The sequence below is a fragment of the Salvia miltiorrhiza genome, chromosome 3 (assembly GCF_028751815.1).
Source record: "Salvia miltiorrhiza cultivar Shanhuang (shh) chromosome 3, IMPLAD_Smil_shh, whole genome shotgun sequence".
NCBI lineage: Eukaryota > Viridiplantae > Streptophyta > Magnoliopsida > Lamiales > Lamiaceae > Salvia > Salvia miltiorrhiza.
In genome coordinates, this window is record NC_080389.1 from 34,397,166 (window position 1) to 34,469,254 (window position 72,089).

Consider the following 72,089-nt stretch of genomic DNA (forward strand, 5'->3'; position numbering starts at 1 on the left):
ATCATTAAATACTAACTATTGGACACATATATTTACTTGACATGAAAGTGGCGCCAATGTATCTATGATCTATGGTTTATAGTTTTGATTTATATATTATATTATTCCCAATTCACGACATTACTAATTTCGAATAGTATGTCAAGGCCTGAAGAAGTCTGGAATCAAACTTGGCAAAACCTATCAGATGACATCTTGCACACAAAGCGGAAGACTCTTCAAAAGCCAGGTATTTTAAATTATAAAATATATGAATAATATTATGCATTAATTTCAAAGAAAATTAATCAATTATACTAATGAAAAAGTTTAATACACAAGTACGTAATATATATATATATATATATATATTTCATAAAATATTTATTTGAGGCCTATTTCAAATAAATACTACATCCTTTTACTTTAACACAATTTTATTAGATGCTCTCTTTAGTGAAAAGAAATTTATGAAATAAAAAATAAATTGAATAATCACAAACAATTATTTTTTAATAGAGAAAAATATTAATATTTCTAGACAATGACAAAGAGTATATTGAAGGAATTATTAAAGCCAGTTCTTGGGGAACAAGGCAATATCTAAGACGCCACTTCACGACATTACTAATTTCGAATAGTATGTCAAGGCCTGAAGAAGTCTGGAATCAAACTTGGCAAAACCTATCAGATGACATCTTGCACACAAAGCGGAAGACTCTTCAAAAGCCATGTATTTTAAATTATAAAATATATTAATAATATTATGCATTAATTTCAAAGAAAATTAATCAATTATACTAATGAAAAAGTTTAATACACAAGTACGTAATATATATATATATATACATATATATATATATATATATATAAAATATTTATTTTAGGCCTATTTCAAATAAATACTACATCCTTTTACTTTAACACAATTTTATTAGATGCTCTCTTTAGTGAAAAGAAATTTATGAAATAAAAAATAAATTGAATAATCACAAAAAATTATTTTTTAATAGAGAAAAATATTAATATTTCACAGTAAACATAATATGATCTTATTAATATTTGGTTGTATATCATTAAATACTAACTATTGGACCCATATATTTACTTGACATGAAAGTGACGCCAATGTATCCATGATCTATGGTTTATAGTTTTGATTTATATATTATATTGTTCTAATGACTTTTGTTAGATAGATTTGCAGTTGACAGATGACCAATTAAAAAATCTAGCATTGGTTGCTTATAGCTAATTTCACCAGTTTAGTCAATTTTCCTGGCATGCCGTTACCAAACGAAACTGTCATATCTAATTCAGAAAATCTACTGATATTGGAAGAGATGTCTTACAACATAGAAGAAATGAAAGAAGAGCACGCTAAGCTATATCCCTCTTTGACAGATGAGCAAAGAATGGTTTATGAAACAATAATGACGACGGTTGATAAAGGCGAGGGAGGATTTTTCTTTCTATATGGATATGGTGGTACAGGAAAGACATATATTTGAAACACCTTATGCTCGGCCATACGTGGGAGGAGCGATATAGTACTTCCAGTAGCTTCGAGTGGTATAGCATCACTACTGTTGCCTAGGGGCAGGACTGCACACTCTAGATTCGGTATACCATTGGACTGCCACGAAAACTCCACATGCAGCAAGATAAACCCAAATAACAATTTAACTAGACTACTTGAGAAAACAAAGCTTATTATTTGGGATGAGGCACCAATGACACATAGATACTGTTTTGAAGCGCTTGATAGAAGCCTAAGGGATATTATGAGATCTTCCGATAGGTCTGGAAAACCTTTTGGAGGTTTGGTGGTTGTTTTAGGAGGCGACTTTCGACAGATACTTCCAGTGATCCCTAAGGGAAGTCGGCATGACATCGTGCATGCCTCTATAAGTTCATCTCAACTTTGGAATTCGTGTCAAGTTCTCAAGTTAACTAAGAACATGAGATTACAGGTATTTTAATCTTAATCTAAATATATATTTAAAAAAAATTATATTACCATGATAATTTATTAATATTATTTTAATTCAAATAAAAAATATTAAAATATAAAATTACTAATTGTTTGTATCTATGTATTTATCTTAATAATTTTATCTTGCATTATTCGAATTAGTCCTCATTCCTTAGTAGATGTTATATAAAGGCGACTATAGTAAATTAAGTTCAGCGATAATAACAAAAGTTTATTAATTTATTCTAAATCCAAATACCTTGATAGAATACGACGGCATTTGTCAATTATATTAGGCTAATTAAAACTAATGTAGTAATAGATCGTTTTTCTATGGATTACATACTTTACAAGACGACACAGTAAGGTTAAATGGCTTATCTTGATTGATTTTGTGAACATTTAAATGTAATTATGTATAGTTAGGATATTTTCATGAAAAGACTATAATACAACGTATAGGGAAGGCAATAAGGCTGATAAAAATAATAGATATTTTTGTTTGATTTAGTGATAATTCGAATAAGACATATTGGTACACATATTTTTGTTTCAGGCAAATGCTTCTGGTTCGGATGCAGAAGAAACCAAAGAATTTGCAGAGTGGATGCTTAAAATAGGTGACGGTACAGCCGGATATAGTCTTGGTGATGGAGAATCTGTTGTGGCATTATCAGAAGATATCCTTATACGCGATGCAACAAATCCTATTGCAGCTATAGTGGATAATACATATAATGACGTCATGAATAATGCTATCTTGGCCCCCACCAATGAGATGGTTGATACGATCAATAATTACGTCATGTCTCTGATGTCTAGCAAGGAAAGGGTTTACCTAAGTTCAGACAATATTTGCAAAGAAGATGGACAAGTGGACCTTGATGAACAAGTATTCTCAGTTGAATATCTCAACACAATCAAGTGTTCAGGATTACCGAGTCATGAAATTAAATTGAAAGAATGATGCATAATAATGCTTCTCAGAAATATTGATCCATCTAATGAGCTTTGTAATGGCACTAGGCTGATAGTAACTCAACTTGGGGAACGCGCGCGTAATTGAAGGCAAACTCATTTCAGGAAAAAATGCGGGCAAGATGTTTCCCATAGCTAGAATGATTATGAGTCCATCAGATTTCACTAAATTTCCAATTCGGTTTCAGAGAAGGCAATTTCCTGTGAGTGTTTGTTTTGCTATGACAATAAATAAAAGTCAGAGACAATCTCTTTCAAATGTAGGATTATACCTACCGAAACCAGTTTTTAGTCATGGACAACTCTACGTGGCAATCTCAAGAGTCACTAGAAAAAGAGGTCTAAAGATTTTAGTATGTGATGAGAGTGGTCATACGCAAGACACAACAACTAATGTTGTGTATGATGAAATTTTCGATAGATTATGAGGTAATTGCAAATTTAATATTTTATTCAAACTTTAAAAGTTTTAAGTCATTAACGATATTATTTAAAATATTTTTTTTTCTTATATTTTGCTAGGTTGATTTTGATATGTGTGTGCTGCTTGTGCTTGGAGGGAAGAAAGGAGCAATAAATCCCATCATATTTTTTCATGTTCATAGGTAAAATATGTTATATAAGGATGGTTGAGCCGGGTCGGTTTGGGGACGATGGTTAGGCCGGAGTTCTTGAAATCGACCTTCTCGCTCCTCTTTCCTTTCCTTTTTGTTTTCGTTTTAGACGAGTACTCTTTTTTCCTTCTACGGTTTTCCTACCGGGTTTTTCGTAAAAGGGTTTTAATGAGGCTAGACCCTTAGTCTGCTTCTTTTGTGCTTTCAAGGGTTTCTTAGGTTTTTCTTTTCTTTTATATATAATCGCATTAAAATAATGTGTTATATGAGGATGGATATATTTCATCTTTTACAATATCATGTTTCGGCTTGGGACTTCAGAATTTGCTTTTTTTTTTTCTTTTGGAGGGGGAGACAGAAGTTGACTTTTAAGCATCGAAAATTTCTAAAATCATCATAATCAGATTGGATTGGTGGAAGTGTCTAAAATTAGTTTCTTACAATTAGCTTCTGAGTTGAGAGAATTGTTTGACTAAATATTAGTAAAAATATATTTAGTTAACATCTTTTACTTTAAAACAAATTTATTTAATGCTTTATTTTAGTGAAAAAAAATCATCAAATAAAAAATGTATTGAATATTAATTACAAATATTTATATGTTTTCATTTATTCCCGTCGATTTTCGACGGGTTTACCGACTAGTTTATTTTTTAAAATCTATATAATATATAAAAGAGCAGTTTTCTCTCTCCATTTTTTCTCTCTCTTCTCCCATCAATTTTTTAACTATTTTTTTCTCTTTTATTTTTTATAATTTTAATTCTTTTCTAAACATGATCAAATTTAATTTATAAAAAAATATTTAATGTGCATCTTAAGCTTAAGTTCGTCAGAAGATCTTTAATATGGTATAAAAAATTATCGAAAATGAATTTAAAACAAATAGCTTACTAAAATTTTAAAATATTTTATTTTCTTTTTCTTTGTTAAAATTTTACAACTTTTTATTTATGTTTGTGAATGAAAATATTTATTTATTATTATTATGTGAAATACTCTATAATAATAATGTGTAATATTAATTTTCATTATCAAATAATTTAAAATAATTTAATAACTATAATTATCATTACACTTTATACATAATTGAAAGGGTGGATTTTGAAAATAGCCACTTTTATATAGTAAAAATAAATTTTACCCACTAATATAAAAACTTAAAAATATACCCACATTTACCATTTTACCCTTACATATAAAATTTTACAAATACCCACTGTTCACTGGTTGTGAATTCAACTCGAATTCACAACTAAATTCAAGTATTGGTAATGAATAACAAGTGTTGGTTGTGAATTCGCGTGAATTCACAACCAACATTATTTCGAGTTGTGAATTCACAACCGATAAAACTTGAATTCACAATCAACATTATTTCAAATTGTGAATTCACAACCAATGAAACTTGAATTCACAACCAACACTATTTCAATTGTGAATTCACAACCAACGTTGATAATTCAGTTGTGAATTCATAAACCTGATTGTGAATTCAAGAACATTTGTACAAAATTACGCGATTTTCATCAATTTCTTCGTTACTTGTAATTTTTTTTATTAAAATCAAATTGAATTCAATTTTTCCTCAAATAATTTAAATAATCTCCTAGTTAACTTCCGTGTAGAAATCAACATAAAAGAATATCGAATATAATTGAAAAAAATCAATTTTTCCCCCCTAATTCACTGATCCATCAACTCGAAGAAATTGTTGATCAAGTCAATCTGCAACAATTCGCCGATCCCCTAATTCACCAAATTCACTCAAATTCACCAAAACTCCCCTCAAATTCAACAATTTTAAAATAAGTCACATGGAAATTATACACATTCGCCCCATTCGTTAAGTAAACTGGAAATTGATGACAGAGGGAGATCGACGGCAGAGCATGCGTTTCTCGCCGGCTGTTGCAGGAGAGAGAGAGAGAGAGAGAGAGAGAGAAGACAAAGAGCGAGGCGGCGGCGGCCGCGACGCGGGCGAACAACGCGGCGGAGACGTCGAACTTATGAGCGTCGAGATCTGATTGCTGAGCTTCTGATCGTCGGCGATGGTGAGGCTCGAGATCTGATCGCCGAGATCGATGACCTTCTTCGGAGCCTCGACCGCGGCGAGGGGGCGGACGGCGGCGGAGGTGCGTGTAGATAGAGAAAGAAGGAGAGAGAGACGCCGAGATTGGAGATGAGGAGAGGAACGCGCGGCGGCAACGCCGATGTCGCCATGGCTGTCCTCGACCGCCACCGCCGTGCTCCAGTCGATCCGCCGCCTCAATGGCCGCCCTCGGCCGCCACCGCCGTGCTCCAGTTGATCCGCCGCCTCAATCGCCAGAGAGAGAGATGGAAAGATAGAGAGAGAGTGCGTTGAGGAATGAGAGAGAGAGGAGAGAGCGGGTAGAGAGAGAGAGAAGAGAGAGAGAGAAATGAGATAATGAAATGAAATTAGGGTTTGCCCATTTATATAGAAGGGTAATTTAGTCCTTTAACACAAAAAGTGGGTATATTTTTATGTTTTTATTTGAGTGGGTAAAATTTATTTTTGTTATAAGAAAGTGGGTACTTTGATATATTAACATTAATTGAAAACTGTGTTTTTAAATTCAAAATTTTATTGAGTAATTAGTATTTTATTTTTAAACCATATTTTGCATTTATTATATTTTATTTCTGATTAATATTTATATATTTTTATTTAAACATATCATTTAATTTCGATTTCGCCGTGCATCGCACGGATGGTCTTACGAGTATGATTTAATTTCGAACTCAAACGTACTTGTTAAAATGATACTACTAAAAGACAAAGAAACCTAAAAGAAGAGGTTTGGGCCTAATTTAATTTTGCAAGACCCACAATGAGGCTTTACAGTGTAAATGAGGATTTTTCCTATCAATATAGCAACGTAAGCCCAGCAAATAAGTAATTTTCACATCAGCTTTCAGCCTAGCCCATATAGCAACGTAAGCCCAGCAAATAAGGATTTTTCCCGTCAATATTACTTAAAACTGCTTATTAGCGTCATAAAGGTTATGATGAATTAATTCCACCAAAGGTTATGATGAATTGTTTCACTTTCAATTTAAATTAAGACCTTCTTATTTTGACATTTGAACTGCTTTTTGGATATTGTCATTTCAATTATTCCTTCTTTATTATTATTATTATTATTATTTTGGTAAAAATAGCTATAAATGTCAACCTATGGATACCAATACACCTGCCATCCAAAGAGACTACATATATTTGACTGTCATATTGTTGGAGATGTGAATTTAGGTTTGCATAAATCTGTTAGAGTTAATTTATTTACTTTTTTAGTTAAATTTGATTAAATTAATTTTATTTTGTCTTATTCATTAATTTATTATTATTTGATTTGGAGAATTTATTCTGTCTATTTTGCAGGGCTTTAACTATTCCAGTTATGGGTTATGGACTAAACAAAAAAGACTTAGTTGAATACACAAAAGAGGAGATGTGGTTAGTGCTTGATCATCAAGTTTTCATTGGACTTTAATCATGGGCTTTAATTTGGCCTCAAGCACATGGCCAGCTTCTCAGCCTTCCATCCTTAATCACCAAGTTTCAAGAAATCTATATAAAAAGGGAGGAATTGAAGACCATTGCATTGGATATCAATTAGCTTAATTTGATTGGGAGATTCGTGAATCTTAAAGCTTGATAGATTATTTGTATTGTTGTGTGGACTTGTACTCCCTCCGTCCCATTGGGCTTGTCCCATTTGATTTCGGCACGGTTATTAAGGAGAGTATTAATAGTGTTAAGTGTGTAGATAAAGTAGGAGAGATAATGTGATAAAGTAAGAGAGAGAAAGTGATAAAATCATAAAGTAGGAGTGTTATTTATAGAAATGGGACAAGATCAATGGGACAAACAAAAAAGGAATACGGGACAAGATCAATGGGACGGAGTGAGTATTATTTAGTCTAAACTAGCTTCAACGAGTCCAGTTATTTCTAGTATTTCAATAGGTTAGAAGAGATTTATTTCCTATTGTTTCTAACTACTTAATTAAGAGGGATTATTAGTTGAGTAGATCGTCCATGAAGATCTCTCTTACAACATTAGGGGCTTGGGGAGTTCTGCAAAGAAAAGGGATATCAAAGACTTGATTGTGCAGCAAAAGATCGATTTTTGTTGTATCCAGGAAACCAAATTGGAGTGTTGGAACGACGCAACTCACCTTAATTGGTGGGGAAGAGGAATTTCTGAGCTAATGGGAAGAGATGCGGAAGGCCGATCCGGGGGCATTATTTGCGCCTGGAACAAAGAGGTTTTTACAGCTTCTAGTAAATGGGATATTCCGGGAGCAGTGATTATCAATGGCAAGTGGATTTCAAGCAACTCCAACTACTGTTTCATTAACATTTATGCGCCGTTGGTCCTCTCGGAGAAAATTGTGCTGTGGGATGCTCTCAGGACTATTGCAAGGCAGAATAGAAACTCGTGCCTCTGTATGCTGGGTGACTTTAATGCGATTCGTAAGCCGGGAGAAAGAGTTAGGAGGGGTGAGAGTCATAGTAACGTGGATATGAGATTGTTTGATGCTTTTATTAGAGACAGTGAGTTGACTGAGATCATGACTCAGGGAAGGAAATTTACCTGGTACCAAGCTAACGGGGGCTGCAAAAGCAGGCTCGACAGAATGTTTGTTAACGACTGTTGGCTTAGAGAATGGTCGAATTCGTTTGGGCAAATTCTTAAGAGATCTATCTCTGACCATTGCCCGATTGTTCTTTCTACTAAGATGGCGGACTGGGACTCGAAGCCATTCCGTTTTGTGAATGCCTGGGTGTCACACCCGGACTTTTACCAAGTGGTTCAGAAGGTTTGGAAGGAGACGAAGGTCCCTGGTTGGGCTTGCTTTGTTTTCAAGGAAAAACTCAAAGCGGTGAAGTTAGCTTTGAAGGATTGGAATAAAAATTCATTTGGGAATATTGAGAACAATATCAAAACACTAAAAGAGGAACTTCAAAAGCTGGACATCCTTGACGACGCTTTCGGTCTTGAAGAGCAGGAAATCTCCAAGAGGAATGAGATCAGAGCCAATATTATGCTTCAGTCAAAGAACAAGCATAGTCTCCTACAACAAAAAGCGAAAGTTAGATGGATCAAAGAAGGGGACTTGAACTCGAAATTTTATCATAAAGCCATCGTTGGGAGGAGGAAGAAGAATGAGATCGCCGATTTGATGATTGGTGATCAGTGGTCTGAAGACCCTTCAGAAGTCAAGGCTGAAGTGTTGCATTTCTTTGGGAAGTTCTTCAGAAAGAGGAAGAGGGTGCTACCGGTCATTCCTCCAAACTTTGTAGCACGTCGGCTGTCTCCCGAAGATAAAACGTGGATCTCAAGACCTTTCTCGGAGGAAGAAATCAAAGAAGCGATATGGAGCTGCGATGGAAATAAGAGCCCGGGTCCGGATGGGTTCAACCTGAACTTTTGGAAAGTGTATTGGGAGACGATTAAAGATGATTTTCTCCAGGTCATGAAGGAGTTTCATGTGAACGGCAGAATTCCCAAGGGGTGTAATTCCTCATTTATCGTTCTTATTCCAAAAAAGGAGGGATGCAGTTCGCTGGGGGATTTTCGGCCAATTTCTTTGGTTGGCAGTTTGTATAAAGTTATAGCAAAGGTTTTGGCTGGCAGACTTAGTGCTGTGATTGACTCAATTATCTCAGAAAATCAGAGTGCGTTTTTTGGAGGGAGATTTATTCTTGATGGAGTGGTTATTTTAAACGAGGTCATTGCTGAAGCAAAGAAAAGAGGGGTGGGAAGATTATTTTTTAAGATTGACTTCGCTAAAGCTTATGATTCGGTTGAATGGGACTACATGGACCTGATGTTAGAAAGAATGAACTTTGATCAAACTTGGAGGAAATGGATCAGGGGATGTCTCTTGTCAGCAACAACAAATGTGCTGGTAAACGGTTCCCCTTCTGGAGAGTTCAAATCTGGAGAGAGGACTGCGACAGGGAGACCCTATTTCCCCTTTTTTGTTTCTCATTGCGGTGGAAGGCCTTCAGTCACTAGTTACAAGAGCAGTCAATAAAAATCTCCTACAGCCAGCTGTTGTGGGAAGTGATAAAGTTTCGATCTCACACCTTCAGTATGCAGACGATACAATATTCATTTTGTCGGATCATGAAAGCAATGCAGGAGCGGTAAAGTGCATCTTGGAACTGTTTCATCTGATCTCGGGGCTTAGGGTTAATTATGATAAATGTTGTTTGATGGGAATTGGGATTGAGGATGAAAAACTGGAGCAGGCTGCGGCGGTTTTTCAATGTGCAATCGGTTCTTTACCTTTCAAGTATCTTGGGGTCAATGTTGGAGGTAAGCTTAAGAGTGTGATCGACTGGAATTACTTGGTTGATAAAGTCAAGAAGAAAATTGCCGGATGGAACAACTTGAATCTTTCGATGGCTGGTAGAGTTACCTTGGTTAAGGCAGTCTTGCAAGCAATACCAACCTATCAGCTCTCCTTTGCTATCATTCCAAAGACAACGGTGAGATCTTTAAATTCCTTATTTTGCAATTTTTTGTGGGGGGGTGGTGTGAGTTCTAGATCGATTCCGTGGGTTAAATGGTTTGATCTTTGTCTTCAGAAATCTGAAGGGGGCCTTGGTTTTAAAAATATTGAATGGTTTAATCATGTGTTGGTGGTTAAGTGGCTCTGGAGATTTCTTGAAGGGGGTGGGAGAGGGAGGGGACCGATTTGGACAAAAGTTATTAGATCAATCTATGGGGACTTAGTCTGGGGTGAGGCGGGGTTGAGGCTTTCGAGTTCTTCGAGATTTAGGGGTGGCTGGTGGTCTAGAATTGTCGAAATGAGGGGGAAGAATATGGATAATTGGTTCTTGGGGAATTGTATGAGGATCATTGGAGATGGCCAAGAGACTAAATTCTGGTCTCATATTTGGGTTGGGAGAAAACCACTCAAGGATGCATTCCCAAGACTCTTTCATCTTAGTGTGGACAAGGAAGTTAGTATTAGAGAGTCGGGGAATTGGGTTCATGGAAGTTGGGAATGGGACCTAAAATGGAGAAGGGAGCTTCGGGAGAGAGAGGGGGAGGCTGTTACTGATCTCCTTTCCATGTTAGCTGTTTGCGCTCCAAGTGCAGGTAACAAAGATAGATGGAGTTGGAGTGCAGCGGCTTCGGGCGAGTTCACTACAAAATCTGCCTATGATACTCTTAAGGCGAGTAAAAATGCAACTCTTGCGCCACCATCAAATCTAAAGCAGTTAGCAATGGTTTGGAACAGCAAAGCGCCCCACAAGGCAATTATGACGACATGGAGGGTGATTAGGAACAGAATACCGACCTGTGACAACTTGAGAAAGAGGAAAGTTGACATCGGAGAAGAGGATTCCAAATGCAATGCATGCAAGCTCCATACAGAATCGGTAAACCACTTTTTCCTGCAATGTCCGAAGGCAGACGAGGTTTGGAATGAGATACAACTGTGGATGGGAATCAGCACAGTTAGAACTAATTCGATTGGTGAATTCTTATGCTCGTTTGTGGGTCTTGGTTCCGGGAAGAGGTTGGATAAGTTGATGAAGTCCCTGTGGGTTTGCTCCATCTGGACAATGTGGAAAAGAAGGAATGAAAGTAGATTCGAAGGAAAAGTTTGGGATTCTCGGAGTACCATTTCAGAGATTAAGGTACGTTTGTGGTGCTGGAACAAGATTTACGAGATTGTAAACAAGGAGTTGAATCTTTCCTCCTGGTGTGAAAATAACTTGCTCACTGCTCTCGTGTAAGTGGTTTTTTTGGTACCTCTGGTACCTTTTTTATGAAAGATCCTTTTTCTTGATCAAAAAAAAAAAAAGTTGAGTAGATCCTCATTGTAAGAGAGATTCTTATAATGAATTCACATTGCAATTTAATTAATAAATTGTGTCCACCTTATTTTTCGCTACATTTTCTGCTCTTCATAAGTAATTCTTGGATTCTTTATTCAAATAATTAATTCAACATACTTTAACTTGCGGAAGTAATAACTTTCAAAATTCAAACCACAACTGGAGATTTCTAATGCTTATGCGCGGTTATCGGATTTAAACAATTCGACATTTTTGCTTGAGATCAAATTATAAAAGTAAGAATGAATTAGTGTGAATTCTTCGACCATAAATGTCAGATTTATTTAGGCTCCATACTCTTTCAATTTCAAGATAATCTCCTTAGAGCATTTCTAGTGAAAGTCTCTGTAAGGAGGTGGTCCTCACCTTAAAGCCTCCACTCTTCGGTGCATTGGCTCTATAAAGGGGCTCTTATTTCTCCATTTCCATTTTATCTCATTTTAACTCTTCAGTTTTAAAATCCAACATTTCATTAAAATTAAATTACAACATTACATTAATTAAAATAAAATACAATACTTCAAATTAATAAATTACAATAATTAAAATTACAATAATTAAATTATGCCTCGATTGGACCAAAAACGAGCCAAATGTGCTTCTTCAAATGTGAGGTGAGGCGACCGTGAAGGTCGCGGTCTCGAATGGAGGATTGTCGAGCCAAGTACGTTTGAAATTCCGGCGGAGCTCTAGTGCGAGGACGAGATGCGGCTAAGCTACTTGAAGCCTCATCGGTGACCTCCTCTTCCCATTCCGATGCATAGTCGCATTCGTCTTCAATGATCATGTTGTGAAAAATGATGCACGTAAACATGATGTCACTCAACTGCTCCTTCTTCCACAGAGAGCTGGTCCTTTGACGACTGTCCAACGAGCTTGAAGGACTCCGGAAGCTCTTTCGATTTCATTTCGAGCCACTTCTTACATTAATTTGAATATCCTACTCCTCTCGTCCGACGGAAATGGAGGACTCTTCATGAAAGTGGGTCAATCGGGGTAGATGTCGTCGATCAAGTAATACTCAATCATGTAGTAGGAGTTGTTACTTGATATGTGATCGATGCAGACCTTTCTTCAACAACTTCATTAAGCAACAATGATGTGTTGAGCACGTTGATGTCGTTGTTTGAGTCAGGAACCCCAAAAAATGTGTGTCGGATCCACAGATCTTGAAATGCGATAGCTTCGAGGATGATCGTTGGTTTGCCCTGATCTCCACAAGTGTATGCTCATTGCCCTGATCTCCACGAGTGTATGCTCTTTGCCACGCCATCAGATAATTCTTCCACGTCCTGTGCATAAAATCCAGATTCCCTAGCATCCCGAGGAACCAATGCTTTCCCTGTGCAGTGCAAGAAGCCTGTGACAGTCGGCGGATGCCGGCTTCCTCAAGTATTTGGAGCCGAAGAGTGGGACGATGACTTGACATAATTTTGTCAAGCAAACATATTCACGACCCCGATAAGTGTACACTTTCTTCATCTGTCGCATTCATCTAGGAGGGCTTTCCGACAAACCAACGGCATTTGTAATTTCATAAGATTTCGACACAAGTCTGGCTAATTGGACCACACGTTTCTCGTCGGAGCTTGAGTCGGAGGAAGATTGGGAAGATGACGATGACATTTTGTAGGATATATGTGACGAGGACAAAAATATGCATCCTCATGATATCCGAGACAAACAACATAGAGCAAGGGAGACTTGCGAAAGAGCAGCACTGACGGAGGAAAAACAGCACTGCTCCCTGAAATGTCGCTGTATAGAATTAACGGAAGTCCAATCGCAAGAGGCCCACTTGACTCCGCTAAGCCCACTGATCCCTAAATAACTCTGCCTAAAGCCCAAACGGCACCGCCCTTGATAGCATGAGCCCAATTTTTTGGATACAAAACTCACACTAAAAGGAGTCCGACAAGCGTCGCCAACTAAGACCGAAGTCAAGATCAAAGCGACTTTAAGAAGATCAACACGAAAGCATGAAGATAAATATGAAGAATTATAGTCTTATTCCAAGTCCAAATAGAGTCCTTCTCCTAGTAGCGTTCGTCATTATTACTTATAAATACATGTAAAATCCTAGTGTACGTAAAATCATCTACGATCATTGTATACTCATTCTCATAGTCTTACGCATAAATTAATACAAAGTTCTAAGTTCTAATATTCTTTCTCGTGTTCTTGTTACCTTTCTGACAAGATGTTATTTTTGGGCACAACAATATGCTAGAGAGAAGAAGATTGTTTGAAGATTAGGAAGACAAATGATGTGTGAAATGAAGTAGAAATTAGGTGGTATTTATAGAAGAAAATAAGAATTAAAAAAAGGCAAAAGAGCCTGTAGACACAAATTTTTGTATTTCAATTTGATAAAATACAAAATGCGTTACAAAGATAATTTGATAGAATTGGAGATAAATTTATGCGGGTTGCAATCTCTTGTTGATCCTCTGATTCTTCTCTTCCATTTGATTCTCGAACAATCTCGAAGGTTCTTGAAATGTTTGATTTGATAATCTCAATCCAAAGGACTCAAGTCATAATTTTGGGTTGAACGTCGAAGTTTATTTGAATAGAACTCTTGGTGATGCTTGAACATTTGAATAGAACTCTTGGAAAACTTGAAGATTTGAATAGAACTCTTGGAAGACTTGAATAGAACTCTTGGAGATGCTTGAATATTTGAATAGAACTCTTCTAGCTCTTCAATCCTTCACTTGATAGAATGCTTCTAGCTCTTCAATTCTCCACCACTTCAACTTGTAATTTGTGAGCACCCCAACACCCCTATTTATAGATGTAGGAGATGGGCTTCATGGGCTTTGGGATTCCATGCATGGGCTTTAGGTTTTATGTGCCAATGGGCCCATTAAATGATTTATACTAAATATTAATTATATATCTATTTATTTTAGGAATAAAATCCCATTTAATAAAATAAAAAATATAATTGAATATTTAATTCATGAATTTGCACGTGTCATGATTCAATTTGACGACAAATTTAATTGTCTACAGAGCCATTCAAACACAGCTTGCCAAAAGATTTTTTTTTTTCCGAAAATACGACCGTTGCAGTCAATTATCAATTTATTTATTTTTAATTGGGCACGTGCACTGCATATGTCACACATACCACGCCTCCGCACCCAACTCTCCCCAAACAGTCGCTTCGATTCCCATTCGGTGCTCCAGTGCGAGGGGAGCTCTATGAGCCCGGATCGATCCGACTCTAAGAGCCCCGCTGGAGGTGCTCTTACTAATGGCGAATTTAGGTTTAATTTTGTCAATGATATAGTACTGTTTGTTTAGTTATGTCTAATTATTTAATCATTTGCAGATGATATACAAAATATTTATTAGGGATTTAATTTAAGGATTATGAGTTATAGAATCAAATATAATAAATTTATTATTATTATTTTTATATGAGCTATAACGAGTAAAATAGAGATTATGAATATAATCTTCCATTTTGTAGCTTAACTTGAGTCCAACTGTATGAGTAATAATTAATTAAGATACAATTTTGTCCGGGCCGGACCCATTGACCTATTAGATCCCAAAACTGTCATAAAACCAATTCCGACTTTTGAATCATAACATGATAAATTTTTGACCTTACGCACTAGATTTGACAGGATTTTTAGAATTTATTACGTGTAGCACAATATATATAGGTACCTATCACCTCCCAATAAAATGGCCTAATTAGTGAAACGATGTTCTCGTGATTGAAAATGAAAATTCACCCATGCTTTTTTAACATCAAGATATTTTTTGCAGTATCTATACGCTTTATTTACTGATCTTATGCATATGTGGATATCTACCCGATTAAATGAAAAATAAATACTAGTAGATACTCTGCTGCAAAATTTGGTGAAATTAGAGGAATGTGTCGCATCGGAAACAAAAAGCCACAAATATAAAAGGGCGATTAGTATAATGCATGGAGAGATCGATATTGATGCAATGCAGCAAGTAGTTTCTAACAGTTTGGCAGAATTAATTACTAAATATGGAATGAGATAGCATTCTAACATGGGCAGTGGTATCCAGCAGTAAAACGCATATATAAATATTTGCTAAGGACAATTCACAATTCGAGTGGACAACACATATATTTCTTCTTCACTTGTGTGCACTTCTGCTTTCTCTTTTCTTTTTTTGAAGAATACTTTCTCTTTTCTTTATGCTTTTTTTGTTGTGAGTCATGTAACAGTTTCTCCAACACCAAAAAAAAAAAAACGAGGGCGGTAACCCCTGTAGAAGTTCAGCCCCTTAATATAAATTTCTGGCTCCACCACTAACCACTCACATACACTCATGGGTTGGCCTAATAATAGTGAGGTTAATTAATGATGTCAAATGTCTCAAAGTTTAAATTTATCCTTACACAGTCTTTTAAAATATTTGTTTCTCTTACAAAAAAAGGAAAAGGAAAAAATGGAAAGCCCACCTCGACTGAAGTCACGATATCCACTAGCTGTGCAAAATATATTGTGTTCATAGTTTGAGATTGATTAATGGACGATCAATAACATTATATGCATCAATGCAAATTCTATATATATCACTTTTGTTATTGGTGGAGGTGGGGAGTGATACAGCAAAGCACTTTTTACGCGTCTATTTCTCCACTGCAGCTTCAATTCCTTTTCAATTCTCTCAATCTCCAGTTAAAATCTATTGAAAAATCATACAATATAAGCCCAATAACTACATGATATATATGCACATTAATTTATTGTTTATTACGAAAGTAAAATTCTCTTGGTGGTGGAAGATGAGATTCATCAGCCATGGAAATGGTTTAAACAAGAGAGGTCACTTCACTTGAAAATATTATCATTATAAACGATCGAACAAATTAATTAAGCAATTAATAATGATAAATATAAAGTAAACCGTATTTCAAATCAAGAAAGTTGAATATATCTCTCACCATACGTCTCTACCGTTACCTTTGTGCTTCACTTTCTTGAACAATCACGTGCTTCTAAAACTGCAGGTACTAACTAATCTAGCTTGACAACTACTTCTAATGACAATTAACTCCACTAAATTTGTAGTTAACTGAAATTACATCTTGATGAGACAAAACACTTCCAATTTTGGCCATGGTCGAATTTGTAATAAATTTGTCGATGTTTGGACGACATTATTTTTACCTGGGAAAATTTGAGGCATGTTGAAATAAGATTGAGCGATCGTGATGGGGAAGAAGGACACATGAAATACTAACTCCTGTTTCCAAGGTATATGTGGATGAGTTAGTAATGCACGTGCCCTGCTTCTCCATCGCGCTAAACGCTCACCTTCAAAATGACTTTAATTTGTTCGACATCTCGTGTCATTCACTTGTTTCTTTGGTTGAGAGTGTGGTTGGGGGTGTAAGGGAATTTCTCGACCATCTAAGCAGTAGTCCCTTTTGCATTATGCACAAGTATTTATAGCAATATGTGGTTGTGCGCAATTGGGATATAATAATGGAATGAGATCCAGTGTCCCATAATCTTACGTGTGCCACTGTGTCCCATGCTTATAACTATTATTTAAAAAATATATATATAAAAATAAAATTTCTTATAATACTATAAATTATATTTAATTTTTATTTCAAAAAATTAAATTTTTTAAAAAGTATATACCATGACTTTGAATTTATCAACCTATTATTAGCTAATAAAAGTGAAATTAATTTATAAAAAATAATTATATACCCTAGATTGATGGAATAAACCCTAGTTAGTAATCACAAAATTAAACTAACGCATATAAAGTCGAAATTGAAGAAAATACATATAAGAAATTAAATAAAATTGAAAGTGGGACACAAAGTGAGACATAAAGTGTGGTACACTGAATCTCATTCCATAATTAATGGTTGCACAAAATGCAGGGAGAGAGGCAGATTATATATAGAGAGATAGAGAGAATTTATATATGACCTATGTTGTTACAGGGATGTGTTTATTTTGATGGAAAGGCAAAGAATATATATATATATATATATATATATATATATATATATATGGAAAGGTTCAGGAAAGAACCATAAATAAAAAAGAACGGAGACCCATTTTCAGTCATTCGATCATCAAGATTTACGGTGGATGTATCATCTTGTTGGATGAATGCAGATCCTGGGTTCGAATCCTGAAGGGAGCAATTTTTTTATTTTTTTAAGTGCATTAATTTTAACAGCGAATGCATTAATTTTTACAGTGAATGCATTGGATTTGATGGTTCTCACGTTCTCATGTGGTTCTCTGTAGAACCAAACCATATATATATATATATAGGGGTGGGCTACCGTGAAAGCACATCTTAAAATAAGAAATAGGAGCAATTTTTAATGTATGAATTTTATGTAGAAACCGTATGAATTCGCTGTATAAACGTATGAATTGTGAAAAATAACTTTTTGCTACCTTTGGGATTCGAACTCAGGATCATAAATCCATCCAACAGGATTACGAATCAACCGCAGATCTTGATGATCTAAGGGCTGAAAATGATTCTTATTTTATATATATAGGGAATGGCTAAAATAAGAGCATTTCTTAAGATATAAAGTAAGAATCATTTTCAGCCCTTAGATCATCAAGATCTGCGGTTGATTCATAATCCTGTTGGATGGATTTATGATCCTGAGTTCGAATCCCAAAGGTAGCAAAAAGTTATTTTTCACAATTCATACGTTTATACAGCGAATTCATACATGTTCTATATAAAATTTATACATTAAAAATTGCTCTTATTTCTTATATATATATATATATATATATATATATATATATATATTTTTTTATTATTTTCACATGTTTATTATGATAGAAATTTTTCTCGGAATAAGATGAAATATTTTTTTGGACAGCTCATTTTCTCTCAATTGATGAATTATACTAATATCTTTGGATAGTGGTGTGAAAATATTTTCCAACATTTTCTCATCTTTTTATATCTAGTAAACATATGACAAAAAAAAAGAGAAAAAGATAATATTTTCTCATATTTTCTTCTCCATTATTTTCCAATGAAAATTTTACAACCGAAGTACACATATGATAAAAAAGGAGAAAAATATAATATTTTCTCATCTTTTCTTTTCCATTTTCTAAGAGTTGCACAATAGATTGAGAGTTGACTAAGTTTATTATAAAGAGCTTATACCACTTATAAAATGTTTCAAGTGCTTATAAAATATAATTTCTCAAGAGCTTATGCTTTTGGATGAGTGAGAATCTTGGTGTTAGAAGGAGAAAATTGAAGAGAAATGAACTTGAAAGGGTATATGATGAAAACAATAAATCATAGTTAAATAATATTTGTAAAGAGATTGTTGAATATAAAATTATGAAATAATAAGTTGGGATATAAAAACTTATCATTTGGAGAACTTATAAGCTCTTGGAACTTATTTTAACAACTTATAAGTTATTTAACAACTTATTTTGTCAAATACATTGAAAGAGCTTATAAACTCCTAAATTGCATATAAAATGTTTTAAAAGGCTTATAAATTCATTAAAACACACTCTATGTTAACACTTATTTAATTAAATATCTTCAAAACATTTTTTTTTCTAGCTAATTTAAACTTGGTAACTAGTTTTGTATATGCTAAAGCATATCTCTGATAAATTAAGGAAATTCATGTAACTAAATAGCATGCAAAGGCTAATGATTACAAAATGCTGCTCAATTTATAAGACGTTTTCCTTCTAACTATTAAATTAGGGGTTTGATTCAATATATGAAAAAAATGAGAATCATTATCGATCATCTTCTAAGAAAAAAAAAAAAAAGAAGAAGAAGCATGTAAAGCTTCCCTATCCTCAATTAAACATTTTTGCTAAAAGATTTGGATGGAAGATGATTAAACATTTTTGTTAAACAATTTGGATGGAAGATGAGTGAAAAAAAAGAATAAGCATGTAAAGCTTCCCTATCCTCAATTAAACATTTGTGCTAAAAGATTTGGATGGAAGATGATTAAACATTTTTGTTAAACAATTTGGATGGAAGATGAGTGAGTTAATTAGGATATATAAGAATTAATGAGTTTAATTAATGCATTGTTAAAAAAGGTGATGAAGATTTTTTTTTTCTTTTCTTTTTATGTAATGTATCATGCTATCCACGAGATCCCGTTATGCTATTCGTTAACTCCTGCATCCTAGTCTTATTTTTTCTCTCTTATTGTTTTTTGTATATGCTGATTATGGCATATTGTGTAATAGCAAATGACAAACGTAATATGATTATTAATGGGAGAGAATTTCATGGAATTAGTTGAAGTGGGACCTTATTTTGTACAATTTGTTTTGATTAATAAAAAAGAGGACCACTTCCAGTCACTATATATGAATGATGTTACAGCACTAATAAACTTTTATCATTCCAGACAGACATATGAACTAATTAACAGTAGTAGTAGTGGCCATCAGAAGCAGCAATAGACTATGTTAATCCGAATGTGAATTAAGTATGTTAATCCGAATGTGAATTAAGTAAAAATGTATATGGTTGATAGCTGACGTGATAGAGGAGGGACCACATTGGGTCAGTGAGGCTGCAGTGGGATGACATGATAGTTGATCTGATCTTTTTAATTTTGATTATTGTATTTTTTATTTAATTTTAATTATAGAAATTTAAATAACACAATTTACTTCAAATTAAACTTCATTAATTTTAAAAATCCTAAAGATTACATTAAAAAAAAAAAACTAAAGACATAATTTAAAATTACTTAATTAAAAACTAAAAGCATAAAATCCTAAAGATCTCCAACTTCTCTCATCTTAGCGATGATCTTCGCGCAACGCTTCTTGTGGAGGGCGAGGGTTTCTGGATTCATGCCGTCGGTATTCATGAATGAAATTCGGTCGTCGTGCATCTGCTTCTTGAGTTCGTTCGACTTGGCGACCTCGACCATCATTTGTTTGATGTTCTCGTTCGACCTGTCCATCCTCTCCACGTATTCGGGTGGAGGCCCGGAGCTTTGCGACGCCTTTCCTTTCCCCTTCGCCGCTCTCGCGGCCGCCTTGTTTCCAATCGGCCGGGAAGACATGATCTCCTCGCCCGACGCCGAGGTAGTGAAGTCGCCCGTCTCCGACATCTTCGTCCTCTTGGAGGAATGGACGTCGCCCTCAAGGTACATGGACTCGAACCTCTGGTTGATCCAGAGCATCCTCCATACATTTCAGTAGTTGAAGGGGCCGTTAGTTGCGCTCCTTGCTTGGAAGATGACTTGGGCCATTTGTTGGAGCATGTCGTCGGAATGGCCGGAAGGCCACTTCGCGCAAACCTCCGCCCAAACATTCTCCCACAACTTCACATCCTAGGCCACTTGGGCGAAGTGTCCCTTTATTTGGCGGGGCTTGAAGGCGGCGCCGAGGAGGGCGTTAATGCGGTCGAGAATCTGGCCCTAGTAGGCCTCACCTTTTTGATCGACACCCCGAATGACATCGTTCGTCTCCTCCGCCCAAACACGGACAATAAGGTCCGTCTCCTCGAGGGTGTATGTGTGTCGAGTGGTCTTTCCCTCCTCCGGCTCTCTCGCCGGCGCCTTCTCCTTGAAGGCCATAGCCTTCCGCCGCCCTCCTTTCTTGGGCTTCGACGCACTGTGGGCAGTCGGTGGCTCCTCGTCGCCGCTTGGACAAGGTTCCTCCTCCAAGTTGATACCCGCCAAATTGGGATGATATTCATCTCTGCCGGAGAGGTCGGGAACCCAATTTGAGTCGTACCAATTGGAATTGTATGGATCTATTTTTTTTTTTGGAAAGAAATTGAAAGAGAAGATAGAAGAGTATGGAAGAGAGAAGAAGAAGAAGAAGAAGAAGAAGATAGGCAAATTTATAGGAGAGAAAAAAGGAAAAAGAAAAAATCAAATAGTCGAATGACCGTGAATATGAAACAAAAGAAAAGCAGCAACGGTTAAATTCATTTAAATTCTTTTTTTTTTAAATTGGCTCGTGTAAAACACGCGCTTGGCCAAAATTCTATCGGGGCTGCCTTTTTCTATCGGGACCCCATCGAGGCGCCGTCGCTTGTAGTGGGCGACCCGATAGACGGGGTGACTCGAGACCCCCCTATCGAGTGCCCGCTGCGGATGCTCTAAGTGAAAATAAATTCTTAAATTTTAACGAATTCTTATTTTTCATATTAATTTTAAAATTTAAAATAAATTATTAATTTTTTTTCTTATTTTGCATATTCGTCATTCTTTAACAAGTTGACATAGCTTAAATATATTCATGTGACATAAATATGACCACGTAGAAAAATAGAAATGATATTGTATTTTGTACTTTGAATAGCACCCGAAACTGAATTCACAGTGACATAAGTTATGAATATCTGATAGAATTTAGAACGAGATATGGAGAAGTGCTATAATATTATTATACTTGTGTCTTGATACATCGAGTTGATGACATCCATATTAGTATATACAATACTGATACAGATATATGCATATAAAAACAAAATAAGATGCATTAATTTATACAACAATATGCACAAATAATATACAGAACATATTCAATATACTTGTTTATATTATTTATAAGGTAATGAATATTCAATAGCCCCACCCACTCCAACACAGATCCACACGTAGACATTTCTATTTTTTGATCTATTCATGTTTCGAAAGTTGTAATTATTTGAGTAGGGACAAATAAACTATTACGTTTTAATGAAAAGTGAGGACAACATCTCTATAATATGCATAAATAATTTACGAAACTCATAGATCTCATAAAAAATTGTTCAAATGTAGCGTTCTTTTTCTTCGATTTACTAAATAGTAAAGTTTGAGTTTTCTTGAACTCTTAAATAAGTTGATTTATGGTTTTTTGTGTGGTTTACATGTAAAATCTAATATGCATAGCTATTGCGAAGTAAATGCAAAAACATAGAAAATGGAACTCTAATAACTAACCATCAACTTTTTTAGAAGATTTCTTCCTCGCTTGTTTTTAAATTCGGCGCGGCATTTTAGATAGTTTGAGAGTAAATCTGTTTGTGAAGTGGAAGAAATTGGTAGACGGAGAACGAGAGAAGAAACTTGGATTTTGGAAGATGAACAGTTTGGATTTCGATGCAAATGGGTAAGAATTAAGACGGTTGTTTATGTAATTAATTTTACAGTCAAAATTAAGTCTAATTAAGACGTTAAACAAAATAAAAAAGATGAACGGGTCAACCCGTCTTACCCGGGTGGGATTCGCGTGAAAATACACGTGTCATGATCCTTTTAATTCCCTTTTTTAATCGAATGGTGTAGATTGGGTATTACGTACTACCTAAGTACATAGTACTACAAGAACCCAATCATATATATATAGTTAGTTATTGAATTTAATTAAATATATAAGTGAAATTCCAAAATTAATATTCGATTGTCCATTTTTCTATGATTGTATTTATTGTCTTTTTCATATTAGTTATTTTAGTAATTAAGAAACAAATGAATATATTATTATTTAGAGATGAATTAAAAAAAGGAAAAAAAAAAAAACACGTCTGGATGTGCGTTCCTGTGCAAGTGTGTGAAATGTGTTTGGAATTCTTTTTAATTATAAAAGTTAATGTATACAATATCACAACGTATCATAATGGATGGTGCAATATTAAAAGCTTATTTGATACGTGATATGAGATAATGTGTGATATGTTTGACTGAGATATTTTTTACTATATATTATATTAATATTGTGTTTGATTAAAAGTATTAAAATATCTGTAAAATATAATATGTTGTTTGGTGTGATGTATTAAAATTATATAAAATTAATAATAATTATAATTAAGATATGTATGTTGAAATATGGTATCGACATATTGTAAGAGAATTTGAGAGATTGTAAATATTGTTCTTGTATTTCTGTGTACTTGCTTGAGCATTACAGCACTCCCTTTTATAGGGATGAAAAAGGAATGTACAAAGAAAGTAATATCAAAGGAAACAAATAAATTAGGGATCCTTGATAGAGGATTTAACCCCTAAAATACCCTAACGGATTCTTTCCTTTCTAACACTCCCCCTCAAGTTGAGTGACGGGATTTCCGATGCTCAACTTGTCGAGAACTTCTGTAAAACTCTTCGAATTGACGGCTTTGGTAAGAATGTCTGCGAGTTGGTCCTCGGATCTTACAAAGGGTAAAGCCACAACACCACTTTCGATCTTCTCTTTGATGAAGTGTCTATCAACCTCCACATGCTTCGTCCTGTCATGTTGCACAGGATTTTCTGATATACTGATAGCAGCTTTGTTGTCGCAGAACATCTGGCATGTCTTTGTTGGAAGGAGACCCAGTTCTGAGAGTAGTCTTCTTAACCAAAGAACTTCAGTCAGACCACTTTTGATTCCTCTAAACTCTGCTTCGGCACTAGAGAGTGCCACCACCTTCTATTTTTTACTCCTCCAAGAGACAAGATTCCCTCCAATGAAGGCAAAGTATCCTGCTGTTGATTTCCTGTCGACTGGGTTTCCAGCCCAGTCAGCATCAGTGTAGGCTTGTATCTCGAGATGTCCAGTCTTCCTGAACAGTACTCCATAATCAAAGGTTCATTTCAAGTATCTCACAATTTTGAGTGCAGCTTCCATGTGGTCAGCTTGTGGTTGGTGCATAAACTGACTCACAACTCCAACAGCATACGCAATATCAGGCCGAGTATGGGAAAGATATATGAGTTTCCCTACCAAACGTTGATATTTTCCTCGATCCGCCAATTCAGTCTCCCTTCACAATCTGTAGCCCATGATTGACAGCCATAGGCGTCTCAGCTGGCTTGCAATCTAGCATCCATGTTTCTGCAAGAAGGTCAAGAGTATACTTCTTCTGATTGATAAAAATCCCTTTCTTTGATCTGAGTACTTCAATTCCGAGGAAGTACTTTAGTTTCCCAAGGTCCTTCATTTCGAACTCCTTGAAAAGATTTGCTTTCAACTTTTGAATTTCTTCTAAGTCATCCCCTGTTATGATCATGTCATCAACATAAATGACTAAGCAAGAAATAAGATCACCTCGTTTTTTCAAGAATAAGGTGTGGTCTGAATTGCTTTGTTGGTACCCGAACTTCTTCATAGCTGTGGTGAATCTTCCAAACCAAGCTCTGGGAGACTGTTTGAGCCCATATAAAGTCTTTTTTAATCTGCATACCTCCCCTTCCTCGAACTCATCTGAAAAACCTTGGGGTGCTTCCATATAAACCTCACGTTCTTCTTCAAGTTCACCATGAAGGAAGGCATTTGTAACATCAAACTGATGAAGATCCCAATCCTTGTTTGCAGCAATGGAGAGGAGCACCCTGACGATGTTCATTTTTGCCACAGGCGAGAAAGTTTCTGCATAGTCGATCCCATATGTTTGAGTGTAGCCTTTTGCAACCAGACGAGCTTTGTATCGCTCAATAGATCCATCTGGTTTTCGTTTGATTGTGAAAACCCATCTACATCCCACAGTTTTCTTTCCTTTCGGCAACCGACACTTCTCCCTAGGGGTGAGCAAAACCGGACCAAAACCGACGGACCGGACCGAACCGATCGGTTTTTTCGGTCCGGGTCGATTTTGGTCCATGTATTGGTCCGGTCCGGTCCTATTTTCTTGGACCGAAAATATTTCGGTTCGGTCCCGGTCCCGGGGAGGCCAAAACCGACGAAAACCGGACCGAACCGAATATATATATTTTAAATATATAATTAATATTTTTATTAATATTATTAATATTTATATTAATTTCTAATATTTTTATTAATATATTAATATTTTTATTAATTTCTAATATTTTTATTAATTTATAATGTTTTTATTAAAATTTTTATTAATATTATTAATATTTTTATTAATTTTTAATATTTTCAAAACGGTCGGTTCTGGACCGAACCGGACCGAGGACCGATGGCGGTTTCGGTCCGGTTTTGGTTCGGTCCTAAGGTTTCAGTTGGTCCGGTTCGGTCCAAATTTTTTTGAAAATTCGGTCCTCGGTTTCGTCGGTCCGGTCCGGACCGACTGCTCACCCCTACTTCTCCCATGTGTGATTTCGGTTCAGGGCTCCTATCTCCTTTTTCATAGCGTCTCTCCAATGCTCGATCTTTAGGGCTTGCTCTGCTGTTTGTGGAATCTCCTCATCATATAAGGCCGCTTCATAGGCTGTGGCATTTTTGGACAAGTTTCCCTTGGCGATATTCCCTACTGAGTATCGGGAATTCCGCACAATTCTCTCTAGGGTATACCGTTTAGGAGGTACGCCTCGAGTACTCCTGGGTGGTAGCACATATCTCCCAGTATCACCATCCACCGTATTCTCCTCCTGTTCTTCTTCAATAACTTGAGACATATGATTAGTCAAATCGGAAACCACAGTGGTAGGTTCAGAAGTTCCTACCTCAGATATCAGCGGCGGAGAAGATATAGGTGGCGGCAGCGGACTAGATTGTTCAGAAGTGGATGAAGCATGCTCGGTGGCAAGGTTAACTTTTTCTGTTGGATCTGCTTCCGAGACTGGCATTGGTAACCAACTTAACAAGTCGATCTCACTCTCACTCTCCCCCTGACTGTTAAGGTGGTTGTTGTAAAAATACTCGGTTTCAAGAAAATTACAGTTCATGGTGGTTATGACTTGACGGGTTTGGGGATTGTAACATCTATACCCTTTTTGATTAACCCCATATCCTACAAACACACACTTAATGGCACAAGGAGAGAGTTTTGTTCGTGCATGTTTGGAAACATGAACGAATACAGAACAGCCAAAGACCCGAGGTTGAAGTGTAAGGGCGAGGGGTATAGTGGCAAGAGTAGATTGTTTCTGCAGTGGGGTTTTAAGTTTAAGGGGGGTTCTAGTAGGGAGACGGTTTACAAGGTACACAGAGGTTGCAACGGCTTCGGGCAAAAAAGAGGTGGGTACACGAGACTCAATCATCATAGCACGAGTCATTTCAAGTAAAATGTGATTTTTTCTCTCGGCAACGCCATTCTGTTCAGGAGTGTGAGGGTAAGTGGTTTGGTGAATTATCCCTTTTTGTTGGCAAAAAATTTTCATGGAATTATTGACAAACTCCCGATTGCTCCCAATGATGTGCTGTCGGAGTCGGCGGGGTTGGTTGCCGGTTGCAAGATATGCAGCCGAGCGGCCTTCCTCCTTACTTTTGAGAACGCCGACTCGGCTGAGGGAGCGGAGGTTTCTTTGAGGATATCTCGTCGGATTCCGTCGTATTTGGGGTCCAATCCAGATAGGAATTGGTACAATCGCCGGTTTCCGATCAATTTTCGGTACTTGTTAATCCCCTCTTCACAGCAGCCAAGGGGGTTGGGCTCCCTTCGATCGATGGTAAGCCAAATGGCCTGGAGCTCGTTCCAGTAGCCTTCTAACGTGAGTTGCCCTTGACTCACCTTGTTAGCTTTCACTTCCAGATCGTATATCTGAAACGGGTCCGTCCCACTCCCGTAGGTGATGGCCAGACTATCCCAAACGGCCTTAGCTGTTTGGTGTTGAGCGAAGTTAATCACCAATCTTGTTTCCATGTTCTGTATCAGCCAAGAAAAAACGGACAGATCCGTTTCTTCCCATCTATAGTACTCTGGGTCTGTTGTCTGCGGCGGGGGAGGTTGCCCTGTAATGTGACTTGATTTTCCCCTGCTTCCGATGGCGACTTTCATGAGACGTGCCCATAGGGGATAGTTATTTCCATCGAGTTTGATTCCCAGAGTAACATTGTCTGAATTTCTCACCAGATTTGCGATCTATAGAGTTAATTCATTTGTGTTTGGATTTGAACTGGTTGTTTCTATTTCTTTTGACATCTTGTATGATATTTTTCAGGTTTGAACGGAGAGAAAAAAAGAGGCAGAGGCTGCCGTGATTGGCTCAAAGGGTTTGAGAAAGGTATGGAACAGTGATGATATTTTTTCTGAGTTCCTGCTCTGATACCATGTTGAAATATGGTATCGACATATTGTAAGAGAATTTGAGAGATTGTAAATATTGTTCTTGTATTTCTGTGTACTTGCTTGAGCATTACAGCACTCCCTTTTATAGGGATGAAAAAGGAATGTACAAGGAAAGTAATATCAAATGAAACAAATAAATTAGGGATCCTTGATAGAGGATTTAACCCCTAAAATACCCTAACGGATTCTTTCCTTTCTAACAATGTATTACGTAAATGGTATATGGAATCCCTCGAATGCAATATAATATTTTTGGACTTTAATTTATAAAGGATATAAAGGACCGTGTGTTTCATATTATTTCTTACAAAACAAAATATTAGTGTCATGGGTATATTATACAACCCTAATCACCCGTACTAAATGAATCCTAATTTGATATCAAATAAAAATTATTTTCTATTTAAATATTTTCTTCAAAATTATGATAAGATTATTCTATTTTAATTTGTATACATGAATATATACTTTGGCACGTAATTTGTTAATATGATTAAATAAATCTTATTGTTTATATATTTTAAAATTGGACTTTCTTCTTTCAACTAAACATATATAGCGAGGCTAGATAAATTTTATATATCCGACCTAATCTAACGAAGTAAAAAAACACATAGTGGAAATGAGGGGCTGAGATGTTGATGGGCACGTTGTTAGACTATACGATCGGAAAATACAAAGGTAACATTGTTATGTAGCTCTCTGAGATTTCTCAAAGATCGCAACCGAAAACGACGACGCTGCAAAAAATATCGAAACGATGCTGTCTGCCGTGGGTGAGGGTTAGAAGATGTTTGACTAAACTTATTTTAAAAAGTTTATATGATATTTTAAAAGCTTATAAATTATTTTAAAGAACATAAAATGTCAACCAAATACCCTCTTAGATCACGCACCTAAACTTATATATACCAAAAAGCTTATAGACATCGGTATTATGTTTCCACACGGTTATATATACGTCACGCGAGCATATTTATGTCAAGGGAGTGTATTTATATTATGTAACCACGATAAAAAATAAGCGTATATGTAAAATAAGAAAAAAAACAATTAAATAATTTTAATAGAAAATTTAATTTTCTTTTTTTGCAAATTAAACGATAATTTTTTAAAAGTTCAATTTGTGTGCAATTAAAATGTAATAGAAAATCTCACACCGTTGGTTGACACGTCATTCCATTTAACTAGTGTATAAAAATTTTGCAGCTAGCTAGTGAGCAGGTCCTCTTCATTATATAGATTCCACTAAAAGCTAAGGTAAAGAAACAAAAAGAAAGACAACACATGTAATGCCCGAAGCATTTTGGAATCTTGTAACAAAAAATATATATAGCAATGCTTTACCGGAAAAACGGAAGGGTAACTTATGGGGGAAAACTCTTTTCTTCATTACTCATGCTTCCAAACTCCACTTAATTATTGTCTTTTTGACAAGTGACAACTAGCTACCTTCCCTCTTTGTTTTTATTTTTATTTTTATTTTCATTTTCATTTTTCTTCCCTACTCTATAAAAACATTTGCATGCAGAATGGATTAGCTAGACTTAAAAATCAAGATAATCGAGATTCAAATTATTGCAATCTTAACAAACTCGATCACTCTACCTTGATCATCCCGAATAAGTGTTTCGTCTTCGTTCTTTTTTTTTTTATTGCTTTTTTGATAAATTATACAAGTAAATAAAGAAATTTAAAGATCGTATCATAGTGAACTTGAACGCACGATCTCAGGTCTTATTTCGTGAAACAATGAACTGATTGAGATTTGATTCTCATAATCAATATGGGATTGGGCGGAAATTACACAAATTAAGTTTAACTTTGATTGGAAGAGTATAATTAGGTTTCGAGCTAACAGACCAAGAAGGATTGTGAAAATCTCGATTAGCCAATAGGAAAAACAATTTCGACGACTATAATCTAATCCGAACAAAAGGTATAAATTTATAAATAAATAAAAAATTAGTGGTGGATTATTGCAGATATTACAAACCCTTTTTAAGCCGTTTGGAAAGTAAAAAAGGCCCGTCAAATATTTCAACCTAATCTGCACCACTAATTAAGTAATTTAATATATATCGTTAAATTTGTGCCAGTTGAAAACAGTGTTTTACATAGTGATCCTATCTTAATCAAACACTATAATCTAGTTTAAACTGATAGAGAAATGAGTAGAATTTAATAGATTATTATCAAGAGAAGAAAGTTAGAAAGGCGATGATATATTAATGTTGGTGTTTCAGAGATGTCATTTTCAAAACTATAGTTGACATCAGAAAAAATCTAAAGAGAATGATTATTGTCGCAAATGAGCGCCAATTCATGATGAAAAAAGATTGCAGCTTCGAATATTAACAATACTTTTAGTAGCAACGAAAGTTAATAATCACGTGAGTTATATATTTAATTTTGATTCTTTTCCTCGAATTAATGGTCTTATTATATAATTAAAATGAAGACGAATTCCTGATTAAACATTATGATTTTGAATCTCCAACATCTTATAATTTGATACATCGTGTGTAGTCATTTAAAAAACGTTCTATTGTTGTATGAAGAAATAACAAGTAGAATTAGTGGTTTAATGAGGTGTTAAACCCATCTATTTAATCAAACATTTTAAGAATTAATGGGCAGATCTGCACCAAATCAAAGATTTAAGATAAAATAAGGGGAGGCAAATGTTGGTGGGATGATAGATAATTGATGGGATGTAAGTGAAAATTATGGGCCTACTAAAATTCCAAGATTTTGTAATCTATAAGGTTTAAATAATTAACTTGAGTGTTTTGTTTTGACTGGACAATCATTGTGCTCATAACGTGACATAAAATGATGCAGCATTTGACCTATATGTCGTTTGAGAATTAATAGTCCTTAGCTTGGTTCATTTGGGCTAACATATTTTCACAGAAAATTGTTAAAACTGATCCTAATTGTGTGGTATATATAGTTGGTGAAATCATAATTTTGTGGACTGCTAGAAGGTAATGTGTCTACCTCAAAAAAAAAAAAAAAGGGTAACGCGCACGAATTTCGTCAATTGTAATTATCTTATTTCCTGGAAAGTGATGGCTACAATGTATTCCAAAATAATAATTTTACAACTACTTTATTTTATTTTTGTAGAAGTATGAGGAATTATAGTGGAAAACACTTTTCCATGTTGCGCGCAATGTTTTGCTGATAGATACGATCGTCATGGTGAGGTTGGTCCGTCGTTTGCTAAAGAATTAATGAAATTGAAATCTCGATTCTCATTATAAAGTTTTTTTTTTTTTTTAATTACGATTCACACACACGCAAAATCGAAAGACTCGAATCCTTATTAATTGGAGGAAAGTGTTCTACCAATTAAATTAACTTATTAATTTTGACAAAATGGTACTACAATTATCCGTTTACAACTGTGATCATCAACTGATCCACAATGATTAATTATGTATTCCGGAAAATAATGAAACATAACACATTAACACTTGTGCATCACGAATACACAAAATAAAACTTTAGAATACGTTTTAAAATTTTCAATTTATTTTTTCGAATAACATTTTTAAATTTTGATTCGACATTTTTAGACAAATTTCTTCCTCAATTTGTAAAATGAACGTAATGTTCACATGGTTAAAAATCGATCCAAAATCCTCCAAAATTCTTAACCTATTCATCAAACAGAATGAATGATGCTCTAATATATACTATGGATTACTGAATCTTGACATACTCCCTCCGTCTCCTGATATCCGTTTCCACATTGTGGACTGACGCGAGTATTAAGAAAAGTGGTGGAATAGTAGTAGATATGTTGTGAATGGAGTTTGGGTCCCACTATTGTTGTGAGTGGAAGTTTGTGGACCCATACTTCTATAAATGGAAGTGGAAACGATATCGCGGACGGACCAAAATGACAAATGTGAAACGATATCGCGGAAGGAGAGAGTATAATTTATTTGACAACACCTAAGTTCTATACTCTAATACTGATGTTTTAACCACGAGAGAGAGAGAACGAGAGAAGTAGATTAAAAATCATTTCAAATATACTACCTTCGTCCCCAAATAACTTTCTAGGAGGGATGGATCGACATGGTTTTAAGATAACGTCGTTGAGTGTATTGACATTGGTGAAAATGTATTGTAAATAATATTGAGATTAATGGTGAAAATTAAGATAAAAAATAAAAGTAAATGGAAAAATAATTAATGTGGTGGGATAGTGTCTAAAGAAAATGAATTTGTTTTGGGAGCGGATCGAAAAAAAGTTAAGAAGTTGTTTGAGGGATGAATTTATTATATTATTTTTAATAAATGAACTCATCGTTTCAGAGAAGATCCAAAAAAAAATGATGCCTTATTTGAAACTCAGTATATATCTTTTGAGCTGAACCTCTAAGTCTTTTACTATGAATTAAAAATTATTAGGGCCTAGAATTAAAATAGAGCCCGAATTGAGATAACATTTGTAACTGTTAGGCCTTGTCGAAATTTAAACCTGGGCCCAAATTCTTGTACACTTTAGGAGGCAATATATTCTTGTCTCCTGATTCTGGTTCACCTGGTTACTGCAATTTTGTTTTATGAAAGTAGTGACTTATAACTTTTTAGCAAGCTTTGAGTGTGAAAATTTGTGGAAATATAAATTTGAATTTAAATTTTAACTCGCCTTTAACAAAAAAAATAATAATAATAACAATCTCGCCTTACGTTGATACAGTTTCACACAACTCACCCTTTTTGAGTTATCGTAAATCATTTTAAATAATTTTCTTTCCCACTCCTCGCCCCCAATTCCAAAAAAAATAAAATTAAAAGTAAAAATAAAAATCATTTATATATTTATTTACGTATAAAATAAAGTAATTATTTTTAACCAGATTTTATATTACGTACAATAAAATAACTCGCCAGTTTTAACGAGACGGAGGGAGTATAATTATGAAATGAATCTCCTCCACACATTGATGAATGGAGAGTGAAGCAATGGACGTACATTTGTACCCCAAAATAAAATTTAGTAATATTATGTATTATTATTAAAAATATCTTATAGTACTCTCTTTGTCCCAACTTTTAGTACTCCCCCAGTCTTACTATAAGTGGTTCAAAATTTTTTGGCACACGAATTAAGAAAAATGTGTAAATGTGTTTAAAGTGGTAGGGTCCACACTTTTTTTAAGGGTTAAATTTTGCCATTTGTGGAATTAGGTCACTTATAGTGGGACGACCCAAAATGGAATACATACCACTTTTAGTGGAACGGTCCGGAGTACCATATTTCCTTTTTTGGACGTCCCATATTTTTATATTCATTTCTATTTTTAATAAAAGTAGGTGGAACTCATAGTACTCTACTTTAATTATTTTAATACTCATATAAAAGATGAAACTCTTATTCCACTTACAATACACCCACCACTTTATTAAAACTCGTGTCATTCTTAATTGGTTGAGGGAATATTATTTTAGAGTGGATTTCAAAAATATCCAAATTGAAATAATAAAAATAAAAACTATCCACTAATATAAAAATATTTAAAAACTAGCAACATTTACCTTTTTATCCTTCCAAAAAAGACTTAAAAAAATATCCTTCTTTAATTCACATTCACCGTAAATCTCATCCCTAGTCCTAGATTTGCAGCCGCACTGCCGCTTAGATTCACATCATTGCGCTCCCGCCTCAAGTTCTGACTCCCGCCACGCTGCCACATTCGGTTGGAAATCGGGATCGTGCCTTATCCTCTTATTGTAAATCGCACAATATAAATCTCACCCCTATTCTTAGGCCGGTCGCAGCGCCGCCGCTTAGATTAACACCACTGCACCACCGCCTCCGGTTAGGACTCGGACCAAATTTATATTATATTCGTAGTTGTTGAAATTATCAACATTTTCAAACCTTCTGCCGCCGAAAAGGTCATGCATAATTCAACAATAAATCATTGATTCAACCTTAATCGACTCGAAATGTTAACTGGTTAATGTTGTGAGAAGTAGTTTTAGAATTCACAACTAGGAATGGTTTTGGTGGTTTTAAAACTAGTATCACAACTATGAATAGTCTTGGTTATGAATTCGAATTTCAAAGCTAGAATTCACAACTAGGAATAGTATTGGTTGTGAATACAATCTTTAAAACTAGAATTCAGAACCAAGACTATTCATATATAACTTTGAATTCTAGCTTTAAATCTAAAATTCACAACTATAAATAGTCTTGATTTTAAATTTAGGTTTTAATTCACAATCAATACTATTGCTAGCTGTGTATTTGAGTTTTAAAGTTTAGATTTACAACTAGAAATAATCTTGGTTGTAATAGCCGTAAAACTCAACTTTAAGACTATTTCTAATTGAAAATTCATTGAATTAGTCGTGATTCATCGAACTAGTTATGAATTCATCGAACTAATTGTGAAGTCAAGATCATTAACAGTAAAGAAGCAAAAAATACACATAGTACATGACTCATCCAAAAACACCTAGCGGATGGACTCGAATTTATACGAGGTCGTCCTAGTGCAGTAAGGTGACTCAAGTCGTCTCACACGGAAGGCTTAACAGGGCTCTAATTGTGCTACTCACAAGGAACGGAAAGAAAACCTAAACACTCTAATCGGGAAGTTGGGTCTGACACTATCTCGCTCTCTTGTTCACCAAAACGAAATAGAAGGAAAGCATATAACGTTAACTAGGTAGTAGATAAGGAGTAACTAGGAACGTAGTGATAAAACATTTGAACTATAAAACTAGGGCTGTAATCTAACACTCCAAACTAAACCAACGTGAAATCATAATCATCGATCAACCACTATCTAGGCATGAGAACAAAGCCAAGCATCAAAATCAATGAGAACTTCAATCGTCAAAAGAGAGATTCTTTAACACACGCAATCAAAAGGAAAATCCGCAAGCAAAACAACGACGAATTAACTAGGCTCTTAAATTATCAAGAATCAACACATTCACGGAAATTAATCTAAGATTTCTCATTCATCAAGCACATAAAGGGACAAGAAAGAAAAAACAACCAAAGGACTCAATAAACTAAATGAGAAGTCAAGTGAGTTCTTACAAAGAGTACGATCCAGAGATCAAATCCAACGGAATGTAAACTGACATGAATTTTAATCCAATGAATCCACAAGATGTTGTTGATGTTTAAGTTACTCAAAAACTAAGGGAATAAAAGTGAAAATCGCCTTGGAGGCTGCTGGAGTCGAGAGATGCCTCAAAAACCCTAAAATTCGGCTTTTAAATGGAAAAACGTAACTGCCGAAAATGCCCAGGGACGGCGGCCGCCGTGATACGGCGCCGCCGTGTGCTCCCTTCGTTGATGCTTCCACAGAATTGCACGGCGCGCGCCGTGGGGCGGCGGCCGGTGTCAGGACGGCGGTGGCCGTGAGTTTCACTTCCCAAAATGTTCCCAAACGATGCCACAAAGCTCGATTACTCCCGATTCCTGCACACAACAATAACACCACCAAATACATCGAGCAAGTGAAGAATAGAGCAAAAAGACACGAAGCATGCTCGAATGTACAACAAAAAGACCCACAAATATCACCCAAAAACGAGGTAAACAGTACACCTTTCTCCAATCATAGCTTCTCGTCGGCAATATTAACGCCTTTCTTAATTGATGTTGCCGCAGCTTGAACTAGTATCACAGACGCTAAGATTAATTATTGCCGCCACCGCCAATCATAACCGGCGCCGCCTCTCGTGCAATGCACACCACTACCTCTCCTCGCTGATGACGACACTGCCTCTTTGGGATGCTGCCACCACGAAGGGGTGAGCAAAAAAGTTCACGGTAAGGAAGAAAATACTTGTTGTATTAAGAATTCTAACGATATAGATGAAGGGAAAATTGTCTTCTTACATATATAAAAATTGGTTATTTTAAAAAAATTGAAGAAAAGAACTATTGCATTAAAATTCGGGTCATCAATAGTCATGCACATTCTTATGAGACTGAGAGAGTATTTTTTAATTTTATTGTATGAGAATGAATAATTTTATATATATACTTATTATTTTATACCCCGTGATCTCATAAGAAAATAAATTAAGAAAAAGAAAACGTGTCATTCCCTCTAGCCCACTTATCCTTTCGGGCTTTGAGCTTCTCATTTCTTCAATACAAATTTAAAAAAAAGAGAATCAATGTATTCAATTTTTAAAAAAAAGAATGGTAAGAGAGGTGGGAGAATGAAAGTTGGTAACTTATTTTCTTTTTAAATACACAGAGTTAAAAAGTTAGAAACTAGAAAGAAATAGCGAGAGCTTAATTAGTCTTAAGTTAGCAAAAAAAAAAAACTCTTCCCTTCTTTCAATCTTACCCTCAAATTATTTATCGCACCTTCAAATTTAAAATCTTGAACTGACCACTGTATCCATGTTTATAGGAATTGAAACGATTTGGGCATAGCTAGTATATATGTTAACTCGGATTGAATGATCGCGTTAAGAAGTGAGTTAGGATGAGAGTATCTTCAGACAACAAATTTTTTTGTTCCAAAATTGTATTTCATTTTATAAAAATAGAAAAATAGTAACTTCAAATTTCCAAATCTACTAGAAAAGTATTCCATTCAACAATTCATGTGTACCAAAATTATTATTATCACTAGTCTTGAATATTAGAAATTTGATCTCCTCCTTCAACATATTTTTCTGACGAAACGTAAATCATTTGTGACATTATACTGTTGTTTATGGTTCATTTAATTACTGCAATTTTTCATTTCTTGAATGGTTTAGAATTGAAAACTTCTGCCTTGTGACTTGTGTTTCTGAAAAGTCCTGAAAGATAATTCTTGGGAGATTTGGTAGATCAATTTTCTATTTTTTTTAGGCATAAAATCGCATGTATGCATTAATGCATGAATTATTATTTAATTATTAGCTTGGAATAATTTGCGGACTGCATATATAACAAATCACATCAGTTGTTCAGTTTTCACCATCATGTACAGTACTCGTTAACCTGAAATACTGCAGCCTAAATTAATGATCAACTTTGCATCCTCGATCATAACCAATTTAATTAAATGTGCGCGGGCACCACCATCCTAATTTTTCGTATCATTGTCATAAATGATTAATTAAATACGATTAAGACTACTAGTGTTACCTAAAACATATAAGTGGAATTTTCGATTAATTACTATGTTGCTTATCAGCAAGTGCAGTTTCAAACGGCAAAACTCATATTTCTACATCACATCAATTTTCTTAATTAAACCTTAATTATGCCAAGCTTAACAGTTAATAATTTAATATACACTTTGTCACCATCTTAAAATAAAAGAAGAAAACATTTTTTAACTGGAAACATATACGCATGGACTAAATGGCAAGCATGAGGCCGGGAAGCGAGCGTTCAGGCAAATCTTGAGGGTGGCTCTGCCAGAGAGGAGCGGCGCCGCCGCCGGAGCAGCTGAGCGGCCGCACATCCCTGACGGTCAGCCAAGTATTGAAGTATTCTCTAAACTGAGTGATGACCCCATCTTTGAGCGTCCACACGTGCACCCAGTAAACCTCTGCCCCCTCCCAGCCCTCCACGATTACGAGATCGTCGACGATGTCGATGTTTCGAGGCTCGAACTCGAAATCCCGCCCGGAGGATTCTCCGGTCAGCTTCTTCATCATGTAATGGCACTTCTGCGGCCCGTGGAACCACCATTCTAGGTCGCCGGCGATCATCACACCGGGGATTTCTCCTGCGCCGCCGCTCGCCACGGCTTTGTAAAGGCGGCGGACGTCGGCGATGGCCGAGTCCTGCGGTGATGAGGCTGCAGAGTTGATGGTTTTGGATTCCATTGAGGTTAATGAGGAGTGGTCCAAGTTGTGTTTGTATGAGTTACTATTTGATAGATTCTTGCATGGTGAGTTTATGGGTCTGAGATGGGAGGGTTTTTATAATGTGATGGGGCGGGCGGGCCCCATACCAAATAATTGTTTTATTTAATTCTGGGATGCTCTAGGTCTAGATTAGATTAACTTTCCTATACATTTATTCATGAGTTTTAAATGCGTGTGTAATGATAAATTAAATGAATTATTTTGGATTGGCATGTTTAAGTTTTTAATTGAACTAGCAGTAAACTCATTCATACGATATAAGAGCATCCACAGCGGGAACCAATAGGGGGAACTCGAGTCACCCCCAAAATCGGATCACCCACTGCAGGCCTGAGGAACTCGAGGCTAACCTATTCTATTAGGCTTGGCCTGATGGTTGTTGGTGTGTGCGCGTGCTCAACACGCGCCAATTTTAAAAAACAAAGCGAAATTTTTAAAAATTCGGTCGTTGCCGATTAATTTTTTTTTTTCATTATTCCTTTTCGTTTTTTATTTTTTTATTTATTTTTATTTTTTTCTTTCTCTCTTCTTTAAATACTTCTATCTTTTTCCTTCACATGTACACATCTTCTCCTATCTTCTTCTTCTTCTTCTTCTTCACAAATTCTCTCAAGAAAAAAATGGATCCACACAATCCCAATTGGTACGACTCAAATTGGGTTCTCAACCTCTCCGGCGGAGACGATTATCATCCCGCTTTGGCGGTATTAACTTGGAGGAGGAACCTCGTCCAAGCGGCGAGGAGGAGATGCCGACCTCCCATTCCGCGTCAAAGCCCAAGAAAGGAGGGCGGCGGAAGGCTATGGCCTTCAAAGAGAAGGCGCCGGCTCCTACGCCGAAGGAAGGAAGAGCCACTCGGCACACCTACATCCTGGAGGAGACGGACCTTATTGTCCGTGTTTGGGCAGAGGAGACCAACGATGCCGTCTGAGGTGTCGATAAAAAAGGGATAGGCCTACTGGGGCCGTATTCTAAAGCGGGTGAACTCCCTCATCGGAGTCGCACTCAAACCCCGTCAAATAAAGGGACACTTCACCCAGGCTGCGGAGGTGAAGTTGTGGGAGAATGTTTGGGTGGAGGTTTGCGCGAAGTGGCATTCCGGCCATTCCGACGACATGCTCCAACAAAAGGCCCAAGTCATCTTCCAAGGTGGGAGCCCCACTTCTAGCCCCTTCAACTACTGGAATGCATGGAGGATGCTCCACATCAACCGGAGGTTCAAGTCCATGTATCTTGAGGACGACGTCCATTCCTCCAAGAGGACGAAGATGTCGGAGACGGGCGACTTCACCACCTCGGCGTCGGGCGAGGAGATCACGTCTTCCCGGCCAATTGAAAACAAGGCGGCGAAGGCGGCGGCGAGAGCGGCGAAGGGGAAGGGGAAGGCGTCGCAAAGCTCGGAGCCTCCACTGCAATACAAGAAGAGGTTGGATAGATCGGACGACAAGCTGAAAAAAATCATCGGCGAGTACACCAAGAAGAACGAGCTAAAGAGGGAGATCCACGACGATCGAGTGATGTTCATGGAGACTTCCGACATGACTCCGGAGCAGCTCAAATGGCACAAGCAACGGGTGGCGGAGATCATAGCTCGGCGAAGGGCCGGTGGAGACTAGATAGGTTTTAATTATGTAATTTTTAATTATGTTTTTAGGTTTTAATTAAGTAATTTTAAATTATGTCTTTAGGTTATTTTTTTAATGTAATTTTTAGGATTTTTAACATTAATGAAGTTTAATTTTAGGTAAATTGTGTTATTTAAATGTGTGCAGTTAAAATTAAATGAAAAATATAAAAATCAAAACTAAAAAGATGAGGTCAGCTATCATGTCATCCCACTGCAGCCTCATTGACCCAATGTGTTCCTCCCTCTATCAGGTCAGCTATCAGGTCACTCCCACTATGGATGCTCGAATAATCTATTGATTTATAGTTTAATCAATTTCAACCTTAGGCTATACAGCTAATAATTTATTTATTTATTTATTTTTGTATGTACTATATAAAGCTCGATGTAAGAAACATTAATATGATCTGGATTTATGACTTTTTGATTATGAAATTGAGCTAGCCTAACAAATTAATTAAATAGTTTTAGAAGAAAAAGTAACTCATCATAATGGCTTTCTTTGATGCACACGTACGATGGCGAATTGGCCATCACATGAGTAATGCTTTCACATTCTCTTTTCATGGTGCTTATTGATCCTATTGGTGATTATTATTATTATTATAACAAGCCAAAACACATGTTACTAAAATTTACACAAGCTCTTTTGCGTGGACGTACATATAATATGCACTCACATATTTTTATATAATATTTATAAATATATTATTAAGTGTTTTATTAAAATGTATAATAAGACATTTAGAAACATCCTAGTAAAAATAGGGGTTAATGCCGCTAAATCCTATAACTATATATGTTTTCGCATTTTGCATCAGTTTCAGAATTTCTGCCATAGTGTATCCCAACTAAGTCTTGAATCAGTTTTTGCACTCTATGTAGTTTTCTGACAAAATTGAAGCTAATTTGGTAGCCGAACTTATCTACGTGTCATGGAATTCCGATAATCAAAGCAACGTTGTTTTGCCTCGCCTTTCTTTGAAATTATTAGTCACAAAACGACGTCGTCTCCTAAAGGTGCCGCCCTGCGTCACTCGTCAGTGGCAAGGCTGTGGCGGCCTCCTCTCTGTTCTGATGTCTGTGCGCGGCGATGGGTAGATTGGCAATGATTCAATCGCGGTGCCTCTCGCCTCTGACACCGGCGACGACAAAATTGGACATGCGCGGGCGTGTAACTAGGGACGACATCGGACGACGATGAGCGTGGGCGATGGCGGTGAGGCTTTAACCGGAGAAGACGCAACGAGGTCTTGGTGGTGCGGTTAATCCTTCACGGTCACGCGCAGTTGCAGCAGCACCAACCATGTCTCCTTGACCGGCGCAGTTGCAGCAGCACCGAACGTCGCGAGCAGAAGTTTGGTGGCAGGCTGTGCCAGCGCCGCGCTAAGGGTTAGCGGCGAAAACCCTAGGCAGGGCACCTTTTCCTTTTTGTCAGAAACCCTAATCTAAACCGGGTCAAAGAGATGAGGCTGTTGGACCGGGTCAGGGGCTGTGGGACCGGGCCGGTTTGGGCATCCTTGGCAAAATGACATAGTTTCACAGCACGTCATTTATTAATAAAAAAAGGGTTAAGTATCAAATAAGCCCCTAACATAGAGACCCTTTTCACGTTTAGCTCCCTATAGTCGAAGTTGGGCCAACTAAACCCTCATACTGCCTAAAATAGAATAATTGGGCCCTCCGCCCTAACGGCTGTTTAACACCGTTAAGATTTTTTTTTTGTTTAAATTTCGACAAAGTCACCGGAAACTCGCCGGAAAATACACCTCTTATTTTCTCTTCCGCTTTTCCAGATTTCGGCGGTATCAACCGCTCATTTCCAGATTCCTCATTCATTATTCTTCCTTAACCTCAACCTGCCCAGGGAAGCGCGCACCGGAGCTCTTGCGCCAGCAGATTCGGGGCGGAGAGATGGGGCAGGACCACCCACCCTCGCAGAGATGGCCACCAGCTGCCTGGTGGTGAAAGAGGCGGCGGCATTCTGCGCAAAACCGGCAATCGCGGTGTTCCAGTACACCAAATACCTCAGAGGCATTCTATCGATCATCTTGTGCGCATCCTGAACCGCGCCGAATATGACATCCTTAAATTAATATTGCACTAACATTTTCCAACAAAATCAAGAATCATCCTTTTCACATCTCAAATTTCACTAAACATATACATACGCAGAAGTGTGAATAAGAAAAAGAGGGCATTGAACATTTATGAGTAACAAAAGAAACAATTTTTTTTTACAAAAGGTTGAGTCTTGAAGCTCTGATTTTATTCTTCTTTTTCGAACTTGCGTTGTCGAGTCGGAGGTGGGTGGTGCTGGGATGTTAACTGTGTGTTGTCGGCAGCGGCGACGGCTTTCATTGCTGCTCGCCGGATTGTTTTGAGAGGGATATGAGAGAGAGATAGAGACTTGAGAAGAGAGAGTGGTGGGTGTTGTCTTGGTGGTGGCTTAGCTGCCGTTTCTCTTTCTAACAGAGGCACAATCGGCGGCGGTGGCTAGCTTTTTGCTGCTACGGCCGTCGGATCGGTGAACAGGGGGCAAGAAATGAGCAAGAGGGAGTCGACGGGCGGCGCTGCACCAAACTCTGCTGCGCTTCATCGCCGACTTAACAAAAAAAAAATTGAAAACAAACGGCGTTAAGTCGCCGTTAGGGCGGAGGGCCCAATTATTCGATTTTAGGCAGTATGAGGGTTTAGTTGGCCCAACTTCGACTATAGGGAGCTAAACGTGAAAAGGATCTCTATGTTAGGGGCTTATTTGATACTTAACCCATAAAAAAAAGAACATGTATTTTCCATGTAGACGTTATTCTGCCTTGTCATAAAAAAAAATGACACGCAGATTAAGTTAGGTCGCTGGAATTCTTCGCCGGATGTAAATCGCGATTCAAGGCTTAGTTGGGATATACTGTGGCAGAAATTCTGAAACTGATGCAAAATGCGAAAATGCATATAGTTATAGGATTTAGCAGCATTAACCCCTCAAAAATATACGAGTGATTTGCACTATGTCGATGCACGCACACGAGACATACTCTAAAATTTATGTTAATAAGTGCTTATACTAAAAAAAAATCCAACGGCCCATATACCTCTATATTTCATCTTAAATAATTTCTTCTTAATTAATTTATTTAGACCTTTGCCAATACGTATCGTTAAAAAAAGGGATTGTTCAAATGCCAAGTAGAAATACAAAGATTTGTTATATACTCCTTCCGTCCCGCAAAACATGATCAATATTCTTTATCGGGTTGTCCCGCAAAGCTTAATCACATTTTTTATATGGCAAAAGTTTTTCCTTTTATTTATCTTTTTTCTTTTTCACCTACCAGTACATTAAATACTAGCTCCTCAAAACCCGTGCCAAAAAAAAGTAATTAAGTTTCGCAGGACGAAGGGAGTAATATTTTGTGTTTGTTTATATCATATATAGAACTTAAAAGGGAAAATTGCACCTAAATACACAAACTTTGCCAAAAATTCATATTTGACGCGAAGTTAGGATTTTACATTTTAATACACCAACTTTTGTTGTTGTCCAAATTTGACACGACTTAATTCTTAAAAATTCAAAAAACAACCCCTTTTTGTAAATAATTATACAAAGACCCACTTATGTTATAATTTGGGACATTTAAACCAAAACAAGATATTTTCTTATGATGTTTTCTTTTAAACCATTTTATGCGCGGATCAAATATTAAAAGAAAACATCATAAGGAAATATCTTGTTTTGGTTTAAATGTCCCAAATAATAACATAAGTGGGTCTTTGTATAATTATTTACAAAAATGAGTTGTTTTTTGAATTTTTAAGAATTAAGTCGTGTCAAATTTGGACAACAACGAAAGTTGGTGTATTAAAATATAAAATCCTAACTTCGCGTCAAATATGGATTTTTAGCAAAGTTTGTGTATTTTCACGCAATTATCCCAACTTAAAATTGATCCATCAGGCACGCCATTATGTAAACAAAATAACAAATTTTTGGACACATTTAGTTTGTTCGATTTAATCCACAAATATCAGTCCAGCTACTTATTAAATTATGCATATATGATAGATATGATCTCGTGAGAATGCTCAAATATGGTGAGAAATAAGAATGAATTCGGAAGGTCAGATATTCAAATTTATCATGTGAAATGAGAATAACAAATAAGTCAATATAAATTTATATAGAAACTGCTTTTAATGGACGAATAGTCATTTAAATTTGGGTTTAAATCCAAGAGATGGCGGAAATTTCACAATATTAATTGAATTAATGTTATTCGCTACAAGTAAACTTTTTCATAGATATATATTATCTTATTAATTATCTCATTTCTCATGAAAATAGTCATTTTCACTACAGCAGAATAGAGTCTGTATGTACATATAACACAAAAATTTACAAGATTACGTTGTTACCGTCTCTGCTGCTTTATTTCAGATTTATCATTGTTTATTATTGTGATTCTCAATTTTCCTAATAAAAATATTGTTCCATGGTTTTTTATTTGCTTAATAATCCACACCAAGTTTGTAAGAAGTCATACTTTGTTTAACGTTCAAGATTCAGATTTGTTTTCTCCGAATGTTTCAGGTAAAGAATTCGTCTTTCGAAATGCCGAATTCTGAATATTTTTAATCAGCTACAATTTTAACAATTGAATATTAAATTGATGACTAAAATCTTAACAATATATATTACAACAATTAATATGGTTTGTTGAGAAAATTCTATGTTTTGATTAATGCCAAAACCCAACGAATTGAACCCTGATGATGACAAAAACCAACTGAAACATCAGGAAATTTCCAACTGAATTGCAATATGTTGAAACCTAAGTTTAAGAAGAAATGACTGAAAAAAAATCTATAAAGAAGTCAAAGGGTGTTGAAATTACAGCTGAGATGAAAGTGCAAAGGAAAATCAGCAGATGATATCCAATTGATGAGAATAACCACCAGACTGATGGTGAAATTCGAATCTGTAGGATCAGTAGACGGCTAAGCTGATCAGGTTCGTGCCAGGCCATCAGCACGAAGACTTCGCAAAGGATGAAATGTAAATTGATGGAAGTATCAATGTACCCAAGCTGAATGGCTGAAGGATCCGAAGCTGGCCTATGTCACGTCAGCCTTGAAGTCAACTAACTTAAAGAAAATTCAACCTTCAAAGGGTATCAAGTCATTCCGGACATTAAATTCTATAGAGTTCGCATTAAATGTGAATCTCATTTTTTAGAAAAAGGTACAAGGATGTCTGCCGAATATCAACATCAACGTACGAATGTGTAGATCCAGTTATCACAGCTATTCTTTAATACAACAAGAAGATTTCAACAAACTGCTGAAATAAAAATTTTATTAAAAAAGCAAAAACGAAAAAGAACCTAAACCCTTGAGAGAATAGGCGCAAACTGAGGTCGGGCCTCATTAAAAAGAGTGTCCGTTTAAAAAGAAACAAATAAAACCGGACGTAAGCGGAGGTGGAACAACCTCAGAAGCCCGGCTCACCAACCGGAAGGCAAAAACACAAACTGCGACAACAAGGATAGAAACTTGAGAAAAACGAAAGATAAAAAAGAAAATAAGAACAGAAACACGAGAAAGAAGGTATTACTGATAAAACAGCAAATACCAGAAAGAGCAACTCAATGGAGATCACATGGGGGGAGCAGGGACCAGCGCACCAGAACCATGAAAAACTCCCAATCCAGTGCTCCTTACATAAACCCACCCAAAGTAAACTAATGAATGATCCGGACATAGGGAAGAAGGCGGTTGTCATCCCGAACGAACTGTAAAATGTCCGGGATAGCGAAAGACCAATAGCCTTCCTCCACCACAGAAGAAGCAAGGAAGTCAGCAACACGGTTTCTCTCTCTATAGATATGCGTAATAGTGATGTGCAAACCCGAAATATTCTAAAGGATCTTCCGCCACTGGTTGAGGAACCGCCAAGGAACCACTATAGAGTGAGCACAGAGAAGATCCACCAAATAAGTACAATCTGTCTGAATCCAGATGTAGTCCCAACCCCTGAACACCACTTGCTCCAAGACAATAATAAGAGCGAACAGCTCCGCCGCAAAGGCCCAGCCTCGACTAGCAGAAAAATGAAAATATCCAATCACAGAGCTAGAGTCCCGGATGACGCCTCCAGCATGAATACCAGGCGGCGATCCATGAACCAACCCATCAATGTTGATCTTCCGCCAAGGAGGCGGATGGGGCATCCAGAAAACATAAATATAAGTGATTGGGCGACGAGGTCTGCCCTGCACCCCCAAGACCATGAAGAACAAGCAGCTCCTCAATCGAATTGGCCATCTCGCCAAGATTGAAGGGCGAAGCTTCGAGAATGAGAGCCTTGACCTGAACAGCTAAACCATGAGCCGAAATAGGAGTATCCTCGAAAACCACTTTATTTTGATGAAACCAAATACTCCAAATAGTCGACATGACCCCGACGCGCCAAAGATTAGTGACCTGTATACTAGCTGAAACCCCCAAATGATAAAGCTGCCCACATCCATAATGGAAGAACCATCAAAGTGAAACCATGTAAAAAGATAGCCCCAGCCGAACGGCACAACGAACACCACCTTGGTCCCTGAAGACCTTGACGGCGCAGGGTGCTACATGAAACCATGTAAAAAGATAGCCCCAGCCGAACGGCACAACGGACACCACCCTGGTCCCTGAAGACCTTGACGGCGCATGGTGCTAGAAGTCAGGAGATGGCCCAAGATAATATGCCAAGTAACAATCGAGCGGCGAACCGGGATGATCCATGGCAAGAGCTGCTGTAACCTCTCCAAATTGACAATGAGCCTACGCACGACGATCTCGATCCCCCGAGAGAGGGGTCAAGACGATATCAAAGGCGATCTCAGGAAAGGCAATCGATAATCCATCGTGAAATGCCAAGTGCTATCATAATAATAATCAGAGACCGTTTGTTGAAGAAACTGATGAACATCGCTAGGAATACCAACCGGTCAATGAGCCTGTAACCAAGCCACTTGTCAATCTAGAAGAAAACACAGAAGCCCGAGCCAATGGAGCAGAAAGTGTCTGAAATCAAAGTACTAATAGAATGTCGAGTTCCCAACCATATAGTGGAGGAAAACCAAGGGGATCTGGGACGAAAGCAAGCGTCCAAGTATCTCTGCCGAAACAAGTGAAAGCCCAAAGAATCAGAGGAGATAATCAGCCAACCCAGCTGCAACATAAAGCTCTGATTGATATAAGTAAAGGACTTGATGTTCAACCCTCCTTGATCCTTGGGGGCACAAGCTCTGTTCTACGCCACCGAAGAATTCAACTTTGAGGTGGTGCTGCCAGTCCAAATGAAAGAGCGGCAAGCGTGATCCAGGTCATGAAGAAGTTGGCAGGCCATTTATAGATCAGCATGCTATGAACGACAAAGCTTTGAATAATCGAAGAAACCAAGCAAAGGCGACCTGCCATGGACAGCTGCATTTCTTGCCACCTGGGAAAGTGAGCAATAATCTGGTCCCGAATGCCAGCAAGGAGAGAAGACGATGCTCTTCCTGCAAAAAGGAGAACCCCCAGGTAAATAAAAGGCATAGAACCAACAGAGAAACCCAGGGTACGCATCAGCCGGTGGCGGGACTAAAGAGGAACTCCCTTGCCAAAATAAATCATGAATTTGGCCATACTGCAATAGTGTCTAGAGACGAAAGCATAAATCTGAATAATAGAATCAATCATGGAACAATTTCGACGATCCACCTTGCAAAACAAAAGGACATCATCAACATAGAGCAAAAGAGAGGGGAAAAGTAGAGACCGAGACATCCGTATCTGAGAGATATAACCGTTCTGCGCCGCTTCCAGGAGAAGTCTGCTCAACACCTCTTCCGCCAAACCAAAGAGGACCGGAGATAAAGGGTCGCCCTAACGGACTGTTGGATTTGTATACTGAAAGCAAGAACATTTTATGCTTGTATACAATGTTTCCTAAGTTCACTATTTAATCTCCTATCTGATTGTGTTCATGATTGCATATGTATGTCCTTTGTCTCTATATAAGTAGATTATATGGTGTGTTGTAGATCACAAAAGACCATATAATTGGAATAACCTTAAGAGATATAAAATGATCACAGCTGAGATGACTCTAGGACGAGTCGTTGGTTTAGGCTGCAGTATAGAGGGAAGGAGTTTGTGGAGCAGTTTTGGGCCGAGCTTTCAGTTTTATTCTTTTTTGTTAAATGTAATAGATTAGAATTGGGTTTCCACGAATGGGTCACGAAGAACTTTATTTTCTTTTATTCTGTTCTTTGCATGTCGTGGGGTTAATCATTTATGCTCTTTGCCTGCTCGTTTGTCTCTGCTTGTTGATATGTATTTATTAACTGCGCTTAGACAAGCATGCAAGGTTTATCATTTTCCTGAGCATGTTTTAGAATTCTGCGAGCATATGTTACATGTTGCGTTCTAGAAGAGCATGTTTAGGATTATGTGTTGAGCATGATCAAACCTTTTGAAAGAAAAAGACTAAGCTGCTTTAATAATTTTTATAGTGCTTAAAAATTATTTTAGACCTCCACAAGCGGTCTCAAGACAAAGTGATTGAAGATGTGAGTAAACGTCCACACTAACGTGGCTTACTTCATGTTTGATTTCACAAGTTTGTCAAGTTGAGATTTCTTTTGAAAAATATTTAAATCAATTTAAGTAGTGAGAGTTATGCGGTAAACATCCACGCTAACGTGGCTTACTCGTATGATTTTCACAAGTACTTTAGAGGATGAAATTAAATAAGATAACCAAGAAATTAAATTGAAAGCGACATGGTCCTTGTGAGTATGTCAATTTCGAGAATTTAATTGTCAAGGTTAAATTGTGGTCATTGCTTAGATATCGTATCAAGTACAATGTACAACTCCCCAACGGAGTCCATTCTTGAATATGATATGGTCTAGTTAAGGTTCAACTATTAATTTATTTTGTCAAAAGGTTAAGTTGACATGAATTGAAATTAAACGACTAGGTGTATAGTCTGGTTGAGGGGTTCATGTGTAAACGTCCCCACTAACGTGGCTTACTCTTGAGATTCCTTGGGCAGTTGGAGGTTTCAATCAATATTGTTTTATCAAGAGGTTTCAATATTGTTGTTACGAATTATGTGCTTTTATGTTGGTTTATTCAGATATATCTATGTCTCCTATTGTTTATTTATTCTTGCACAAAGTCTTTAACCGGTCCATATATACATGGAAATATAATTTGGAGTTTATCTTCATCACGAACTAGCACAATTTTTTGTGCTTCTTACTACTCCACGTTCTATCTATCCGAACGATGAGTTAACTGATGGGAAAAATGAATTGTATAAAAGGTGACATGAGACGAATAATGTGGTTATATGTTATATTGTGAGAATAATGTCACAAATCTTGCAGCTCTAAAATCAGGGCATGGACGATGCTCTTAGCATCATGCTGAATCTCAAGAAAATGTTCGGAGAGTCGGATTGAGCTGCTCGTTTAAATTTGATGAGAGTAATCTTATTATTTTTATGAGCGAGCATAACTCAGTGCACGAGCATGTCATGCACATGGCAAACTTTTTTGACGGACTTGAATTGCTCAGTGGAAGCATCGACGGTGAGGCAAAAGTCGATATTATCCCGAACTCTCTTCCCGAGTCTTTTAATTAAGAACTTCCGCCTCAACGCTGTTATGAGCAAGAAAGATAATACTCTTTTGAGTTATTGAATGCTCTAGTTACGACTAAGGAAGTTGTGCGAAAGAGATGTGCAAGCACTTGTTATTACCAAAGGAGGGCCATCTTCTTCGTTGAAAGACGGGAAGAAGAAGGGTCCAAGGGACAAGAAAGACAAGGAAAATAGTGGGAGTAGTGGTGTGATAAGATTGAGTATCGGAGATTTTTTCTTTCAATACTCAAGGCAAAGGGTTAAGGTACTTCACTTGCTGTAGTAACTGCGACATGTCAGCTCGTTTTCTACTCAGTTGTGAGTAGTGGATAACGAGAGAAACTGATAATGATTGTTACACCTTGCATGGCTTTTTAAGCTGAGAAGTGATGAGATGATTGTCTTCATAGGCAACATGACTAGAGTCGCAGTTGTTGTAATTAGAGACTTGTCTTTAAATTCTAAAGACATAGTTTAGTTTTTTAGAGTTCCTTATCATGTTCTAAAATTTTGAATAGATGGATCTTATGTCATTTTTGATAGTGGTGTTTCTATCATAAGAAATGACAAAGTTGTCTATTCTGGTATTTTGAATATCTCTCTTTATACTATAACTTGTCTACATAATACCTTTATATTGCATGTACATCATCGAACAAAAGTAAGAGAAATGTTAAGGCTAATCTCTCATGAGGATCTTACACATATATTGATACCCTAAATTTGGTCACATCTATCTTAACAGGATCCAAAGGCTCGTGTCTAAATAGTACATTGGATTCAATCCAGGTTGTACCATTTAGAACCTGCGAATCCTGTATGGAAGAAAAGATGGAGATCGGGTCATTCATGGCAAAGGGAATAAAGGGCCAATAACGTGTTAGGAATGATATTTTCTGATTCATTGTCAGTGTTTGGGATTCTAACCCAATTTACTACACCATGTAATCCCTATATACGATGGTATGGTGGAGAGAAGAAATAGTTCACTCTTGAAAAAATATGTTCGATGATGAGTTATGCATCTTCGCAATTAGTCTTAAAGAATCAGAAGATGGTTATTAGCAATGACATACAATTCTTAGAAATGGACTATGTGAATTATCATTTATCTAAGTCAGATATTATGCTTCAAGAAATTGAAGGCAATAGACAGGCGTTTCCATAACCCAAGCCAAGTGTGCAAGAGTTTGTACGACAAGACACTGCACACACTGTTGACATATGCGTGCCACCACAACTCCATTGTAGTGGGAGGGTTGTGGAACAACTCGATCGATTTATGTTCTTGGGAGAATCTTTAGATTCGGTCCCTAATAGTGAATATAAGAAAATCGACCTAGATATCTACGTGGAATTAGTGGGAGACGAGAATGTAGATTCCTGACACACCTCAATGGAGCAATCCATTAATACTATGGTTTGTATACTAGAAAAATCTTGCTACCATAATGCCGTAAAGCCATAGGTTGCAAGTGAGTATACAAGAGAATGATAAGTTCGAATGAGCAAGGTCGTAGCTTTTAAAGCTAGACTGGTGGCGAAAGGTTATACCCAGTATGAGGGTATAGATTATGATGATGTTCTTTTGCCAGTTTCTATGCTCAGGAATTCAGACCATTTTACCCATAGCAGCTCACTTAAACCATCAAGGTTTGGCAAATGGATGTCAAAAATATTTTTCTAAAACTGTTACCTTGGAGAAGGTAGGGACATCTATGTGCAGTAGATAGCCTCATGTATGGATTGCTATGTAGGAGATCTGATATTTGCTATGCAGTTAGCATGGTTGTAAGATATCAGTATAGTCCTAGTTAAGGACACTGAACTATGGTAAATTATATTCTCAAGTCCCTGACTAGAGAATAAGGATAGTTTACCAGTTAGGCTGACCGGAACAAAGAATAATTACCTCGAGCTATGTGTTTTCCTTGGGAGGTAAAAACCATTTGGTCTGACCACTACCTCCAGGATCTAAGAGTGATTTCTAGTTTGCGTGAGAGGATCACCTTCGTGATAACTCAAGTGCAGTTGCAAACTCTAAGGAATCCATGAACCACAAGGGGTCAAACACATAGAAAGCAAGTACCAAGTTATACTATTATTCGTAAATCGAGGTTATGTGCTCATAGAATGAAATAACACATATTGGAGAAATTTTCTAATCCTTTCACAAAAGGCTTATCACAAATGACCATTGAAAGATGGGAATGCGATTGATGCCACCCACTTAGGAAACTTTAAGTATAAGTGGGAGAAGTGTTAGGTGATTGGTAAATAGACACATTGTATACTAAAAGTTTGCTTTAATATAAGTGGGAGTTTGTTGGATTTGTATACTGAAAGCAAGAACGTTTTATGCTTGTATACAATGTTTCCTAAGTTCACTATTTAATCTCCTATCTGATTGTGTTCATGATTGCATATGTATGACCTTTGTCTCTATATAAGTAGATTATATGGTGTGCTGTAGATCACAGAAGACCATATAATTGGAATAACCTTAAGAGATATAAAAGGACCACAGCCGAGATGACTCTAGGACGCGTTGTTGGTTTAGGCTACAGTATAGGTGGAAGGAGTTTGTCTTGACTACTTGTCTATACTGGTACGTCGTAACGTATTGATAGGATCACATTGAGATGTATTCTTCTATCTGACATATGTGAAGGATTAAGATCTCGGTGACTTAATAAGATCTTAATATTAATAAGGTTTCAAATATATATGTTGCTTCGTGTATCACTTTGATTTACTATGGGTGAGAGTTATATATTAACTTGAGTACTCTGTAGCTCAAAAGGTTTATTGCGTTAAACCTTGCAGGTTGATTAAGTTCAGACGCAATAATAAAGGTTGAGTGGTACTACTAAAGGATTACAAAGAGATTAATTAATATAAGCTGTCAGAGCTTTAATTAATTAATGGATGTCAGATATTTTAAATATGGATGTTAGGTCCCGGGGGTCTCGAATAGGTGTATGGGGGGGGGAATACACCTATGGGCTATTTTTCTTTTCCTCAAAGTGAGGGATCTCAAGATAGAGATCTAAACGAAACTTTACACGCAAACAGTGACGCCTGTTAACTGAAAACAGTTTAGACCAAACAGGGACTGATACTGAAAGCTCTTCAGTAAGGAGTTATGAGTTAAGTTGCTGGAACTTAACTGATGCACTTATGGGCTTCAGTCGAGTTTGCTAAAACAGAGATGATAACACTCTTCCTGACTATCAAAAGATAGATCAGTCAGACTGATATCATACGCAGCGGAAATTAAACTTAGTTTCGCAACGGTTGAGCACGTTGTTGGTCTTAGGTTTCTCTTTGCAGTTATTCAGTATTCAGTTTATCAATTGAAACAACACAAGTAGGAAAGGAAAATTGAAAGTCGTAAACAACACAGAAACTTTTACGTGGTTTGGAAAAACCCTTTCCTACATCCACAGTCGGTTGATCAGACCAACAATCCACTCCGCAAGTGCTTAACAGGTGCACTGCAAACCAAACCGTGTGCTTACCGGGTGCACACAACCGTACCACTGAAGAAAACCCTTCTTCAGTACCCACACTTCACTCGTGTCAGATTTCTCTTGCTTAGCACAACCCGCGCTAAGACTCTCAGAGTCAGAGTAACTTCCTGAACTCCAAATCACTCAAACACTCAAATCTTTCTTCTGAAGGAGGTTTGAACGAGTGCCAACTATACTGCAAAGAATAAGTTCTTTGAAGCAAGTTTGACCTTGGCTTCTGGGTAAACAGAGGTTTGCCTAAGGTCTAAGAGAATGTATGTAATCAGCAGTGACTGATTTTGGCTTTGGAATTCTCTTATTCGATTCAAGCTTTGGGGAGGTTAAGCTTTAGGCTGAGTAGCGATTTTGGCAGAGCTTCAGCTTATGTCATTGAATCGGTGAAGGTTGAAGTGATCCTCGAGCGCTATTTGTAGGAGAACTCTTGAATAGATCCATTGGCGTAGAACGTCCTCAAGATTTCTTCCGTTGGAGAGCAATTCGAATTTGGGCTGAGGCTTCAATCTTCGAGGTTCCTTGTCTGGTGGAAACGGCTCTCTTGAGGGACAGGAGATGTGACGTCTCTGATAAAGTAGCCACCAAATAGGAATTACCTCTGCAGAGATAAGATCCTGAGATCTCTGCATTTAATGCAGCTGTACTTTTATGAGTACGTGGCTTCCTTTGAACGTTGGAAGATCAGTCCGAGGAATAATGTTTAACTGATACTTGATTTTAGTATCAGTCCGCTGAGTCCACGTGGCACGCATTAAGTAATCAGTTCTGAACTGATTCTTCAACTGATACTTCAGTTGGTATCTTCAGTCTTCAGTCTTCAGTCCTTGATCCTTCAGTCTTCAGTCTTCAGTCTTCAGAACCGCAAGCTAAACTAGAAACGAACTGTAACACTTGAGTTCAAAACAGTTCTAGTCTATTACAATTACGACCTATGAATTTTGGTATCATCAAAACAAGGATTAGGATATTCCACAAGGTTCCCAACAACGGAGGTCTAATAAGTCTAAATACATGCCCGACTCATCATCGGTAATAAAGGGGTAAGTCAATATTGATTCTTTAGTGGAATGAATTAATTGTGATCTGGGCTGATCATAAGAATTTATTCATTTGAGGCCCATCTTTATTCCTTGTATCTGATCCCTGGACTGGGCCAAAGTCTCCTGAGCCCAGTAGGAGTCGCCTACTGCAGTCATTAAGGCCCTAGGTCTGTGTTTTGTCTTTAAATACATATATCTGCTCTCAGAATAGGACACATAAAAAAATTAGGGTTTTAGAGAGTAGAGCAATAAGGAGGCGCCAACTGTAGGGGTTGAATTCTCTAGGAGTTCTCATAGTTCGTTGTCCATCCAACGTTGGAAACTGAGCGGGTTATAGTTCAGAAGATCTGAGTTGGAGTCAGATTTTCGCAGGAAACAAAGTTCTGGCAGTCTCCTAAAAATAGCCATAAATTCCTCTACGGAACTCCGATTGAGGTGAAACAGGCGGCCACAGAAAGTTCTTTCGAAGACGAAGAAGTCGTATGTCTGCAAAAAATACAATTGGAGGTCGTTTGAGGGGTCAAATGGAGCGTTAAAGATTGCTGACCTGTTCAGCGACGAATTGATGAATTCTTAGGAATTCTTCAGGTATTTCTGAACTCCTCGGTGCAGTATTTAAATTAATAGGAGCATGCTAGGTTTAATCGATGTATGGTGAATTAAGATAATTCAAGAGACGATCCTCAGACAAATTGAGTATTAATTTAATTTGATATTCCTACACGGACGCCGCTGGAACAACCAAAGAAGTCGTGTTGCTCACCATTGAAAAGAACAGAGATCCGGGCCGACTCGAAAATGACTCTAATCCACTGACGAAAGATGTGAGGGAAACCAAAGCAATCCAAAACAGTGTCAACAAAATCCTAGTTGAGAGTGTCCAAGGCTTTCTTAATATCCACCTTAAGAGCCAAATTCCGACCCTGCACCGAACGCTCCATACAATTGACCCCCTCAGAAGCAAGAAGAATGCATTCCTGAATGGATCGACCTGAGATAAACCCAAACTGAGTTGTAGACACAATCTTAGCCGCCACCTCATTCAATCGGGAGGCCAGAATTTTGGTGATGATGACTCAACTAGAAACACCTCTAAATTTACTTGCAATAGAACAAGGACATCCTAGCGATGGTAAAGTAACCCAAAGTCGTCTCTCAAGGTGTTGGGAACTTAATGGAATATCCTAATCCTTGTTTTGGTGATACCAATATTCATAGGCCTTAATTGTAATAGATTAGAACTATTCGAACTCAAGTGTTAGAGTTCTTTTCTAGTTTAGTTTGCTGTTCTGAAGACTGAAGACTGAAGTTACCTACTGAAGTATCAGTTGAAGAATCAGTCTGAAACTGATTACTTAATGCGTGTCACGTGGATACAGCGTACTGATACTAAAGTCAAGTATCAGTTAAACATTCTTCCTCGGACTGAACCTCCAACGTTCAAAGGAAGCCATGTACTCCAAAAGTACAGCTGCATTAAATGCAGAGATCTTAGGATCCTCCTTTCTCTGCAGAGGTCATTCCTATTTGGTGGTTACTTTATCAGACACGTCGCATCTCCTGCTCTTCAACATAGCCGTTCTCACCAAACAAGGAACCTCGAAGATTGAAGCCTCAGCCCAAATTCAAAAAGCTCTCCAACGGAAGAAATCTTGAAGACGTTCTCCGTCAACGGATCTATTCAAGACATCTCCTATAAATAGCGCTCGAGGATCACTTCAATCTTCACCGATTCAACAACATAAGCTGAAACTCTGCCAAAATTGTTTCTCAGCCAAAAGTTTAACCTCTCCAAAGCTTGAATCGAAGAAGAGAATATCAAAGCCAAAAATCTGTCACTGCTGATTACATACATTCTCTTTGACCTTAGGCGAACCCCTGTTTACCCAGAGCCTAGGTCAAAACTAACTCTAAAGAAGTTTTCTTTGAAGTTTAGTTGGCAAGATTTCAAACCTCCCTTCGACCGATAGAATCGAGTGTTTGAGTTGAAAAGGAGTTCATGAAGGTACTCTGACTCCGTGAGATCCTAGTGCCAGTTCGTGCTAGGAGTGAGAAATCCAACGCGAGTGAAGTGTTGGTACTGAAGATTGGATCTTCAGTTGATTCGGTGGTGTGCACCTGGCTAAGCACACAGTTTCGGTTTGCAGTGCACTCGGCTAAGCACTTGCGGAGTAAAGTTGTTGGTCTGATCAACCGACCGTGGATGCACTACTACAAAAGTTTACATACATAACAGTGAATAGATAACGGTTTTTTTCAAAAACCGTTATGTATGAGCGCACTTTTAGGAATAGATAACGGTTTTGCGAAAATCCATTATCTATGTAATGTTGTCTAAATGCATAGATAACGGTTTGAGCAAATGCGTTATGTTTTTGCGTTATCTATTAGTTGCATACATAACGGTATTACAAAACCGTTAAGCCACCGTTATCTATGATCATCTTTTATAACGGTTTATTAAACCGTTACGTATGAGCGCTTTGAAAATTGTTATGTATAAATATTTCTTTTTAATTTTTTAATAACTTATATTATGTCTGAATATGTTATATTCTTCCTCACCAATTTTCACCCCAAGAAAAACAAAGTTGCGTCCCGCCGTCTGAAGCTAGCAGCCGGGTCGTCCCGCCGCCCTCCACCACAATCTTCGTCGGACTGCTACAGCCGGAAATCATTATCTCCTGCTGTCCGCCGCCCTCTGCCACAATCTCCGCCAGATCTGCGATTCCAATCGCCGGCAACCAAGATGTCCACTCCGCATGTCGCCTTTCCCTTGCTGTCCAAAGTCGCCGCCGCCGTGAAGAGCCATCAACGCGAAGCCTCCGCCGCTCTGCTGCTCTGCCGGAAACCATCTACTGGCTGCCTCCGCCGCTCTGCTGCTTTGCCGGAAGCCGTCGACGACCTATTGTACATTTTTGATATGTAGTTACAAGGTATGATACGAACATGGAGTTACAAGGTAATAACGATTACTGATTTCTGAATTTTAAATTTTCCTCTATTTGAAACCCTAATTGAAAGCTGTGGAAGAAACATTTTCCCCCTTTCTGTTATTTTCCCTTTTCAATTTCCCCGTTGAATTCGACGCTTTGATAGTGTTATTTAGGGCTCAGAGGCTCCAATAATTCCAAGGCGATGCTCTCTTCTCTGCTGAACAAGAGGGAAAAGCTGCAAGACTAGCTCCGGAGTGTTGAAAAGCAGGTTGTTTAACCCTCTCTAATTATGATATTTGGATTTGGTTTTGGTTTATATTCTGAAATTCGTGCTATATAAGTGGTTGAAATCAATAGATTACTTCACTCGAGTATTCAATAAATTTATTTTTATTTTATGCCAATTTCCTTGAACTTGATTCTCAACCACTTCAAAATTAATACTGATATTAGTTTTATCCAAAATTGTTCTCAACTGTAGAGTTAATTCCAGTTCATTTTTTGGTTGCTTTGTTTATTTTGGTTTTTTGATACTCAAACGTAAAGCTGTCGACTTTAGTCGATTATCCACTATAAATTTAATCTCGAATTTGATGAGATATTTTGAAATTTTCGTTTATTTGATTCTCAACTCAAGTGTTGTTGTATTACATGTTGGTTGATCAAGATTTTGTAGTTGTTCTAAACCCGATGTTTTGGTAGAGACCATTATGTCCAAGGTAGCTCTTTCTATTTCCAAATGGCTCTCTTACTTCGGAAATTTTCTTTTGTTGGAGAAATTAAATATTTTTGAATTAATTTTGATAAGCTTCCGCATATACAGTCTCTTTGTATTCATGAAATGGTTACGCGAGCTTATAAGCATGTAGTTCGAGCTGTTATTGCTTCTGTTGAGAGCATGGATAACATGTCTGCTGCTATAGCCACAACATTAAATTTCTTGCTGGGGTCCTGCAATGCTGAAAGCAGCGATCAGACTCTTAAATTGCAATGGTTGCGGGCAATTTTGGAGAAAAGATTTGGTTGGAAATTGAAAGATGAACTACAACACTTGAGAAAGTTATCGATTCTGAGGGGTCTTTGTCATAAGGTACTATTTCTTGTTTATTTTCGTAACTTGGAAGGGTTTTATCGAATACCTCTTTCATAGGTTGGGTTAGAGCTGGTGCCTAAGGACTATGATTTGGAATGCTCCACCCCATTCACAAATTCTGATATTATCAGCCTAGTGCCCATTTGCAAGGTAGGAGCACATCATGTAGCAAATGAGTTTATGTAGTTTCTAAACGATGGTTTCTTAGCGACTTTCTTCACTTCATGTTTACAGCGTGTAGGGTGCTCTTCTGCTGATGGGCGAACTCTACTTGAGTCATCCAAGATTGCTCTAGATAAAGGGAAGCTGGAAGATGCTGTGAATTATGGAACAAAGGTATTAATTTAGTGGTATATAATATAATTTGGTGCTCCACATTATCATTTAAGTCATGTTTTCATGACTCAACATTGAATTTGCATTATGTGAAACTGAAGGCTCTGGCAAAGATGATAGCTGTCTGCGGTCCTTATCATCGTACAACTGCTAGTGCTTACAGTCTTCTTGATTGTGTGTACAGTTGGATGATGTTTAATATAACTCCTCAAGTTCATTGTTATCGGAAATTCTGTTGTATAGGCGACTATATATCAGCAGAAGGCATTGGATATCAATGAAAGAGAGCTGGGGCTTGACCATCCAGATACAATGAAGAGCTATGGGGATCTATCAGTATTTTATTATCGCCTTCAGCATATTGAATCGAAATATGCAATGATCATATGTACTTGATACTTGGTTCATTTGGATGGTAATGTATGAATATTTTGGATGATATATAATATTGTTATTGGTGATTTTATCATTTTGTTGTTTTAAAGTTATTTATTTATTTCTTGAGATAAATAACATAAAAATCGAGAAAAAATATTAAATATGCTAGTTGTAGTTGAAATACATAACAGTATAAAAAGTACAAAAAAATCGTTATGTATTTCTATCAAAGATAACGGTAATAAACCGTTATAAAAAGTAAAAAAAACTGTTAACTATGATAGAAAAAAAAACAAAAAAAATACAAAACATAACGGAAAAATCCTCATACATAACGGTAATAAATCGTTATGTATAAGCATTATAGATAACGGTTTCATACCGTTATGTATAGAAAAAAAACTGTTAACTATGATAGGAAAAAAAACAAAAAAATACAAAACATAACGGAAAAATTCTCATACATAACGGTATAAACCGTTATGTATAATCATTATAGATAACGGTTTCATACCGTTATGTATAGAAAAAAAACTGTTAACTATGATAGGAAAAAAAACAAAAAAAATACAAAACATAACGGAAAAATCCTCATACATAACGGTATAAACCGTTATGTATAATCATTATAGATAACGGTTTCATACCGTTATGTATGAGCGTCTCGTACCGTTATCTATTCTCACATACATAACGGTTTTTAAACCGTTGTCTATGATACGTATCATAGATAACACCACTATACACAACGGTTTTTTTGCTCATAGATAACGGATAAAATCCGTTATCTATGAGCGTTTTTCTAGTAGTGATGTAAGAAGTGTTTTCCGAACCACGTAAAAATCTCTGTGTTATTTACAGCTTTCAGTTTTACTTTCCTACTTGTGCTCTTACATTTGATAAGCTGAATACTGATTAAAAGCAAAGAGAAACCTAAGACTAACAACGTGCTCAACACAGACTATTTCGAAACAAAGTATTTCCGCTGCGTATGTTATCAGTCTGACTGATCTATCATCCGATAGTCAGGAAGACTTGTAACATCTCTATTTTAGCAAACTCGACTGAAGCCTTAACGTGCATCAGTTAAGTTCCAGTGACTTAACTGATAACTCATTACTGAAGAGTATTTCAGTATCAGTCGTCAACCTTGTTTGGTCAAACTCTTTTCTATAAACAGGCGTCTAAGTTTACGTGTAAAGTTTCATTTTGATCTCTATCTTGAGATCCCTCTGAATTTTTGAATAAAAATAGCCTATAGGTGTATTCCCCCCATACACCTATTCGAGACCCTCCGGACCTAACACAAGGAAGATCTTTAAGGGCTTTTAATTATGTCACAAGAAAGCGGTAAACTTGGATTATTAAACTAAGACTTATAATTAAAAACTTAATTTAAAACTAAACTTTGAATTCACTAGGCGAAATAAACTATTAAATCCTAGGCAAGATTAAACAATTAAAGTAAAGGCAACTAAGAAATTAAATACTTGTAAATAAAAGATTCTAATCTAATGGACATAAACTAAATTGCATAATTTAAAGCAAATCATAAACATAACGAAATTGCATAATTGAAAACTAGGCATAAAACGAAAGTACAGAATTAAAATTGAATAATTGAACGCAAAGCATAAACATGAAAGCAACGCACAAACATAACAAAGCAAGTAAATTAAAATAAATACGGAATACCATAAACTTCTCGAAGGTGCAACCACTGTCACTTGATCACAACTCGAAAGGAAAACTAAACAAACTAAACTTGAAAGTAAACTAGAACAAAACGTAACGAAAACTTGAAGAACTTGAAAAAGCCTAAGTCTTTGGTTGCCTTGCGGAAGGATGATTCTCCGAGGTGGAACGAAAGATTAGGGCAAATGAGTAATTATTACAATGAATATTAAAACCCTATTTATAGACTTCATTTCGACCCTAGTTACCATCAAACTCGGCCTTGCAAAACTGGACTCTTAAAGATAAGCATCGTGAAATGAAAGGAAAGTCCAGCTGGCAGCGTGCTCTGCAAGTAACGCGGTAGCTCTGGCGAGGAATCGCTAGCTCTGGAGACGTAAGCGGCTCTGGAACCGTGCTCAACTCTGCGGACATAGCAGAGCTGGAAGTCAGCTCTGGATAGTTCAACTCTAGCGAAAAGTCCGCTCTGATAAATGAGCTCTCTCTGTCGTGTTTTAGCTCTGCTCTGACAAGTTTGTTCTGCTCTGGAGAATTCAGCTCTGATAGTGAAGTTCAGCTCTGGAGATGGTCAGCTCTGACTATGGAAGTCAGCTCTGCTCTGATGCAGACCTATCCGTGCAACTCTGCTATGGCACAGCTTCTCAGCTCTGCTCTAGCGCGGACTTTTAGCTCTGGACACCAGTTTGCTCATAAATACGCAATTCTGACCCAAAATCACCAATATAACACTCTTCCATCTATAAAATCAGAATCTCCTGCAAAGTATAAAACAAACCCATAAACGCACCAATTTCCAGGATATTTAACTCAAAATAAACACATGAAAACCCTAAATTTAGAACAATTAAGCATAAATCAACCCCCCCACACTTAGCCTTTTTGCTTGTCCTCAAGCAAAATCAGTATGAATCCTAGGAAGAGAGCGTTTCAACGATGCTTATTTCCATCCAAACATTTAACTAAGTCAATTCAAAAAATTTCAATCAACACACATCTCTCGATCGTGCAAGTAACTTAATGTTTACGAAGCAACAAAACAGTATTGAAAGTAATTCGATCAGACCCAATTCTCCGCTAGAAGTGAATTCCCTAATGTGATCGCCTTTATAATCAATATCTCCATTTTTCACACTTTGTGTGCTTAAACACGTAAATTTCAATAGTTGAGCCATAAATCATGAAATAAAACCATTTGGATGTAATCCAAAGACTTTTCACGTGGTTTCTCATGCTCATAATTAAACTAGAGGAGCAGAGACTCAGAGCTGTCATTTTTAGAGCTAGCCAGATGTTCAGAGCTGACCTTTTCAGATCTGGCAATACGTCCAGCATTTTAAACATTTCACAGATAAGGATACAATCGTAGGCAATCACAATGAAAACACTCCTTCTAGCATCTACCGGACATATCACGTTTTACTTACTTACAACCGTGTTGCAACAAAACTCAAAATTCTTTGCACAATCAAGAAACATATATCAAAAGTAAAATTAGAATAACCATTATTCAATCACAAACCCGAAAATCACATCGAAAACTATCTTCTCTTCCACAAATTCATAACAAAATCGCAAATATCCAAGAATAAGCTAAGAATAAAGGGACCAATCGCCCAATAGAAAGCATAAGCAAAACAAGTCACCCCCCCACACTTAAACAAAGCCATGTCCTCAGGGCACAAAATAAAAAGAGTTAGAAGACATCCCTGATCATTGGCGATAAAAGACCGAAGAGCTATGGGAGGCGGCGAAAAGTAGGGTTTGCGGCAAAGTGGAAATGTCATCGCTGGGGCAACGTCAGAGTGAAAGTTCAGCGCTGGATAGCTCTCTGCAGCGCTGGAAATAAAAACATTAACACCCAGAATCAAAGCAACCGAACAAGCAACCAAAAATGAGGAAAACACAAAAACGGAAAGCAAAGAACTAGAAAAACAAACAGAAACGAAAAACAAACAAAGAAAAATAACATGGGTTTCCTCCCATGCAGCGCTAGTTTTAAAGTCGCCGGCCCGACTTAGAAAAACCTTTAACCAAAGTCACTGTGAAGCGTCAGCTGCATTAGTCCCTGTGAAAGCATGTCCTCCTCAATTGCAACTGCGGGTCCTCTTGATGAGCAAATAGTGACATTCTCTCAACCCAAGAGCCAGATCAAGAGCTCCCTTCTTTCTTCTCCAAGGGCAGTACACCATGCACTCTTTGCACGACACCATCCTTGCATTGTAGCATTTCAGTCCATCCTTCTTCAACTGCGGAGTCCTCTTTCAAGCTAGACGGTAATTCATGAACTGCATTGACGTCGAGTGGCAGCTTGTCCAAAAATTCATCTTCAATGGCCACCTCATCTAGCAGGTTGTCAAGAACTTCCTGTATTATTTCGTCCTCTTCCGGGCATGCACTCATCGATTTCTCCTCAATAGAATTCTGGTAGGTTCTTGCCAGCGCTGGCTGCCTGGTCAGAGCTGGTGGACTGTTCAGAGCTGGCGAAACTTTTTCTGCTCTGGTGTCCAACGTCAGAGCTGGAGTGGTGGACAGAGCTGGCAGAATCGTTAGAGCTGGCGAAATGGTCAGAGCTGGAATACTGGACAGAGCTGGCAAAAGACTGTTAGCGCTGAAAATTTCCACTTCTTCCACATGGTCAGAAATCTCAACAAAAGAACAGATATACATTAAAGAAGTAGAAATAACAGGCTTCTTACCGAAAACTGAGAACGTTACCGATCTACCTGACCCGGCCATACTCAAAGTTCCAGAACCCACATCAATGCGCGTCTGGGTATTAGCCATAAAAGGCCGGCCAAGCAGAACAAGTTGGCCGTTCTCTCCAGTAATACCTTGCCCTACCTCGAGCACCACAAAATCTGCCAGCACCTTGATTCATCTCACCGTGACTTCGACATCCTCTAAAAGACCACGAGTGCTGTTAATTGATCCGTTAGCTAGCTGAAGCCTCATATTCGTGCATTTAAGCTCATCTTCCTTCCTGCCCAATTTCTGAAATATAGCAAATGGCATCAAATTGACTGCCCCACCCAAATCTAACATGCCCGAGAACTCTCCAGCTCTACCCAAACCAATACCAAGAATGAAACTGCTTGGATCTCCTTGCTTCGGTAGTGGTTGGGTTGGATCAAAAATCATTGGTAGTAGAGGCGGGCTGGGACGTCGGATAGCTTTCGGTGGTCGATATGGCGTAGTGGACTTGTGAAGTTTCTGCTCTGGCAGCCTTATCAGCTCTGGCCCCCTTCTTAGCTCTGGCGCCCTGGTCTGCTCTGGTACTCTTCTCAGCTCTGGCGCCCTTTTCAGCTCTGGCGCCCTAATCTGCTCCGGCCGTCTAGTCAGCTCTGGCATACTTCTATGCTCTGGCTGCCATTTCAGAGCTGGCAACCTTGTCTGCTCTGGCATTCCCATCAGAGCTGTCATCCTAGTCAGCTCTGGCGAGGACGCCAGAGCTGGCATCCTTGTAATAGAGAGCGCCTGATGAGCCTGCAAAGGCTGTCCGTGGAGTTTTCCTGGCTGCTGCTGCTGCTTCAATTGGTTCAAGGTTCCCGACAGCTGCCCCACAGTTGTCTCAAGGCGTTTGATAGTGGCAGCTTGAGACTCCATGTTCTGCTTGCTAACCTCCATAAAAGCTTGCATAGTTTCCTCCAGACACTGTTTTTGCGGTGGCATTGGCTGTTGAAACTGTGGAGCATTCTAAAATTGTTGATTGCACTAAAAGTTCCCTTGCTGCTGATACCTCGGTGGATATTGTTGGGAGAAGTTTTGCTGCGGTGCATAAGGCTGCTGACCTCTCCAGCCGCCATTGAAATTCTGTTGCCCTTGATTATAGCTCTGCTCGAATTGCGGTCTGCTTTGGAATCCTTGCGCAGAGTGAACTTCAGCTTGCCCTTCTGGCATGAACTCGCCCATTCTGTGACACTCGTTTATTTGATGATTGAAATATCCACATATGCCACAAGGCTCGACATTATGCACAGGGATGGGAGGAGCTATTTCCTTCTTGCTCATCTTGAGCTGTTGCATTTCTCTCATAAGTGAAGCTAATTGTTTCTGCAGCTCGCCAGTCTGTGAAACAGCGCTGGCCTCGACTTTCTTTCCACGGACCGACTTTTGTTGAGAACTCTCGGCTAAGGTTTTGAATATTTCCTTTAACTCATTTGTTGTCTTCCTAGCAATGTTTCCTCCTGCCGTGTTGTCCACCATGAATTGGGCAGTCTGCACTAGCCCATCGTAGAAAAATTGCATCAACATCACATTGGTTAGTTGATGTTGCGGGCACTGGCGGAGGAGTTCTTGAAATCTCTCCCAAGCCTCATGAAAAGGCTCGTCCATTCCTTGGGTGAATTCCATGATTTGAGCTCTGATCTCCTGTGTCTTGTGATTCGGATAGTACTTCAGCATGAACTTCTCACAAGCTTCTCCCCAAGTGGTGATGGAGTTTGGCGGCAGAGTTAGCATCCACGTCCTCGCCCAATCCTTAAGTGCATAAGGGAAACAATTAAGCTTTAGTTGATCCTCCGTAAGATTCAGCAGTGGGATGGTTTGCATTTGCGTGCAAAAATTGCGAATGAATTGCAGACGTCTTCACTCGGCATCCCGTGGAAAAGAGGTAGCAGATTTGAATCATTCGGCTTCATGTTATAGTTTCGGACGGCGGTAGGGAGCACAATAGCCGAGGTGTTAGTGTCCCCTATGACGGGCCTGCTGAAGTCTCCCATGTATTGTGGATTATCTTGCGCCATCTCTTCCTTGTTGTGGTTGGAAACTCTTCTTCTTCCTCTTCTTTGGGCTACTCTGTAGGCTCTTCTTCCTCTTCTTTGGGCTGCTCTGTATGGTCAGAGACAGAGCTCACGGGCAACTCTGGAAGCTTTTCTTCTTCCGTTTCTACAGTCTGCTCTGGAAAGTCAAAGTCAGAGCCAGATCCAGAGCCAGTGCCAGAGTAGAAATCGTCTGCTCTGGCACGCTGCTTTCCCTCAGAGTCAGACTCAGAATCGTCTACTCTGTCTTCAGCAAAAACACCTTTGCAGTTGTTCTTTCTGAAAATCCCTTCGCTCGTACTGTGCAATGGAGACACAAGTTTGCCTTTTAGACTACGACGTCCCTGCATGCACAACACTAAACAAACGGATTAAACGCACCGGGTGGAAAGAAAAGTAAAAACAAAACGTAAATAAAGAAAGTAATTAAAATCTGAAAAGAAAGTGACACAACTAAACGCCTAAAACCTTCCCCGGCAACGGCGCCAAAATTTGACTCAACTAGAAACACCTCTAGATTGACTTGCAATAGAACAAGGACATCCTAGCGATGGTAAGTTAACCCAAAGTCGTCTCTCAAGGAAAATCTTTAAGGGCTTTTAATTATGTCACAAGAAAGCGGTAAACTTGGATTATTAAACTAAGACTTATAATTAAAAACTTAATTTAAAACTGAACTTAGAATTCACTAGGCGAAATAAACTATTAAACCCTAGGCAATATTAAACAATTAAAGTAAATGCAACTAAGAAATTAAATACTTGTAAATAAAAGCTTCTAATCTAATGGACATAAACTAAATTGCATAATTTAAAGCAAAGCATAAACATAACGAAATTGCATAATTGAAAACAAGGCATAAAACAAAAGTGCATAATTGAAATTGCATAATTGAACGCAAAACATAAACATGAAAGCAACGCACAAACATAACAAAGCAAGTAAATTAAAATAAATACGGAATACCATAAACTTTTCGAAGGTGCAACCACTGTCACTTGATCACAACTCGAAAGAAAAACTAAACAAACTAAACTTGAAAGTAAACTAGAACAAAACGTAACGAAAACTTGAAGAACTTGAAAAAGCCTAAGTCTTTGGTTGCCTTGCGGAAGGATGATTCTCCAAGGTGGAACGAAAGATTAGGGCAAATGAGTAATTATTACAATGAATATTAAGACCCTATTTATAGACTTCATTTCGACCCTAGTTACCATCAAACTCGGCCTTGCAAAACTGGACTCTTAAAGATAAGCATCGTGAAATGAAAGGAAAGTCCAGCTGGCAGCGTGCTCTGCAAGTAACGCGGTAGCTCTGGCGAGGAATCGCTAGCTCTGGAGACGTAAGCGGCTCTGGAACCGTGCTCAACTCTGGCGGTCATAGCAGAGCTGGAAGTCAGCTCTGGTTAGTTCAGCTCTGGCGAATAAAGTCCGCTCTGATAAATGAGCTCTGCTCTGTCACGTTTTAGCTCTGCTCTGACAAGTTTGTTCTGCTCTGGAGAATTCAGCTCTGATAGTGAAGTTCAGCTCTGGAGATGGTCAGCTCTGCTCTCATGCAGACCTATCCGCGCAACTCTGCTCTGGCACAACTTCTCAGCTCTGCTCTAGCGCAGCTTCTCAGCTCTGCTCTGGGGCGGACTTTTAGCTCTGAACACCAGTTTGCTCCTAAATACGCAATTCTGACCCAAAATCTCCAACATAACACTCTTCCATCTATAAAATCAGAATCTCCTGCAAAACATAAAACAAACCCCTAAACACACCAATTTCCAGGATATTTAACTCAAAATAAACACATGCAACCCAAATTTAGAAAAATTAAGCATAAATCAGATGACCTTAAAAAAGAAGTTGCCCAATACAATAGGCCTATAATCCGTGAGAACATAACATCCGTCTTCTTAGGAAGCAAGCAAAGAAGATTCGAATTAAGACCATTGGGGAGGTATCCATGAGAGAAGAAACTCTGGACCGCCAGAATTAGATCCTTCCCCACCACATCCCACGAGTGCTGAAAGAAAGCGCCATTAACCCATCCGGACTAGGCGCACTATCCTTATCCATAGAGAAAACCTTAGCACAAATGTCAACATCAGAGGGGAAGGCCGTGAGCATCATAGACTGAGCAGAAAAAATAGAACTGTGATGTAATTCAAAATCCAAGAGCTGCCAACGGCACCCATATCCGGCTCAGAAAAAAGAGTCTCACAAAAGTCTACGACATGCGCCCCCATGGTGGGAGTGTCCTGTTTAGCTCATTTCTGAGCATCCTTTATGTATGTTTTAGCACTCTTTCGAGCTTACTATGCGCTTGTTGGTATCTACTTTTTCTTGCTTGTTGGTTTTTCGTGCACTTGGGTGTCACTTGCAGGTTGCCAGGTTCTCGGGCGATTTTTGGACGTTTTGGAGGCCTTTTTGAAGATACTCGGAGCAGCCACCGCCGCCGCACGGCGGCCGCCGCCTCGGCGGCGCCCGCCTGCTGTAGTCTAGAGATGGTCCACGAAGGGGGTAGGCGGCGGCACCGTAAGCAGGCGGCGGCCGCCGCCCACGAAAAATGGCAGTTACGGATTTTTGGGTTTAAAACCCAGTTTTAGGGTTTTTTCTGGGGTATCTCGACTCCAGCAGCCTCCTAGGCGATTTTTACCTTTGTTTCCCTAGTTTTAGAGTAATTCAAACATCATCGAACATCTTTTGGAATTATGGATTGAAGATCATGTTAGTTTTCATTATATTGGATTGAAGTTTTGGATCGTACTCATTGTAAGAACTCGGTTAATATTTTCTATAGGATTGAATGCTAGTTTATTTCCTTTGCGTAGATTATTGTTGCTTCGTATTCAATTGATAAAATGTTTGTTCTTTTATCTCGCCTAGATAATCGTTGTTCATGGTTGTTGATTTAATTATTGCTTTCTAGATTGCTAGTTTAGAACCCTAGGTTTATTTGCCTTCTTACGTTCTTTATCTGCTTCCTATTTTTGGCCTAGTTAACTTTATATGCTTTATTTAAATTACACATTAGTTAAGTGGAGAGTGAATGTCAGACCCAAACTTCTGATTAGAGTGTTTAGGTTTATTTCCTGTTTTCTGTGCGTAGCATGATCGGAGCCCTATTTAGCCTTCCTTGAGAGACGACTTGGGTTATCTTATTACACTAGGACGACCTCGTACGATTGCGAGTAAATCCTTTAGGTGTTTTGGGTTGAGTCATGTCCTCAGAGATAACACCATCAATGCTCAGTCTCTTAATAGACTGACTAGAACGACGCCACTTAACCATATAATGAAAAAACCTGGTATTCCTATCGCAGTCAGAAAGCCAGGAAACTCTACTCTGTTGCCGAAGATGCTCAGACTTGTGCATCAAAATAGTGCCAATCCGGACCTGCAACTGCACCTCCTGGTCGAAAAGATCCGTAGTGTAACCATGTTCATCAATCCCTTTCTGAAGCGAGCTCAAATCCTGTTGGAGCTCTGATAAGGCAGTATTATAATTCCCAAAGATGTCCCAGTTCCACGCTTTGAGAATAGGGGGCAGACGCTTCAACTTCTTCATCACCCTAACCATCGGGCAGAGAGCATCAATCGGAAGAATCCAAGAAGTTCGCACCTGGTCCAGAAAACCCTCATGAGTACACCACATGTTGAGAAAGAGAAACCGACGACGAGCAGGAACAATAGTCATATCCTAACACCTCAAAAGAATAGGAGAATGATCAGATTCTAAATGAGGAAGAACCAAGACCGAGGAGGAGTGCCAAATATCCGCGAAATCCTGCAAAAAAAGAGCTCTATCAAGCACCAATTCCACTAGAGAATGAAAGCGATAACGATCTATGCAAGTGATAAAAGACCCGGTGGCCTCAGGCTGAATAAGGTCATGATCCTCAATGAAAGCCCTAAACTCACTACAAGGGGTCGTCGTAGGAACACGGCGACCACGGCACTCACAAGCCCCAAGAATCGAATTAAAATCTCCAATCATAAGAAAAGATCCAACAATGAAAAGCTCCACATCTTGCCAAAGCTGGCGTCGCTCAATATAGTTATAGGACGCATGTAAAAGCAACGGTAGAAGAAACACTCATAATAGAACACCGAATAATCACCAGTTGATCAGAAGAGAAAACCACAGTCGGAGCCAAAGAGGAATCAGCAAAAACCCAAATATTGAAAGACCGACAACCGCGATTATTTTGATGCACCGGAGTGAGACCCAAGGAATTCCAATACGATCCACGAATACCAGAGAACTGCGACTTGGGCTCAAGAATACCGAAAAGACACGGATGATAAAGGCTGCAGTAGTGATGAAGCAGAGGCATAGGATTGTTGTTCATGCCTCTAATATTCCATGTTAGCACATTCATTGGACAACGTAGAAAGAGCCATCCTCCTGAAGAGGATCATCATCATCCATATTCTCCCATCTCTGGGAAGCCACCCTAGAAATCTTCTTAGCAACGGTGGAAGAGGAGGAGTCGATACTAAATCACTGGATAACAGCACCATCAGACTGAGCCTGTGTTACCCTGTCCAAGAATTCCAAGGGGAAAGCGGGGGCTGAACGTCGAGGTTCGACTGAAAACTTTCTTAGCCTGTTTTACCCTCAGTGGGATAGCGCCTGAAAGAAACATAGTTGAAGCGAGTCGGATCATCATCAAACCTAGATTTGTTGCCCAAATATGAATGTACCCGAGGGCCTGTAGGAAGCGGTGGGCGAGAGGCAAACACTTTCTTAGGATGGGGCGAGTTCGGGCCATAGGAGCGGTGAGAGTCGTTGCGTCCATGCTGATGATCATCATAAATCTACGAAGAGGGGGCATCTCTAATCGGCTCATGAAGACCCTAGTCAGGAAGGATAGTATCAGCCGCAATCAAAGCATCAGTAGTCGGGCCTGAGATAATCACAGCTGAAGAAAGTTGGCTCGGCTCAGTAGAAGGCTTTGGTGTAACAATCTCTATATCCTCCGCAACGACCATGAGAAGGATAAATGAGTTAGATATCTTTGCACCTACAGCGTGAGCCGAAGGCGAACTATGAGGGGACCTAGGCCGTCCCCCCTCTGGGGTATCCATAGGGTCGTCGGTATCATGGTCTACCGACAAAGGAGCAACATCGGTAGCCACTCTGGGAGGAACTTGTTGCCAAACATCTCTCGAGCGTCCTCTTAGCTTTCTGCCCCTCCCATTCATCATGTTATTGTGATGTTGGCCTTTGGGAGGGTCGGCGGTCGGAGAGGAAAGCTCCAAGACAGGATGATGCTTCCTGTAATCGCCAGTAGCATGGCCAACAACAGAACAAATCCAACAGTAATATGGAAGATTATCATAGCCAGATTCAATCTCAAAAATATCATCACCACATTTCACATCTAAAAACTCAGGAATTTCAGCAGCAACATTCATTTCAACAAGAACTCTAGCGAAATAACCCACAGAGACTCTAGCAGAAACACCATCAATAATAATAGGAGTACAGACTTACCTAGCGATGCTAGTAAGGACCTCGGGATGCTAAAACTCATGCGGAAGATTGAAAATACGAAGCCAAACCTGGGCAAGAGTGGATACGGCTTTATGGGGGTTAAAGTTGGGAACCTAAGCTTGTAAGTGGAGAATTTTAGTACGTCGGCGCCAAGAAGCTTTTGAAAAGGCAGCAGCATAATCTTCTTGTGAGGAGAATTTTAAATTGAAGTAACCCTTTCCGAGTGGGATGACCTCCCAGGGGCGCAGCGGCTTCCAAAGAGAGGTGAGCTCGTTGTGAATGTCAGCAGCAAACCGTTTGCGTCGCCCTTGCGAAGAAACAGTCGGCCATGCATGGAAAATTGGAATGCACGGACCTGTCGTTGGTCTAAAGCCTTTGATAGGATGAGGCATGGGCGATCATCCTCCACTGTGGGTTTGAGGACGGGGAAGTCGTGTGTCTGGACATCGGCTGGGCGTCCAGCCTTGTTCCTGAGGGTGTCTGTAAAGGAAGTCGCGGTGGGACGAGGCGGAGGTTGTTGGGCGCCTGATCTAGGTAGCGGCCTAGCCTCCGTTTTTGGGAAAAGAATACCGATTGTATGATTAGTGTCGATGCAGGAGGACAGCGTGAGATCAACAAACGACTGCCCACTCCGGTCAGAATCAGCCACAAAGGAGTGCGGTGATTGTGTGGTAGTTAGCGTAGGCAGCTGAGGATCGCTCGTCATCTTCTTACCCGAACTAGGGTGGTTTCCACCCGGCAGTTGGGTCGCAGAGGTAGAACCAGCGGAAATCCGTGCTACAACCCTAGACAGATTAGGGTTAAAAGGCGATGGCGGTTGTTGAATCGGACCGGGAACGCTTGGCGTCATGGAGTTGGGCTGCACCACCGGTTCGAGGGTGGTCATCATGGAGGACTTCCCATCGATAGGAATGATGGCATGGAGATTGGCCCCTTGAGAGTCATTTACCGGAGAGGGGTTTATGGAAACCCTAAAGGTTGAGGGTGGCGGTGCCACCAACTCAGGGAACATGGCATCCGTCAGATCAATAACAGCAGCACAACAGCCATGTACGGAGGTGTGGCGAGGCGGCGAAGAGCAAATCGCCAAGGGCAGGCGAGGGGGACGTACGATCAAAATTGTTGGAGATTTTCGGAAACACTGAAGAAGAGGGGATGACAGTTATTGCCGGTCTGGAGAAACCTAAAGTCGGACGGCGGGATGGAAGGTCGGGAAAGTTACGGCAAAACGGTGGAAAGAAACCTAGGGAGAGAAAGAGTGCCATTCCCTTAAAAATAATGTATGCGCAAGAAGATTTCAACAAACAACAAATCAGAATTTGAAGATAGTTCTATCTAATATCTCTATTCAATTTTCTATTTATATATACGATGAAAAATCAAGATACGTATAGAGGTTCTACGACATTGTTGTATTCTTCATATTCCAACTGTCATGGTTAATCATTCAAGAACAACAATTACCCCAAAATGAGCTTATTCTTCAGTGTAAAATTCCAAGTTTAAACTTAAGAATACTTTTTGAATTCGTAGACTAAGCGTTCTTTATTGTAAAAATCCTAAGCCTAGATTCAAACACATTGATCTTTTCAATTGTTCTTAATTGTAACATTGTGTTCACCCTCCTAAAACTGATTCATTGTGAAGGATAAGTGTAGAAGTGAAGAGAAGTTGGCATGTAAGCTTCAAGTGAGAAGTCTGAAAATTGGCGAAGTAACAAGTGCTACCGAGAAATAGCATACGATGAAAATCCACGTAAATTATCAGTACAGTATTGCAATCGCTGAAATTGCTCAACGGTCACGGCAGCGTAACCCGTGTGATCGGTATAAAAGAACTGACTAGTCAAGCTGATTTGCAACTGTAAAATAAGGAATATAAGGTTAAAGGATTCCTCTGTTTATCAGGGTCGTGGGTGTATGAGAGTTGCTCTGAACCACGTTAAATAGCTTGTGTGTAGTACTTTTTGTTTTTACCTGAATTTAGTTGTTCTTTCTCAAACTGCTTTTCAATCATATCAAGCAAACCGAACACCTTTAAACCAAGCAAACTGATTGTGTTTTTGCAATATGTATTTTGATTCAGTGTTGCCTTATCTGCTAAACCTTGCAGCACACTGGCCAGTTGCATTACATTCAGCATAAGTATAAAACTGCTCTTCAACCTATTAATTTAATTACCATTTTAATCCAATCTTAATGAAAGATCACATAAAATATATGTAACCTTCTCTAACGAATCAATTATGAA

The 72,089-nt window shown here is 38.1% G+C and overlaps 2 protein-coding genes across 2 annotated transcripts; one reads left to right on the forward strand and one right to left on the reverse strand.

Annotated features, from left to right (window-relative positions):
• The first annotated feature begins 1,712 nt into the window (after window positions 1-1,712).
• LOC131018693 (uncharacterized) lies at window positions 1,713-11,331 on the forward strand. Its single transcript, XM_057947407.1, has 5 exons — window positions 1,713-1,952; window positions 2,511-2,846; window positions 7,713-9,485; window positions 9,673-10,071; window positions 10,171-11,331. The coding sequence occupies exons 1-5, from the start codon at window positions 1,713-1,715 to the stop codon at window positions 11,329-11,331; spliced, it is 3,909 nt and encodes a 1,302-aa protein (XP_057803390.1).
• Window positions 11,332-36,629: 25,298 nt separating this feature from the next.
• On the reverse strand, window positions 36,630-37,318 carry LOC131016421 (wound-induced protein 1). The gene has a single exon (XM_057945118.1). The coding sequence runs from the start codon at window positions 37,237-37,239 to the stop codon at window positions 36,766-36,768; it is 474 nt and encodes a 157-aa protein (XP_057801101.1). The 5' UTR covers window positions 37,240-37,318; the 3' UTR covers window positions 36,630-36,765.
• Window positions 37,319-72,089: the final 34,771 nt, after the last annotated feature.

Bases quoted from the DNA above. Each gene is read 5' to 3' on its own strand.
- LOC131018693 (XM_057947407.1), top strand. From the start codon at position 1,713: ATGACACATAGATACTGTTTTGAAGCGCTTGATAGAAGCCTAAGGGAT. The intron at 1,953-2,510 runs GTATTTTAATCT...TTTTTGTTTCAG, and splicing joins CTAAGAACATGAGATTACAG to GCAAATGCTTCTGGTTCGGA. The intron at 2,847-7,712 runs GTATTCTCAGTT...TGTTGTATCCAG, and splicing joins AAGTGGACCTTGATGAACAA to GAAACCAAATTGGAGTGTTG.
- LOC131016421 (XM_057945118.1), bottom strand. From the start codon at position 37,239: ATGGAATCCAAAACCATCAACTCTGCAGCCTCATCACCGCAGGACTCG.